A 72,089-nucleotide genomic window follows, 5' to 3' on the forward strand; every position below is an offset into this window, starting at 1 on the left:
TACAGAGTCATTACAGTATTACAACATTCATTCAAATATCAGCACCAGAGTAAAAATAGCGGAAGTCTTACGATAACATAGTTTATAAACCAGATGTTTCAAACCTTATAAACTAAGTTTGATAATTATTACAAACTATAGTAGTAATGGAGTGGCATAATTAACATATACATAACACACAATGAGACTGCCCTGCCCAAGGGCCATACATTTACTTCTCATCGTCATCACAAGGTACAACTGTCATGCAGCATGATCCAAAATAGATCTGCTCATGAGGCTCACCTACAACAAGGGTCAACGAACCCTGAGTACAAAAGTACTCAACAAGACTTAACCGAAGTATTAACTGATAAACTTAGGAATGCAGGCTCAGGGAGTCAAGGTATAGCTTTAATAATGATCAAAGTCCTTTTACGTAAAAGTTCTTTTCACAAAATTCTTTATATAGAAAACTTCATAAGAATTATATACAAAGCTGACATGATCTATGTTGAGATCATGAAACTTCATATCCAACACCTTCACATGCCTTATTCGAGTTTCAGTTATTAGTACTACGATGATGAACAATGAGTTGAATCTCCATAATCGAGGAGCCACGATGATTTGAACCAATTAAACCCAGCTGGGGATTCCAGACCACATGACATATGCAGGTCCCCGACCTACATATACCAACCTACCCTCGGATCCTCTAAAACAAGAACAGGTCCGCGCCACCCGAGAATACAGTACTCCACCAATCCAGCCCATTGCCATGTGGGTACACGCTATTCCCGCTATCTCTCCACTCCCAATGCGCGAGTAGCCATTCTCATAATAGAATCACGAAGTTTAGGCTTACCAGAGTATGTGGTTAGTACTACAAATTCTCACCTCATGCAATTCAACAACGGACGTGCCTTAATCGACACAGGTGGAAAGAACACACTCACAAGACCTCCATGTCTTATGGCTCACACACACCGAGTCCGCCCGGTCTAGATTTATTACTCCACATTCCCATACCACATGCTAACATAATTAACCAATGTTCTATTTAAAACTTGCAGGTGGCAGGTAGTCACCCGACTTTCATCGTTCTACGCATAGCTAAGCAAAACTAGGCATATACGAGTTTAAAACTGGTAATATGGTAAATATAGAATATCAAGGTTGGTAATGCACCAATTAGGCTCTTACTTAACTCCTAATCACTTAATGCAGTAATGGAAAGCAAAAGCGAAATTAATTTGTAAAACATAAGGTAGGGTTGTATGCATCCGGGGCTTGCCTTCGTTGACAGAAAAGTCTGGCTCCTATGACGTTACACAAGTATTTGATCCGACCTCAACAGACGGATTAACCTCCTCAACAGCTTGATTAACTACCACGTGTTCACCCTCGTTCACTACACGTAATAACAATGCCATGTTCAACATGATGTGGAATACGAAACATGATGCTCAATGATGGATGCAAAATTAATAATTTGAATACAACTATCCTTCGCGGTACAGTTGCAAGTCAAACAACTAAATCTTTTTCGTAACACATACATCAATTGTCAAGGATCATTATCAACTAATGACCCAATGTCATCACTCAATCCAAAATTTCAAACAAAACCTAAATCATTAAAGGTTACTATTTGCTTTTATGAATTAATTATTTAATTCAAAACTATGAAATAAATCAACTTATTCAAATTGAGCTCAAAATTTTTGTAAATGTTCATTACCTGATAAGTAAGTGGCAAAACAAATTTCATAATTTTTGGACAATTAAATAAGCCTAGAAAAATCATGGAAATCCATTTATTAATAAATTGAGCAATTTTTATCACATTCAAACAGTACTGAAAAACATTATTTCATATTTTTCTTAAATACTATACATCACAAAGAAGTCACACAAAAATTTTCATAATTTTTGGAGCTCTAAATGAATCTACACAAAAATAACAAAAACAGACACTATTCATTCAAATCTGAAAATAGAAAAATCCGTTTGAACGCTGAGTCACTGACAACCTGACCCCACCTGTCATCCCTAACCTCCGACGTTGACCACGGCAGCGACGGCTCTGACCAGCGATTCCTCGCCAACGGTGAGATCACCGGCGACAGCAAGGGTACTAACTTGATCACTACGTCACAGCGCATCGATCTATGGCACTAACGCGACCAATTATGGACCGAACCGAGCACTACACCGACCATGGCGGATGCAGTGGCACGGCAGCGCTATGCTGGTGGTGTGAGACCTGTGAAGCTAAAACGGATGGCTCAGGAAGCACCAATGGCTCACCCCGAACACGACTGAGTAGAGCATAAGGCCGGAGGAGCAACGGAGAGGTGGGTCAACGTCCACGGTGATCATGGCGGCGCAAGGGTCGTCGGTGATGGTGTTCCGGGAGCTGTGGTGATCAAAATGAGAAACCAATGGGTCATGGAGTACCACAGCACCGCAGCGAAGATGAAGCAAGACTCAGCAGAGGCAGAGGCGTACCGTGGAGCTCTGGCCACGGCGAAGCGCTTGCGATGGGGACGCTGCCGGCCGCGAGGAAGAAGAGCATGCACCGTGGGTTTCCGGTGAAGACAAGCCACAAGGACTTGTTTGCTGGATGCGCAAGGAACTAGCGGAGCTGGGACACGCTTTGCTGCGATGGCGTGGGCGCTGGTTCGATGGCAAAAGCTCGACGGAGCTACGGCAGCGGTGACTGGAAAACAGAGGAAAGGAGCGGGGGCAAACGACGACGGCTCTGGTTATAAAGGATGGCCAGGAAGCTCAAGGAAGCCACGGCAAAACCATTTCCCTTGCCAGCGCGATGCCCAGATGGCCACACGTGTGACTGGAAGCAAGCCGAAGCTCGTCGGCGGTGTAGCGCAAGCGGTGAACACTGTTCATCGAAATTACAAGTTTGCCATTCGCCAAAATTCACAAATTACTCTCAAATTTTCACAACAACTCAAAAATCTCCAAAAACAAAAGTTGTTCAAAATCAAAAGTTCTACAACTTTGCTTTTATAACCATCTTCTAATTTGGTCTAGATTTTGAAATGATCTTTTAAATTCAAATAGGGGATATTTAACGAATTACGCCTTTTTGAATTACTCAAAATTTTTCTAAACAACTTGAAAAACTCCAAAAATAAACTTTGCTTAACTTGCCAAGCTCTACACTTTTGCTTTTGGGCCCAACCCCAAAATATGCTTAGATTTTGAAATAGATTTTCAGGGTAGGATTTAAATGTTGAAAAGTGGGGTTTTCTCGAAAAATTCAAAACCCAAACAAACTTTGAACTTGAGTTAAACAATACAATTCAACACTCATTACACAAATGTAAACTTGTTTTAGTAATTGCATATCAAAGTTTTCACCAAATGCCAAATGCTTTGCAATGCATATGATGACATGTCAGATTTTAATATTTAAACACCCGAGGTGTTACATAACGTGTGCTCGCAGCACCGACATAGCCGACCTAGATGCTAAGTCAAACGACGCTGAGGCCCATACCTAAGCGCCACCCAACTCCACGCCGAGGCTAGGCCCACAAACCTCGGTGGGGGCTGAAGTAGCCCGGCACCGAGACACATGGCCTCGACGTGCAGTTATCCCGCGTTGAACCCTAGAACCACAACGACTAGGCTTAGCGCGCAATGACAAAGCACGGACACCCTACCGCTCAGCATACATCGACTCAACACCAAGCCCTGAACCGAACCCCTTGGCATGCGATGAGTCAGCGCTGCCCTTTTTGTGCTCGGCGTGCGTCGACTTGACACCGAGGGCCAAACCCTAGGTGATTGAACCGACCAACGATTGGGCAACCTTCGGTGTGCAATGACAAAGCGCGAACCCCCTTGTACTCAGCGTACGTTGACTCAATGCCGAGCCTAAACTAAACCCACCCTACCCTTGGCGCGTGAGGAGTCAGCGTGGCCCTTCTTGTGCTCGGCGTGCGTCCACTCGATGTCGAGCCCCAAACTAGCCTCGTCGTCGAGCCCCCCACCCTTTATAGGGCTCTTTGTCATCCAATTTTATAGTGCTATTCATAATGCTCGCTTTGCTACATGGTCTTCCACTAGGACAGGGTTTGATTGGGATTGTTTAAGCAATTCTTGTAAGCGTAGACCCCTTGCCAATTGATTCTGATTTGTTTCATGCAGAGCAGACGCCAATTGTTTCTTCAAGCTCAACCAGCAATGTTGATGGGGAAAAGGCGCTCCAAGTTTGGTAAATGGATACAATGTTCCTTACATGGGTTCAAATGAAACACAAGAAAATACAATGAAAGGTCTAGTACATAACATCATTGTTCAATAATAAAGCATGGAACTACCACACATTGCAATCATAAATCCTCAGTCAGAAACATACTGAGTAAGCAACTCATCGTCCGAATACCAATCCTCTACCACAACCTTGTCGTTGTGGCTAGGCTCACTAGTATTGCCTTGATCTGTGTGTCGACTATAGTAAGCGGCCTCCGCTGCATCTGTGGCCTGAGACAAGAATGCGTTCTCCTCCACCTTGTTGATGTGGGTATGCTCACCTACATTGCCCTGATCTATCTGACGCCTATAGTAAGTGGCCTCTGCTTCATCTACAGCCTCTACGGCCTGAGAGAAGAACGCGTCCTCATCCTCCTCTGCCTGGAAGCCCGCCTCTACTAGAGTGATGAGCTCGCCCAGTCTGCTAGTATCATCCTCATTCTCCTTCGCCTGCAAGCCCGCTTCCTTTAGATCGATGAGATCGCTCAACCTGGCAGTGTTGTCGTCATCCTCGTCCCCCTCATTGTCCAACACAATTGGAGATAGAATGGTGCGACCAGCTCATGTTCTATGCTCATCTAACTTTTTACCTGAAACCTTGCATGGGCCACCTCTGTGGCATGATCGTCGCTGTATCCAATCTCTTCATGTATAAAATGCAACCAGTTAGCAACGTGATTATATTACATTTCAAGTCAGGCAACGAAAATAACAAGGCTTTCAATTACTCACTGGCACACAATGCAACAACATGGTCGTTCAAGACCTGCATTTGTACTCTTGTCTCCTCTCTTGCCTCCTTTCTTCCCCTCTCCTCCTCTAACATCCTCTATCTCTCCAACCCTCATTTGTCAAGCCTAACACCGATCGGGTTACGAATACCACACTGTCTAGCAAACTCACGTATTTTCTTCTTTCGCTGTTTAACAAAGTCATCGATGTACTGAGGTCCATATCCCCTTTTCCATGTAAGTACTTGCCTCCTGTTCAAGTCATCTAAAAACTTAGCTTGACCATCATAAGATTCCCACTTGCATTTCCTAGTGCTCTATTCAAACGAAAAATTAGATCATAACTCTTTGCAAAAGAAAAAAACGATTTCATGTTTTCCACAATACTAACCAACCTCATCATAGTCAACCATATGGCCGCAATAATAGCCTACTCAACAATAGTTGGCTTTAACACCATATTCGCACATGACAGGAGGTTATTTGTAAATTACCCTTTCTTTCTTCTTTTCCTTTGCCTTTGGCAGCTCCGACCATTGATTCTTAGGACCATAGAGCCACTCCTTGAAACGACACTTCTCCATTGTAAACACCTAAAAAAGGTGATATTAGTACATGAACACATATAGCTCAACATTTCAACAGATACAGTTTTCACTTACTTCATGCTTGTTTGGATACACAAACTCCAACGTATTCTTAGGGTTTATCATAGCTTGATCTCCACAATCGCACAGAGGAGGTTTCTCAAGTCATCTAACTGCCGCTAAGTGCTTCTCCTTAGCCGTCATTGGCAGGGGTTAGAGAGAGGTGGAACCCATTGCTCGAAGTGTTCACGTGGATGTCTCCCTCTCCATCCATCGTCGAAAAGAAGGTACCTTGGATCAAACTTGGCTGGACCATCGATCCACTGAAAGAAAAGCACCTCTCATAGGCCTATACAACAAGATTCCAATAAAATATTAGTAACCTACTAACACAAATGAAGAAAAAAGATACAGAATTAATTACTTACATTAAAACGACTGCATGTGTAGAAGCAAGGCGCCGCTGTGCCCGGATGTCTCAATTGAAACACGTCGGTCGGGAAACAACAGCCACAGTGAGGGTCAAGGAGGTCAGGAGGGACAGGGGCATCTTTGCTAGACGCGTCGGGGTACAATTTTCTAGGATAACCCTATTTTCGTCTTGCATCTAACAAAACGGTTGTAATTAAACACCAATCCAAGAATGCTAATTAAATTAAACAAAAAATAAATACTAAAGCAAACTAAAGGTCAACCATTTGCATTACAACTAACCCTTATGCATTCAATAAACAACTAACCATAATCCACCAATGAACAACTAACTCAACTGACACTGCGCCGAGGCACAGACCATGGCGTTGTGTCTTTACACACCGAGTGTTTGGTCTATTCCCATAAAATATTTCGCCAGGGGTTATTTGTAAAAATATTTTCAAAAAGGACTAAAATACAAAAATTTCACACAGAGAACCAGGAAAAACGTCACTGAGATTTGTCCACGGGACAGCCTCATTTCTTTTTTCTTTTTTCTTTTTTTGAGCAAAGACAGCCCCATTTCTTCTGCTCTCTGCGCCGCGCCTACCCCACGAACCACGGACAGCCCAGCCCAGCGCCAGCCGTTCGAACGGCCCTGCACTTGCTACCTTTACCGTTCCCCCTCCCCCACTCGGCCCAAACGAGCCCACTCTTACGCACTAGGCCCAGAAGTTCCGCCCAACGAGGCCACGAGCTTGCCAGCTGCCGCCCCGTCCTAATGCTGGATTGGCTCACGAGCACGCGCGCCAAACTGCCGGTGTCGCAGTCGCGCATCACGCCGCCCCGACGCTTCTGAACCAAAATTCCGCCGCGTCATGATACACTACACTGCCTCTGAACCAAAATGAGTCTTGTTGCCGAATATGTACCGGAAAACTTTAAAATCACTTGTTTTGATTTCTATCAATAGGAGGCCTTTTAGATTCAGACATTCAGTATTAATAACAAGTTGATATTGTTATGATCATGATTAATATGGTAATGCTAATTACGGCATCCGTCCGGGTGTGTGCGTCCCCCATTCCTGGGCCTACGCAGCGATCGGGTCCAACAGACAATAGCCTTGCTTCTCTCTGCGCTCTCTTCTCCATCTCTATCCCGCGACAGAACCCCCATTGACAGAAATTCGAGGCTTCACCGCATTGAGCGCCCGCCCCACTCCGCCTCGCCGCTGGGCACCGCGTGGCGCCCCCATCCCGCTTCGCACCGCGTCTGCTGCCACGCCGCACCCACTCCTCCTCTAGAACCTTGTCCACGCTAGCGTGGTCGATGAGTCGGACATCTTCGGCGGCGCGAGGGATGACAACGACGACCTCCTCCGGGCGCTCATCAACGTGGACCTCCCTAGCAGGGACCTCGACCTCGACGTGTGGAAGCTCCTGGCCATCGTGGCATTCTCCTTCGCCGGCGTGCCCGCGCTGCTCGGGTACCTCGTCCAAGCAGCAAGGTGACATTTACGCAGTGCATGCTGCAAGCGTATGTTTCAAGTGTTTCATATGTTTTATCTAGATGTTGCAAGTGTTACATCTTGATGTTGCAAAAGTACATCGTGATGTTGCACATGTTGCAACAGCTATACACGTATGTTTCAAGTGTTTGTTCCAAATGGTTCATCTGTTTTTTCAGACATTCGTTGCAAGTGTTTCATCTGGATGTTGCATATGTTTCACACGTATGTTGCAAGTGTTTTATCTAGATGCTGCATATGTGTAACGGTTTTCAAGAGTTTTCAACTGTTTTGCAAGTATTTCAGACGCATGTTGCAAGTGTTTCAGCTGTTTAGTACATATGTTGCAAATGTGTTTTATCTGGATGTTTCAAAAGTAGATCAGGATGTTGCACATATTGCAATATGACCCACCCTACCACAACCGCCTGCTGCAGATGCTTGGGCGGCGAGCATGCGCGTGGGGGAGCGAAGGGATGGACACTGCTCGGCAGTGGCACGGGAAGCGGAGGGCGATGGCCGCAGGAGCGTAGGTACGTGGTCCTCGCGGGGCATGCGGGTGCGGCAAGCAGAGGGGACGCTGACAAAAAGCGGAGGGGGTGCGGGTGTCTGGACAGAGGCGCAAAGTGGGGGGCGTAGTTTTTTTGGGAGCAGCAGACGTCGACGTCAGGCGCATAAACGGACTGTAGCCACAGGCATTCGTCCGGACATCTGGATGCTAGCTGTGACGTGAATAATATGGTTTTAGTCATATATATAAATTGAGTGCTTTTTAGGTTGGGTTGACCATTTTTTTTTATCAACTTAGCAACACGTTTTCTCTGTTTCAATGGAGTTGTTATCGATCCCAGCCCAGGGATCCACAGACGTGCATGATAGGTGCCTGGGCCAAGCAAGCTTGCCTAGCTAGAAACTAAAGAGGCTCTAAGGGCCTGTTTGGTTACAGGCCTGGCAGGGCAACACATCCTGGTGTCAGGCGTCCAAAATCAGACACATGGGATGTATGTATGTTCCAGACAGCTTTTTGCATGCTCCGACCAAACATGCCTTAAAATTCTCTCCCACTAGCTCGTGGGGTGAGAGATTGGTGATCGACTTTTTCCAATAATTCAAACCAAAATTCCCAAATGAAGTTCTCAAAAAAAAAATCCCAAATGAATACACATGACAGGAGCCAATGATTCGTAGTCTCTCCGAAATTTTTTACGAGCACAGACTCATCTAATGTGTATTTTCCGGTGCTCAACTATTGCTTTTGGGCAATCTGGATTGCATATTTAGTTTTTCTTATTAGAAACAAAGCTTGACGATATCTAGCAACATATACTCCCTCCTTATAGGATTTAGAAGTCGTTTAGGACATAATTGTGCTTACCAAGGAGTCATTAATTAGGAGGTATTCTTCCATGTTTGCCCTTATTAAGTAGGGCTACGGGTATCCTCAAGACAACAATCATACGTAGCTCGATTGGTCAGGCGGCCGCGTCTGGAGCCCTGTGGGCACGGTTCGAATCCCTTGGCTGACGCATTTTTTGGGTTGCTGGAGTATTAGCGTCTGGAGGCCTGCTGGAGTATTAGCGAGGCAATGACTTAATGATGCACGCCAGTCGAAGCGACGAGGGCAAAGCAGTCCAAACTCACGCGCACCCCGGCGACTTCCTTTGCTACGCATGGCTATCTTCCCAGAACGACTTCTAAATCCTATACGGAGGGAGTATATGGATATGAACCCTTCATATCTTACTTTAGCTTGATGAGGATTTCCGGACAATACCAAACATCTCGTGAAAATTTGTGTTGCTCCTGTTATGACTGCAAAAAAAAAAAAACGGGTTTAGAAACCCGGTGGTAGGAGCTCGCAATCGCAAGAGTTAGCATGTTTGGGTGGGTAGGAGCATATCAAGAGTATCATATTTTTCTTTCTAATCCTTGATTTTTAGTAAGATGAGAAAAATCCATACCCAACAATTCCTAATCATTTCTCCTAAAATTTACATACTTGGGATATTCTCCCCCGTCGCGCGCAACTTTACGTGGAGTCGCGGTCGCGCGGATACAGTGTATTCATCGGCCAATTAAAGGCGGAAGGGCGAAAAAAGAATAAATAGTGCGAAAGGGTTCCAAATGCAAATATACAAGAGAGAAAAAATATATAAAATTGGTTAAAATAATTTAGAAATAGTATATGATTCCTGATGTAAAATTATCTTCTGTATTTTAGGAGTGAATTATTGAAAACTATTGGAGATGGCCTTCTTTTTTTTTTCTCCCAATACATTTTTAGAAGTTGAAAAACATGGGCTCTTTGAGTGAAAAATTTAGGATACTCTTATTGGTTGTCTATGCGGCCTCACTCGTCACCGCCAATAGGAGGAACCCCTAATTTCTTTATTTGTCTATTCATATTCCTTGCTCATGCTAGTAGTCAACTGTGATGGAAATGCTCTTAGAGCTAGGTCAATAATAGAGCTAAGTGTTTGGCTATAAGTCAAGTTATAAGAGCCAAGTCATATAATAGTTGGCCCCGTTCGCTGGTCTGAACTTTGGCTGAAACTGGCTGAAAAACACTGTTTCGGCTGAATTGTTGTGAGAGAAAAACACTGTTTCGGCTGAAAAAACAAGCCGAAACAGCCAAATTTAAGACAAGCGAATGGGGCTGTTGTCTCCTATTTGTCTATAAAAAGATTGTTTATTATTATCTGGTACCATGTCTTATTTTCTTTTTCATACTTCTCATATACACTATTGTTTGGGCTCATAGATGCCTATGCTTCCGTTTTCAGCTTGATGCTAAAATAAGAGCCAAGCTCTCTTCTATCCCCTCTCTTCTCTCTTTCACATGAGCAAAAAATATTGACTAGCTTGGCTATAAGCCCATTGCTGTACTTGCTCTTAGTTGGCCCTTGATTTTCCTTCGTCCATCTTCCACTGACTATTTATAAATCTTATATTCATAGGCTCAGTCCATAACGATAGGAGTATATGTGCACGTATGCGAGAGTCTATGCTCTCTCTCTCCCAACTTGAGGAGATAAAAATATTGCGGCGAAGCGAGCGACGAACAAGCTAAGCAGTCGCCAGGTCTTTGCTATCCAGATAAGCCATGTTCGTTTCGCTGAAAAGTTAGGCTAAAAAGTACTATCCACTAATTTATTATGAGAGAAAAACACTGTAAAATAGCTGATACGCCAGCCTGATAAGTTCTGGTCGAAGGATATATATACTGTGAAATGTGAAGCAAAACCAGGCCTGAAGCCTCTGTTGGACACTGAGAGGCCATTCCAACATAGAAAGCCTCACTCGTCTTGTTTATCCTTGTGTCTGCCTTGGGAGCACCACGGTCCACGGCGCGCCTTGCCCCTGCCCCGCAAAACATTATATATTATATACAGAACCATAGGCATATCTGCTTCATATAAGATTCTCCAAGCAATCCACCAATAATGAAGCGAACTGGACCTACCGTACCATTTCCAAACTTCAATTCTTAGTGCATCACTGTCAGTTTGTTGACACTGATCCAGATCCCCTGGACACCAAGAAAGTGGACCGCAGCACCGGGCGAGCCGGCGCCCTTCCGCTGAAAGATTATCCCGGGGGCCGGGACAGCTCATGCGCGTCGAAATCCAAGGGCGATCGGAGTAGGCGAGCGGCTCATCCTCGCTGTTAACGATGACAACTTGTCCTCGGCTCCTCACCCAAAAACTGGACGGTACACAGCATGACAGCATGCATGTGTTAGTTGCCAATACAGAACTAGCTAGCTAGCTGGTGTTGCTGCTGAATGTTTCAATAGATGTAACACCCGGTCTACTTTTGAAACATCCAAATACAACAGTTGTAACATAGATCTGAAGACAGTTGAAACACTTCAAACATGCTTCCAGAACACTTGAAAAGAACACCTAAAAACACTTTTTGAGAACCAATGCAACCATACGCAACATCCAAATAAAACACATGCAACTATGCGTGAAACATATGCAACATCTAGATAAACACACTTGCAACATGCGTCCGGAAAACATAGATGAAACACACGTCTGAAACATCTTAAACACTCGAAACATACGCTTGCAACATGCCTCTGAAACCATTGCGACATATGCAACATGTGCAACATCTCCCAAGATACTTCTACAACATCCATTGAAACAAATGCAACATACATAACACTTGAAACATACATATGCAACATAGGAGAGGGGAAAGGCTGAGCCGATCGAATCCGGCCGCCAGGGTGGAGGGAGCTCGGTCGCAGGGGTGAGAGAGGGCGCCGTGCCGGGGTGGGGCAAAGCCGCCCACTCCCCTACAATACCACAGCGCCACCTCCATGGATCTCACTCGTACTCCATGGATCTCGCTGGGGTGGGGGAGAGGCCCCCGGATCCGCGGGCATTGGGCGCGCCCGATGTGGGTGAGGACGCCAGGGTGGGGAAGAAACCGCCGGGGTGGGAGAGAAGGACGTCGGGGTGGAGGAAGGAGCCGACAGGGTGAAAGAGGAGGACACTGGGGTGAGGGAGCGTGCACGCCGGGTGGGTGAGGGTGCCATCGCCATCCAGGGAAGTGGCCATGGCCACGTCATCATGGTGTGGCAGGGCACGAGCGTGGAAGGGGTAAGAATGGAGAGGGGTGCGAGCACGTGCGGGAGTGAGCGGTGGGAGGAGTCCGGGCGTCTTAATCATACCATTATCGATGATTAAACGAAAACATCACACCACCGTGTAGTGTTTACACGGTGTTTAAATGGGCTAAACGACTGTTTAGGTGAACAGTGGTCAGGTGAATTCAAGTGGAAAATTAACTTTCGATGCATATAGAATAGGGTGAATCAAGGTATAGCCAAATAAGACCTATAGTAAGTGATTTTGCATGGTTTCGTGGCAGAAACATTGTGGATCCTAGTTAAGCGCAATGTTCCACCAACTCTAGGAACAGTGAGAACCGAGCGTAGCTCGGGTGGCAAGGCCCGGTGCTTGGGACCTTGCCGGCCGGAGTTCAAGCCCCCGTGGCTGCGAATTTTCGGTCTCTCACCGGGGTTTGCCCCTAATAAATTTCGTTGCCTCTCACGCGTGGAGCCACAGAAGGAATGCGACGCGCCCGTCGCCTACGGTGCTATGGTTGGACCCAGTGATCTCACAAATGACGCGATCTGGTGATCTGAGTATAGTTGTAGGTTTGTTTGTGTATGCGTGGTGTGAGTGTGGTGTGCGTGTGTGAGGTTGGTATGTGTCTGTACATGAACAGTGTATCTAGATGAGAGGCGTCAACAAAAAAAAAAAACTCTAGGAGCAGTGAATGAGACCGAGAATAGCAGTTTTCAGAACAACGCGGCAGCGTGGATTGCCAATTTGCCACAAGGGCATGTCCCATCTTCGTTCATGAAAGGTGAAAGTCTACTGCTCAAGCAGAGGGTAAGGGTGATAAGGTCAAGAGAAAACGCCAAAGAGACACATCCAAAATTAGAGCCCTCGTGACCTTTGGGTGACCTTTGTATAGAGGTTTTCTCATGCTTGTGGGTAAAAAGAAAAAAAAATCTGGAGGCACAGGTTCTCTAAAGAAACTGATGGAGTTTTTTCTAAATACTCCCTCCAACACTTATGAAACAAAATAAACACCAATAGATTTGATATATAGAATATATATTTTTATAATAAATTTATTTAGAGGCATAAATGCTAACAATATTTATTATAAATTTAGTCAAACTTAAGCTAATTTGACCGGCATATTTCTTATAGTTGTACTCTCTCCGTCCTATAAAGAGAGTCATTCTACGACTCAACGTTTGTCCTAGAAAAAGATCGTTTTAGGCGAGTATAGGTCCTGCAATCCAGAGATGTCGTTGCGCTGGGAGATGCCAAGCGTGGGAGTTGGCGGAGCGGATGTAGCCCGTGCATCGACAAGGAGGCCGGCACCCTCCCTCCTCTTCTCTTCATCCGAGATCCAGCACACTCCCTCCTCTTCTCATCCATCGGTGGCCCCCTCTCGCTCCTTCTCCTCCACCGGGCTCCTCTTCTCCACTAGTGAGGCTGCCGACGAAGGCGGGAGAGGCTGTCGGTGCTTGGAGAGGCTTCCGCGCCAAGCGCTAAGCGAGGCTCCTGCGCTAAGCGAGGCCACCGGCGAGAGCGGACGTGACTCCCATGTCGTCGAGTGATGCCCCACGCTGGATGTAGATCTAGATGGATTAGGATTGATAGAAGAGAGGAGAGAGAACATTTAGGGGTATAAAGGTCTTTTTCCTTACTCCTTGGTTAACGTGTTGAGTGCTAAAACGTTACTTTTATTGGGATGGAGGGAGTATTCTTTTGTGGACCGAGGAAGTATATCACGCAATCCAATGAAATGACCTTGTATCAGGGCTGAGTGTTGACTTTGCTTATAGCTGACTACTACTGCCCGTTGTAATCTGGAATAAGATATGGTCAGAGCACACAACAACAGTGGCCTTGTTTAGTTTCTCCCAAAAAATTTACACCATATCCCATCAAATGTTTGAACTCATACATGGAGTATTAAATATAGACTAAAAAATAACTAACAGCATAGATTGCGACTACTTTGCAAGGCGAATCTTTTAAGCCTAATTAGTCCATAATTTTATAATAAAGTGCTACAGTAACACATGTGCTAATGATGGATTAATTAGGCTTAATAAATTCGTCTTACGGTTTACTGACGGATTCTATAATTTATTTTTTATTAGTATCTGAATACCCATACTATACCTCCATATAATACCCGATGTGATACCTTAAAACTTTATTCGAACCAAAGAAGGCTAGAATCATTTTGTCAGCTGGGCTGGGCCTCCATTCATACGTGCATAGTATCTGCAGGCTGCAACCTCCGTGCATGCATCAAGTAGACAGGGTACCAGAAACACGTAGTGCGAGAACAGGGAGACTGGCAGAAAATTAAGAATATGGCTGGAAAGGAAAAGAAGAGAAAAGTCCGTAACCAATAATACTGCAAGCTAGCATCCAATATTCCAATGTCATGCTTGCTTTTGCAATCCTTTATTTCTTAACGATGATTATTATATTACTATTCTACTCACGTCTCGTTTAGTTTCTTCCTCTAAAATTTAGTCCATATCACATCGGATGATGTTGATACGTGCATAGAGTATTAAATATAGACTAAAAAATAACTAATTGCACAGATTGCGACCAATTTATGAGATGAATTTTTTAAGTCTAATTAGTTAATGATTTGACAATGTGATACTACCGTAAACATGTGCTAATGATGAATTAATTAGACTTAATAAATTCGTCTCGTGGATTACTGATGACTTCTGTAATTTATTTTATTAATACTATTCAAACACTTGATGTGACATCCCTGTGACCCCTCTAAACTCTACTCACGGATTTAAACACCCCATCAGTTTCGTACCGAGTAACTATCTCTACGCAGTGCAGCTGCCTTCCTAATAAGAGTGTGTGTGTCTATATATATATATATATATATATATATATATATATATATATATATATATATATATATATATATATATATATATATATATATATATATATATATATATATATATATATATATATATATATATATATATATATATATATATATATATATATATATATATATATATAACTACTATCCTGTAGCTGGCTACAGAATAACTTATTCTGTAGCCACTTTGAGTTATGATAATTACTATGTTAATTTACGAGATTATAGTAACTCCTTACTAAGTGGTTTAATATAACGTTATGGTAAATATCCCCGTGTGTTATAGTAACCCAACTATCGTAAATATGTATTGACATTACGGTAAATTAGTATATAAAATTATGGTAAATGGAGGTGGCTACAGAATAACTTATTCTGTAGCCGGCTACTGAATAGTCTATATATATATATATATATATATATATATATATATATATATAGTATATATATATATATATATATATATATATATATATATATATATATATATATACACACACACACGCACACACGTGTCACTGTCTCAAGGGAAAGAACATTATTTCTCCACAGCGACTATTCATCGAACCACAGGTGACAACAAGTCGATGCCTGCTCTGCAAGTCTCCTCGATAAACAAGTGGGGTCTCCTCGATAAACAAGTGGCCGGGGCCGATGCATATGTTATTACGCAAGCGAACTCTCACATGCATGTCAGTGTCTTAGTTTATGAGAAAAATCAAACAAAAAAACTTTTTAAAGCACGCTGTGGGTGTTTGGAATAACCCGACAAACCTTACCCACCAGTAGACTGTAGATGCCTATATGGCCGTCGAGTGGCGGCGATCTTCTTGAGTATCCTAACCAGAATTTTAAACCCTCACATGTCAGCGTCCTAAGTTTATGAGAAAAATCAAAGAATTTTTAAAGCACGCTGTGGATGTTGCCATAACCCGACAAGCCTTACCCAGCAGTAGATGACCGTCGAATGGCATTTAAAATTGTTCTTGAGTATCCTGCCACAGAATTTTAAACTGATATACTGCATCTCCACAAAACGTTCTTATACCTTGACTCTTCACATGTTAATATGCACTAATCTGCCACATCACTCGGTGACGGAGCTCTTGGTAGGGCTACATATGACGGACGCCCTACTTCAAATTTGCTGTGCTATATTTTACTCTGGCTCCGTTATATGTTTTTTTCTCAATGTCTATGCCATTGAGAAAGGCCATTAGGAGGAAGAACATAAGGCGGGGACATGTCGTTTAGCGCCTACATGGTCTGATCATTAGGAGGAAGAACATAAGCGCCTTATGCTTCATCGCAACCAGTGTGGTTTATATTAGGCCCGTTTGGATGACAGAAACATTTCGGATTCTCAGGTGAATCACCAGAATCCCTGCCAAACATCTTTTTCAGTGAAATGAATCTCCGCGAAACACCTAGAAACGTTTCTCTGTTTTGAACTAGGAATAAGAATCACCCAAATAGGTGTTTCACAGTGATTCTAGTTCATTTCAAGGAGAATCTGGATCAATAGCCAAACGATTCACCGATTCTTACCAAGTGATTCCTATTTCAATAGAGAAACGTTTCCGGAGAGAATCTGGATCTGAAGTGTTTTTAGGAGAATCTAGATCCATACCAACCAAGGTTATTATAAGGTTGTGGCGGAGGTAGATGGATCCAATGGTTGACACTTCATGCATGTACTCTAGGTAGGTGCGTCCAAAAATGGTTTGAACCGATGCAAAGACTCAAATATCCTGTAATTCATGTTAGACCACTGTCGGGTCATAGGCAAACTGGCAGTCTGTTCACACAAATCTGCACCCACACCCAAAGGTCTAGCATTCCCGGATCACACAAGGCTTGCTTGGACCACTCAAGGAACAAATTGTAGCAAAGCAGGGAAAACCGGCTTCAGCAGACTCGCTACAATAAAAAAACCTAGGAACGACTCCCAGGAAGGATCCCATCATGGAGACACTCCTGGGGTTGTTCTATGTCAGCAAGGCACGAGCGCCCACAAACGTCGTCGAGAAGCGGTGGAACAATATATATGGAGGCTAGACGAGTTAGGGTTTTTGCAAAAGATAAAATAGAAGATTGGTTGTGCTTCTGATGGATTGTGTAAGAAACATAGACCCTAGCAAGGTTTTAGTGTTTTGGTGGTCGATTGGTAACATAACTATTTTGACTAACAATGTTTGGTAGTATACAAGGTACATTAATCCTTAGGATACAAATATAGACATGATCTAGTCTATGGTGAAGATCGAGGAATCAACACCACAAATGAAGATTAAAGAGGAGCATTGAAGACCCTAGAAAGACAAGCAATAAGCTCAATACATCATACAAGTGAAGCTCAAACAAATGGATGTGAAGAAACACCTCATAAAGGCACCGAAGAAGTCACCGAAGCTTTCAGGTAGGGCTAGTCCGAGCACGATTGGAAGCGGTGCACTACATACTTCTAGTGTGTGCACCAGAGAGTAGCGTCAGAGTTATGGTACTGAGGCGATTCACAAGGGTGGTCGAGGAGAAGAGAGCACCAGAGCTCTTCTGTGATGCACCATAGATTGTTATGTGGTGTAGTAGTGAGGCCCTAATCAACTATACACAATGCACTGGAGAAACCACTAGAGATTAAGGCTTCAAGCGGTTAGCCAGCGGCTAGCTGGCGTGGTAAGGCACTAGACTTCTCCAACGTGGTCATCGGAGAGTTCCGGTGCTCACTGTAAGTGCAACCTTGTTTGCAACGTCTAGTAGAGTGTGTTGGAGCTATATATACCCCATACCCGCCCATTTGGAATGTGTCAGAGCTTGGGGAATCTATAATTGAGTTGAGGCTCAAAAATTTGTGCTCTAGCCACAATATGCGCTAAAGAGAAGATTAGGCTATTACCAAAAAATGCTAGGTTTAGTGCTTATGCTAGTTAGAGTCTGCTTTAGAACTTGCTCTAGGTTTAGGTCTAGTGTTTAGTAAGGTTTGCATACCTCCTTGCGTGAGTGCTTGCACGCACCAAAAGTTGAACACACAGGACTTGGAATGTTACCAGATCACACTAATCGAGCTTGTGGCGTGGCCGTTGGCTGTGCATGGGGACGAGAGACCCTTAGTGCTTTGGCCAAAAGCTCTCCATAGTGAAGACTGTGGGGGTCATGCGAAGACCCATTTGCGCATGGGGAAAGCCCATGGACTATCCGTAGAGTTACTCAACCGCGGAGTTTGGCCTTTGCGAGGGGCTTCAATGAGGATTAGTGGAAATCACGGGAGCTTTCTGATACCTCGGGAAAAATCATCATGTGGAAGTTTGCATTCTCTAACTCAATTATGTTTTCGCAATTACTTTGCTTCTTTAGTATGTGCTTTGCCTTTCTAGTCTAGCTTGCAACATTAGTTGATAGGACTGAAACCTAAGATACAAAACTTCTTTTGCGTTAGAGATGACAACATTGAAAAAATATAGTGCACATCTAAATAGAAATTGTGTAGGCGTTATAAGTGGTTTTTAGGCAATGGTGAAGTCTAATTTTTATTTTAAGAAACTTCTAAAACTAGCTTAGGCAAACGAAACTGATTTTTCCATAATCAACCCAGGTTTGCCTGTTTTGATCATTTTTGAGCGTCAACGTTTACTATGGCAGCGGCTCGGTCCTCTCTAGCGAAGAGGTTGGCGATGGTCACTCATAGCTATTTATGCGCGTGGATAGTTGTTTTGGTGTGTTGTCTCTTGTAGTAAAGGGTGTGTTTGGTTGTATTGTCTAGCCGGCTCACCTTGCCTCGCTCGGCAAGGCCATGCTTGCCAGTTGTGGTGAGCGGTTTCAACTTATTTGGCGACCAAAATTATGAAAAACGCAATAAATAATACTGCAAGCAAGCCATCTAAACGGTGTGTCTCGATGCCCACCAAAGAAAAGCAAGGTACAACAAAACATCCAAATGTGTGTCTCGATGCCCACCAAAGAAAGGTACAACAAGACATCCAAATATGCCTTATATATCAAGGAACTTCATCTTTTGCAGTGAACTTCCTTGCTATCCCCTTCATTCCAAATTATAAGCGGTTGTAATCTTTTCTAGATACATTATTTTTATTATGTATCTAAACATATAGTATATTTAAATACATAGTAAAAATTATATATCTAGAAAAAACAACACGTCTTATAATTTAAAATGGAGGGAGTATGTTTTTTAGCGTGGAGGGAGTATTTTCTTTTTCTACGGGGACCCTCTAATAAAATGAGGGATGTAATGTAAATATTCTTTTTTGTTAACATAATCGTTCAACACACAAAGGATTTGCAATCTTACCTAGCTATCGACTTTTGAACGGAATTCGAATCGCGATTACTCATGTGATCATGTCCGTCCGTTTATAACTTTTGTTTGCTATTGAGTTTCCAGCTTGTGTACCCGGCCATCGTACCCGCACCTTCTCCGCGCTTCACTGTCGAAAGCATTTAAACGTCTCGCTGTCCAACCTCACATTTCTCTCGCCCCCGCTCACACCCCAAAGCAAGGAACCAACCAAACAGATAGAGACAGCGGAGGTGGAAGACGAAGACGAAGGCCGCCGCCGGGCGTAGCGCACACGAGCAGACACCCTCACCCTCCCCGCCCCCTCCATTGACCTGTTAATTAACTCTTCTTCACCCCTACCCAATCAACTCCCACCGGCCACCGCCCGCCCCTTGTCAATATTTTCTCTTTCTCGGGGCGGATTCCGACGAGCTAGCGATCGCGCGCATATTCTTCCCCCGTCCCATGTGCAGGTGACCAGGTGAGCGATTGAACCAAGATTGTGTTTGTTTGTTTTTTGCTCTTGGGAGGGAACTGGGAACGGGATTCGTTCGTTGGGGGTGGGTGCGGAGGAGCAAGGGATCGCGGCGGGGTAGGGTAACGCCATTGACAGCGATTGCGTGGACGGTGAAGGTTGGTTGGGTGGTTGGAGGGGGAAGGGAGGGGAGGACCGGCTTGAAAAAATGTTTGCTGCCATGGCTGCCTAATCGACTCCGTCCCTGGCGTGACGACGTCGTTCCTCTCGTGTGTGTTGTCGGGCCTGCAAGCTCGCCGCCTACGAGATTTGGTGGGTGGTTTGGTCTCCACTGATTGGTGATCGATCTCGTTTTGAGCTGTTTGATCTTTGTTTTGGTTCGAAAACTTGGCTTTCTTGATCTTCTTATGATCCGCCTTTTGGCCTTCCTTTTCAAATTTCGTTCCCATTTTGGGTTCATCTTTTCCTTTTTCAACTTGACATATAGTATTAGTAAGGAGTAGAAAAGAGTTTAGCGCTTTTGCGATTCATCGAATATTTATCAATGTTCTTGCCTGTCGCCATTGGCGCCGTTGGAGCAGAGTGAAAAAAGAAAGAGAAGCTCTCCCACTTACTTTGTGTGTGTCCACGCCCACGATGGATGCTTTTGCAGAGCAGGCGCGGCGTCTCCGAGCATCAGAAGCGCCATGCACTGCTTCCGGTTGGCGAGCTGGGAGCGGGAGGCCGAGGAGCGGCGCGGGGCGGCGGCGGCGACGACGACGACGACGGGGCGGTCGCTTTCCGCGCGGTCCAACAGCAGCCCCACCGTCACGTCGACGGACCGCGACGTGCGGCGGTCGGCGTCCGAGTGCTCCCTGAACGCGTCGGAGCTCAGCAGCGCGGGCTCCCTGGGCCGGTGCCGGCAGCTGTCGCTGTCGTCGCAGCGGCTGCCCAACGCGCTGCGCATCTTCACCTTCCAGGAGCTCAAGTCGGCCACCCGCGGGTTCAGCCGCGCGCTCATGCTCGGCGAGGGCGGCTTCGGCTGCGTCTACCGGGGCACCATCCGGAGCGCGCTGGAGCCGCGCAGGAGCCTGGACGTCGCCATCAAGCAGCTCGGCCGCAAGGGCCTGCAGGGACACAAGGAGTGGATGACGGAGGTGAACGTGCTCGGGGTGGTGGACCACGCCAACCTGGTCAAACTCATCGGCTACTGCGCCGAGGACGACGAGAGGGGGATGCAGCTGCTGCTCGTCTACGAGTTCATGCCCAACGGCAGCCTGGCGGACCATCTCTCCTCCAGGTCGCCGCGCCCGGCGTCGTGGGCGATGAGGCTCAGGGTGGCGCTTGATACAGCTCGAGGGTTGAAGTATCTCCATGAAGAATCCGAAGTCAAGGTATGCTTCATTCACCTCGAATCTCTGACGTTCTTCGGACTGCATCAGCTGCTACATTTCCCCTGTTTTCACACTATGCCATTCAGAAGAAACGTTGCATTGTTTAGCTTTAAATTTCTGTTTTCAGATAATATTTCGCGACCTGAAGCCTTCGAACATTCTTCTCGACGACAACTGGAACGCCAAACTGTCAGATTTTGGCTTGGCGAGATTAGGACCTCAAGAAGGATGCCATGTCTCCACAGCGGTACGCATCAAACAATCTTCTTCGCACAATGTACAGAATTTGACGAGGCACTGCTCTTAGTAGCTTCTGGCACATTGATCTCAAAGACAGCTTCTCACGTTCCTCCTGGTACCTGGAACCAAGTAGCCAACCCAAGACCGGTTAGAACACAGAATCATTCTACCAGTCTGATCCGGTCAAGCAATTGGTGCACGTGCTCGAAAAACTTCCAAATATTGGTGGCCTCGTGCCCGTGGAAACAAGGGGCTGACGGCTGACCATGTTTACTACTAGTACTATCTTCTACGCAAGCAAATAAAAGTAGAGAAGTAGCACAAATGCAGCCAGGCACTTTCGGTTATTTCGCACGCTACTTGCCTAAAGCCACCTGACCTAACCTTTCTGGTCAGTAACAACCAGCTAGCTTTCTGGGAGCTTTCCAGTTCTCAACACTTTACCACATTGATTCTAAAATTCTGCATCAATCAATAGTAGTATATATATCCAAACATAAATTTTATAACCCATGGATTGGATATCAACCTCTGTTTAAAGCTCCAAGTTATTAAAATTCTGGTATCGTATATCAAACAGGTGGTGGGAACAATTGGATACGCAGCTCCTGAATACATCCACACAGGACGCCTCAGCACCAAGAATGACATATGGAGTTTCGGCGTCGTGCTCCTTGAGCTCCTTACAGGCCGGCGACCTCTGGACCGGAACAGGCCAAGAGGTGAGCAAAATCTCGTGGACTGGATGAAGCCCTACTCTTCCGGCGCCAAGAAGCTTGAGACTGTAATTGATCCAAGGCTTCAAGGGAACTACAGCATAAAATCAGCTGCCCAGCTTGCGTCGGTGGCAAATAAGTGCCTGGTGCGCCATGCCAGGTACCGTCCCAAGATGAGCGAGGTGCTGGAGATGGTGCAGAAGATCGTTGAGAGCAGCGAAATTGGAACACCGGAGCATCCCCTGATCAGCAATTCAAAGGAATTAGTGAGTGACGAAAAGAAACGGAAAGGCCTTGACTTGAAAAGAAGGATTGCAGATATTAAAGCCAGGGAGGGGAGATGTTTTGCATGGCAAAGGTGGACGCCTAAGCTTGTGAGAACACAATGATTCAGATCATCTTGCATAGTTAGTAGCAAAAGCAGCAAGTGACTTAAAAGGTCACCTGGAGTTTTCTTTTGGCAAACAAGTCACAGAGCATGACAATTGTAAACAAACGGTATGGTGCAGCCCATGGAGGCCACCACAAAATAATGGATAGGTTCACATTTTCTGGGATCACAAATAGGCTGATAGGCAATCTTCTCCACAAACCTGGAGGTTCCATGTTTTTCATTAAGCTCAAGCAGTCATTTTTTTTTCGTGTAGAAGGCTTATTGTACAGTTTACTTGGTTTTGCGGAGTGACATTTGAGATGCATGATGTGCCAAATACGAGTATTCTTGTAGTGCCATTGCTGCCCAAGTTTACAGGTGTTGCAGAAATTCTGTTTCTTTATATTAGGTACAGGTGATATGCATAAAAAGAAAGGGAGAATATATACCATAGCGATGCAGAGCAGAAATTGCTAATGCACTTCTATATAAATTGCCAGAGCAAGCTCCTGGACTCCTGGCAGATTGCAAAATTGCTCCATACATAGTTTCGCCGGATGCTTGTTGTGAGAATGCTAGGATGCTCCTAGGCGTAGATCAGTGGGTGTACATGTTTCTATTCGAGGCCTTTTATAAGCGGATTCATAAATATTTTCTTTGTACTTATATGCTCGAGATTAATAGAATGATCCCAGACTTAGTCTTTCACAAAATAAAACTTTATGTCAATGTGTTTGATAGCACCACTTGACTTATTGTTGTGAGCATAACATACTGCTAGCTCATTATCGCAGTACAACTTGAGTGGCCGATGAATGTCATCGACCACTTTCAACCCGGGCATAAATTTCTTTAGCCAATTCACCTGCCCCGTGGCCTCATAATATGCTACAAACTCGGCATACATCGTGGACGATGCAGTGATGGTTTGCTTGGAGCTTTTCCACGATATAGCCCCCCCTACGAGAATGAATACATAGCCTGATGTGGATTTTTTATCATCTACATCTCTCGCAAAATCTGAATCTGAATACCCCTCTATATATAAGGAATCAGATCCTCTATATGTTAGCATGAGACCTTTTGTGCCTTGTAAATAATGCAAAGCTTTCTTTTCCATTCTCCAGTATTTTATTCCTGGATTACTCTGATATCTACCAAGTATCCCGATAATAAAAGCTAAGTCAGGGCGTGTACATACTTGAGTATACTGTAAGCTTTCTACAGCTGAAGCATATGGAACCGCTTTCATTCGATCGATCTCATATTGGTTCCTGAGACATTGGAATTCCACAAAACTATCGTCCTTGACTATAGGAGCAAGTGAAGGCTTATACGCATGCATACTGTATTTCTTTAGAACTTTTTTTAAGTATACCTTTTGCGATAATCATAAACCCTCATTTCTTCTATCTCGGTGAATCTCTATGCCTAAAACGAACGAAGCTTCACCGAGATCTTTCATGTAAAATTTGAGGACAAGAACTTCTTCGTCTCCAGTAGTAGATTAACATCACTACTAGCGAGTAAGATGTCATCCACATACAAGATTAGGAAAATGAATTTCTCATTCTTGAACTTTATATAAATGCAATTGTCCTCTACATTCTTTTTAAACTCAAACTTCCTTATCGTTTCATCAAACTTTAAATACCACTATCTAGAGGCTTGTTTTAATCCGTAAATGGATTTCTTCAGACGGCATCAATACCCCTCTATATGTAGGGAATCAAATCTTTTGTACGTTAGCATGAGACCTTTTGTGCCTTGCAAATAACGTAAAGCTTTCTTTACCATTCTCCAGTGTTCTATTCCTGGATTACTCTGATATCTACCAAGTATCCCGGTAACAAAAGCTAAATTAGGGCATGTACATACTTGAGCATACTGTAAGCTTTCTACAGCTGAAGCATATGAAACCACTTTCATTCGATCGATCTCATATTAGTTTCTGGGACATTAAAATTCCCCAAAACTATCGCCCTTGACTATAGGAGCAAGTGAAGGCTTACACGCATGCATACTGTATTTCTTTAGAACATTTTCTAAGTATGCCTTTTGTGATAATCCTAAACCCCCTTTTCTTCTATCTCGGTGAATCTCTATCCCTAAAATGAACGAAGCTTCACCGATATATTTCATGTCAAAATTTGAGGTCAAGAACTTCTTCGTCTCTAGTAGTAGATTAACATCACTACTAGCGAGTAAGATATCATCCACATACAAGATTAGGAAAATGAATTTCTCATTCTTGAACTTTATATAAATGTAATTGTCGTCTACATTCTCTTTAAACCTAAACTTCCTTATCGTTCCATCAAACTTTAAATACCACTATCTAGAGGCTTGTTTTAATCCGTAAATGGATTTCTTCAGGCGGCATCAATACCCCTCTATATGTAGAGAATCAAATCTTCTATACGTTAGCATGGGACCTTTTGTGCCTTGCAAATAACGTAAAGCTTTCTTTACCATTCTCTAGTGTTCTATTGCTGGATTACTCTGATATCTGCCAAGTATCCCGGTAACAAAAGCTAAGTCAGGACATGTACATACTTGAGCATAATGTAAGCTTCCTACAGCTGAAGCATATGGAACCACTTTCATTCGATCGATCTCATATTGGTTCCTGGGACATTGAAATTCCCCAAAACAATCGCTCTTGACTATAGGAGCAGGTGAAGGCTTACACACATGCATACTGTATTTCAATAGAACCTTTTCTAAGTATACCTTTTACGATAATCCTAAAACCCCCTTTCTTCTATCTTGGTGAATCTTTATCTCCAAAAGTAACGAAGCTTCACCGAGATCTTTCATGTCAAAATTTGAGGACAAGAACTTCTTTATTTCCGGTCGTAGATTAACATCACTACTAGCGAGTAAGATATCATCCACATACAAGATTGGGAAAATAAATTTCCCATTCTTGAACTTTGTATAAATGCAATTGTCCTCTACATTCTCTTTAAACCCAAACTTCCTTATCGTTCCATCAAACTTTAAATACCACTGTCTAGAGGCTTATTTTAATCCGTAAATAGATTTCTTCAGGCGATATCTCATACGTTCTTTTCCTTTTATGACAAAACCTATTGGTTGTGCCATATAAACATTTTCATCAAAATCCCCGTTAAGAAATGTCATCTTTACATCCATCTGATCTAATTCTAAATCGTAGTGTGCCACTAATGCCATTATGATTCTAAAAGAATCCTTGCATGAGACTAGAGAAAATATCTCATTGTAATCTATTCCTTCTATTTGCATAAAGCCTTTCGCTACAAGTCGCGCTTTAAATCTTTCCACATTCCCTTTGGAGTCATATTTAGTTTTGTAGACCCATTTACAGCCTATTGTCTTGGCTCCTTTAGGATTTTTTCTAAGTCCCAAATATCGTTGGTACTTAATGATCTCATTTCATCTTGCATGGCTTCAAGCCACTTCGACGAGTGAGCGTTTCTCATGGCTTCTTCAAATGAGGTGGGATCACCCTCCATTTGAAATTCTTCACATTCATAGACTTCGTAGTCATCAGGAATGGCTGGTTTTCTGGCTCTTTGAGACCTTCTGAGGGCCTCGTTAGTTGGCGCTTGTTCCATATGGGGCTGTTGTTGCTCTTCCTCATGTGCAACAATGGGTTCTATAGGATCCTGAAGGGCAGGTTCCTCATATTCATTTATTGTTGCCATGAGAGAACTAACAACAAGTGTTGTCACTACAGTGTCCTATACTGTTGGTGCAGCAGCAACAGATAGAGAGAAAAATGGCTCCTGAACCATCGGAGTGGGCACATATACCCGCTTCTCCTCAAAGTTAATTTCTCATGCTACCATGCTCCTCCTGACCATATCATCCTCCAAGAACAAAGCGTGTCTTGTTTCTACCAACTTCGTATGTCTGTCAGGACAGTAGAAACGATAACCTTTTGACTTATCTGGATAGCCAATAAAATGGCAACTGATTGTCTTGGTGTCTAGCTTCCCAATGTTTGGGTTAAATACTTTAGCCTCAGCTAGACAGCCCCACACACATAAATGGTTAAGTGAGGGTTCCCTTCCTGTCCATAACTCATATAGTGTTTTGGGCACCGACTTGCTTGGTCTCGATTGAGAATATGAATGACGGTTTTTAACGCCTCTATCCACAAACTTATCGGTAAAGTAAAGTAACTTATCATACTTCTCACCATATCCATTAATGTACGGTTGCGTCTTTCAGCTACTCCATTCTGCTGAAGCTCGTCCGGAGTAGAGTACTAGGCAACTATGTCATTTTCATGTAAGAACTTTGTAAAAGGTCCAAGAACTTGGCCATATAGGGTATATCGACCGTAGTACTCCCCCACGGTCGGATCTTACTACGTTAATCTTTAAATTGTGCTGATTTTCTACTTTAGCCTTAAATATCTTAAATTTATCCAACGTTTCTGATATTTTCTTAATTGGATAAATATAGCCATAACGAGAATAATCATCTATGAATGTTATAAATGAATCATAACCATCCACACTTTTCACAGGAAAAGGACCATAGATATCTGTGTGAATTAATTCTAAAATTCTTGCACTTCGTTTGGCATCTTTCTTTATTTTCTTAACATACTTTCCTTTAATGCAATCAATATATTTTTCTAAGTCTGAAAATTTTAACAGCGGAAGAATTGATTTCTTAATCAATCGTTCTATTCTCCTCCTCGAAATATGGCCTAAACAACAGCGTCATAATTTTGATGATACGTCATGAATTTTCTTCCGCTTATTATTTACATTCATAGAGTAGGAGGCATTCTCATTATTAGTGCTCACAACATTCACATTCTCACAAAGTGATAACAAATAAAGCTTGTCTTGTCGGAAGGCAAGACCAATACACTTATTATTAAACACAATCTTACATTGGCCATTACCAAAATGGCAATCATATCCATCATCGTCTAAACGTGAGACACTTATTAAGTTTCTACGCAAAGAGGGTACATAAAGGTCATCTGAAAGCTTAAGTACAAAGCCATCATTTAATTCTAATGGGAGGTCTCCAATGGCTTCAACTTCAGCTTTGACTCCATTTGCTACCTTAATGTGTCTTTCTCCTCTTTATAGGGTCCTCTTCGTATGGAATCCTTATAATGAATTTGCAACATGAATAGTTGCACCTAAATCAATTCATCAAGTAGATTTTGCATAACTTAAATACAATGACTCATCTATAAATGTAATAATGTCATCACCGTTTCTCATCAGGTGCTTCAAGAAGTCTAGACAATCCTTCTAGTAGTGTCTAGTCTTCTTGCACCATTTGCAGGTGTCCTTGTCTACTTGAACATAGTTGGATTTCTGATGGTGATATTTCTGTGGGGCCTTTCCTTGTGACTTAGAAGAGGAGGTATTGTCCCACTGATGTTTTCCTTGTGGTTTGTCTTTTTTGTTATTAAAGTTCTTCCTTTTATTTTCCTTCACATGGTTGACGGAGTCACCATGTGAGCTCTTAAGTCTCTCCTCTTCTTGCACACACATGACACTGAGCTTCTTAATGTCCCACTTATCTGGCTGTAAGTTGTAATTAACAACAAAGGTTTCATATTCTTTGGGTAAAGAAGCAAAAATTAAATGAATTAGGAACTCATCCTTGAGCCCCAAATCCATTGGCTTGAGCTTGGATGCCGTGTTGCTCATCTTCAATATGTGGCTCTCTAATCCCTCCACCATAGTATTTCTCATTGACTAACTTCTTAATAAGAGTGCTTGCATAAGCCTTTGAAAAGCCAGTGAACTGACTCTCCACCTTCTTGAGATACTTAGTGGCAGTGGTACATTCTGGGATTGAACCCCTTATTAGATCCTCAATGGAGTCCTTAATCACCATCAAACACTTATGGTTTATACTATCTCACTTCGCATGATCAAGATCATATGTCATTCTCACTGATGCATGGTCACACTACCGAGTAGCGAAAGCTGCATCAGTCTCATTTGCTTCCCTCACCGGGTCCACTGGTTCAGTGGGACAACGAGAGGTAAGTGCTAGGTCATTGTCGGACAGCGCAAGTGCTATCTCAAGCTTCTCTCGCCATGTGTTATAGTTGTTTTCATTGAGAGGAGGAATGGATGAGATAAATATCATTGGGTTGTATCATGAAAACAACGTCAGAGAAATTGAGAAACATTTGACATAATAATTGCATGCCCTAATTTAACATTGGTCAAAATTAAAACATACAATATGCTTCTACATTAACTCTATATCACCGTTGGACAGAAATATAACTAATGCATAGAACTCATAAATAAAAATTTATAATATTGCTATAATCAACTTTGGTCAGAAAATAGCAATGTCACAAATACAACATTCTTCTACGTTAAATTTATATCACCGTTGGACAGAAATAGAATTAGTGCATGAAAAATAACTCATGAATAAACTTATAATATTGTTATCATCAACGTTGGTTAGAAAATAACAATACCATAATTTAACTTAAACAAAAAATGACTACTCCTCCAATTAAAATTTTACCGTTGGTTCCAATTTACTTAGAGGATAAACATAATCATAGCAGCAGAAACATGAAAAAAAAAATTATCTACTTTTCAGAAGCATTTTACTGTACTCATCTATTCTCTCAAAAAATTATTCCGTTGGTTCAAATTTTGATAGAGATTTAAACCATCAAATTTGACTAAAAATTCATCTAAAATTGCTTCTGAAAATAATAAAACTAAATTCAAGACTGTTACTGTGCATTTCGGCTCGAAGGCCCAGCTCACGCAGCAGCCGTGGGCCGCTCACGCGCGGCCTAGCGGCTCACTCGCGCTCTGTGCGCGTCCCGCGTCCTAGGCTGCAACCTGGGCCTAGGCCAGGAAAGTTACCTCCCGTAAGGACTAAAAGGTGGCCCGGTCACCCTCGGCCGTCGATCTTCATCCGACGGTCGAGCGGTATCCTCGGCGGATCAAAACCGGTTGCCGCGGTGTCCCCCTGAACCCTAGCTTCTCATTCTTCTCTCCCTCCCTCTTCTCAGCGCACAGCGGCGCAGCAATGGCGACCACATGAGGCGGCCAGAGGGAGAAGGGTCGGCTCCGCCGTAGGCCCCCTCGCCGGCGCGCGCATTCGCCCGAGGCCGAGTGTGCCGCCGTTGAGCGGGCTTGTGGTGGTGCCCTCGGCTAGAGCTCGTCAGCGCGACAATGAACAATGAACGGTGGCTCGGGTCTCTACCCGCGCGCCGGCGAAACAGCGGTGCGGTGTGCTCCCGGGCGGTGGCGATGTCTACGGCGGCAAGAGGACCAGGTAGGTTCCCCTCTTCATCCTTTCCCCTTTAGGGTTAGGTGTAGGGTTAGGGTTAGAACCCGATTCGTCTCGATTTGTTTCAATCGATTCACCTCCTTCTACTTGCTGACACTCAAACTACCTCGAACTAGATCTACACTCTAGTGAGGCTCTAATACCATTGTGAGAATCCTAGGATGCTCCTAGGTATAGATCAGTGGGTGTACATGCTTCTATTCGGGATAAACAACCTAGAGAGACAACTAGACGGAGAGAGAGATGGGAGCAGAGGTACAGACTGTCGGGCTTGGACGAGGAGGAAGCCATAGCGTCGGTGGTGAGGCCGCCCTGATCGGCGACAGCACGGTGTCGGTGAAGACGGGTGGCGGTGAAGGAGTAGCAGTGGAGTCCGGCGTCGGCGAAGGTAAGTCGAGGAGGACGGTGGCGGCGCTTCCCGCCGCTGTTGCGCTCCCTTAGATCGGTTAGGGTTTGTCGGTGGGGTGCTTTGGCAAAACCGGTGAACCTCGTACCGTGAGCCGCCGGCCCCCACCTCTTTATATAGCGCAGTGCGACGGGGTCCACCAACCATGATTTGGTTGGGCGCCCCCGATCAGGGCGCGGATCAGGGTCCAAGTTAGCCGTTGGGCCGACTTGGTGGAGATCAACCTAATACTTGTGACTTATCAAAAACCGCGATGAGGTTTTCAACTTATTGCCAAATCTGTCATACAGGCAGTAGCTACAGGTGAAGCCAGAAAGTTTATCAGATGTCAATAACATCTGCCTCCTATTCAAGCCATTTACATACAGTAATCATGATTGTCATTAATCTCTCCCTGCTTTACTGAACTCTTAGAGCAGCTAGGAGAATCTCAAGACCACATCTGCATCCCATCTTTCTGCGTCTCTTCTATTAGTAGAGCATGCACAACAATCTGCAACTGAGTTGGACCGTGCTTCAGTGGACAACTGAGAGCAACAAATACAGATTCACCCTGAGAAAATGATCAAACTGCTTCATGGAATTGTTGAGAGAGCCACAGGTGCAACCATCATTCTAGCAGTGCGCAAAGGTAATCTGGAATAGTAGCATCATCCTTCATTTTCATCTCCATTGCTATTAGATTCAGCAAGTCATCAATCTCTGCCTAGCCCCGGATGAGTCTTGTCTTGGGCAATGAACCTGGAGAGCCCACCAACATCAGTTTCACTGAATCCAGCGACCTTTTTTTAGACCCCTCTCCTCCATCACCTTTCTAGCTTTCTTTGCCTCTTGCCACCGTCTGGCAACAGCATAGATATTGGACTGGCAAATGTACCTGCTATCATGGTCTGGCTACAATTGGACAAGCTGCCTGCCGACTACCTCTCCCAGCTCCACCCATCCGTGCAAATGACAGGCATTCCAGAGAGAACCAAGCACAGAAACACGGGCATACTTTTAACTGCACCATATATATGCTTCCTCCAAGCGCCCTGCTTGGCCAAGCACATCTATGAGGCAAGCATAATGATCAATATGTGGTCTGAATCCTTGCGTTTTAAGCAAGTGGAAGAACCTCCAAGCCTCATCCACTAGACCACCATGGACACAAGTGCTCAACATAGGTAGTACGTGATATCATCCAACGCAACCCCAGCACGCTGCATCTCCTGGAACATCACCATCGATTTGGTGCCCATGCCATGTACTGCAAGGCTACCACCGATCACAGTATTCCATATCAGAACTTTGGTGCTATCCACGGGCACGGCCCAAAACACCTCCAGCTCCTCGTGGATGGCCCCACACTTCGCATACGTGGTTCAATGGTCCCTCAGGCACCGGTGCACCCTCCCTCCCACGCTCGAGGCCCCCCAGCTGCGCACGCCGCACAGGCTCCAAGCACAATCGCCATTCTGACGCTGTTCGCCCTCACGGCCTCACGGCCTCACCCCCAGCCCCCCACCCTCCTCCTCCATTGCCGTGGAGGCAGCATTCTCCATCATCTCGAAAAGCACGAGCGCCTCACGGTGCTCCCCACACTTGACGCACCCGTCGATCGTGACGCTCCAGGACACCACGTCCCGCAGGGGGCATCCGAGCGAACACCTGCCGGGCGGCTGGGAGGTTCCGGCGACTGGCATAACCATCGTCCATCGAGGAGCGTGTTCCAGGAGACAAGGTTGGAGCGGGGGATTTCGTCGAATACCTGGTGGGCGTGGTCCCTAGGGAGTTGGCAACGTGGAGGAGCCCGAGCCGGAGCGGCGAAGCGCGGCCGTGAGGGAGGCGGAGGACAGGCACGCGGCGGCGCAGGCTAAAGATGGCAACGGGGTCATGATACCCGATACCCGACGAATATTTAATCCATTAGGGGATGGGGATAAGATCATATCTTTGCCCGTGGGTATCTAAATGGGTAAAAATCCATCCCCGACGGGTATAGCGGGTACCGTCCCTGTTATCCGTTGGAAAACCCGACTATTTAAGTCATGCGAATATTAGGCCCAAAGAAGCTCAACATAGGTATTTTTGTCCAAATCTGAATAATCATACATATATATATATATATATATATATATATATATATATATATATATATATATATATATATATATAGTTTGTGTGTTCTAGAAACTCAGTTCAATTTTTTCTCACCATCTCTGTCAGCAGCACAAGCACGCCTGCCTCACGGGTGCTCGTGCCCCTCGCTTCCTCTCAGTCTCTCTGTCACCTTTGCTCGTCCTCCTCGCAACCTCGCTCCTTCTCGGCATTTCCGAGACTCCGACACTTATACCCGGGTGAAGAAGAAACGTCTCCGATTGCAAAGCTGCGACCCCAAGTGTCTTTGTTTATCAGGTATGCAGTACCTGTCGGGTATCTGTTACCCGACCGATGCCCGCCGGATACGGAGATAGACAAGAATCTATATCCGAGACAGTTAACGGGGACGGGAACGGGCAAGAATCTATGCCCGCTCTTTTTTTCTTATAATTTTATTTTCTTAGTATTTTCTTGCTTCTATTTATTTTTATTTTTTTGAGTTTTTTTTATTCTCCTTCTCTCTTTTTTATGTTTTTACTATAATTAACTACTCTCCATTTTAAATTGTAAGCCGTTCTAACTTTTCTAGATATATAGTTTTTATTAGGGATAATTGTCTGTTGGACATCCAAAGTGATGGTCCTTCGCTGGCGGACATCCACTTTAGAGCATTTTGCCAAAAGACACTCAGGTTCGGTGAAATTAGGCCACAGGACACCACGGACCAGTTGCAGCCGGTTGAGGAGAGAGAACAGCGGTGAAATAATATTCTTGTCCCTACCGCTTTCTTCTTCCTCTCTCCCTTCCTCTTTTTTCTGTTTTCTGTCCCCACAGTTCAAGCAAACAGTAGTGCGGAGGAACGACTGGTCTCCTACCAAGCAAACCAAAGGGCGTCATCGCGTTGAAGCTGTGAGTGACATGCCAATGCCCGTGGCGGCCGGTGAAGCAACAAACTGGAGGTGCAGGTGCCGGCGTGCCGACGTCGATGCCTGCGGCTGCGGCAGCGATGGAGGTGGAGGCGAGCTGGTTCTCGTCGTTGTGCATCCACACCTTGAGCACCTAGCGCTTTGACCCCGATCTCATCACAGAAGCGATATAGGGGGCCGTCGTCGTTCCGCTGGATGCGCCAGCCATGCTCCTCCGCGAACTCGTACATCCGCTCCTTCTGCTCGGGCATGAACTTGGTCCAGAACCGCTTCCGCCCGAAGCTACTGCTGCCGCTGTGAAAGGACCTAGGATGTCGCCTAGAGGGGGGGTGAATAGGCGTTTCTGAAAATTAACACCTTTAAATGCGGAAACAATTAGAAAGAGGGAGTTTCCAAAATGGAAACTCCAAATCAAGAGTACTACCACCCCTCACAAGTTAGCCACAAAGTAAACAAGGTATAAAGAATATATCTAGAAGCTACAACCCTGCAACACCAAGTTAGAACAGAGACTAAATATTTTCAGTGGAGGCAGAAAATACCGGACGTGTCCGGTATGAATACCGGACGTGTCCGGTATACACGATTTCTGCAGATCAGCCCCGAACTTGCTCCTTTCGATTTCTATCTTCAAACCAAACTGCAGGCACCTAATGGAGATGACAATATACACAGAGAACTTGCAGCACAGCTAGAGCAACACAAATATCAAATGAAATGCGAATTAAGACACGATATTTGTTTTACCGAAGTTCGGACTCGTTCGAGTCCTACTCTCCGTTGAGGGGGCTGCGGGCGACCCAGCGAAGGTCAGCCCTAGAGGGTACCACGAAGGTCACTCTAGCCGGAGTCTTTTCCAACTCCTTTTCCTCCTTCCACTAAATGATTCCGAGGCGGCGGAATCGACCGTTACAAACTTTCCGAAGCAACCACAATCTCTCGGTTGCTCTCCGGCGACGCCTAGCCGTCTAGGACCGAAGAGTCCAAGAGTAACAAATGCGAATCACGAGATTGACAATATGCACAAGTGCTCAAGTGGTGGCTTGCTCTCTTTTTCAAATTCTTTCTCAACCCACAAATTGATTTTATAATTTGGATCACACACTCACTAAGAGAGGGTTTAGGAGAGTTGGCAAGGCTCAAAAATGTGTGTCTATCACAGCAGAATCAGCAGCCTCCAAAGGTGGAGGCTTGGGGGTATTTATAGCCCCCTTGAAAAACTAGCCGTTTTATAGCCGTTGCAATACCGGACATATCCGGTATGCATACCGGACACGTCCGGTATGACTCACACTGCGCCAACGGTAACTAAGTTACAGTGAAGTTGTGAGGTATCGGAACTCCCGAAGAATGCCGGGACTTCCGACCGTCGGAACTCCCGACTCAAGTCAGAACCCCCGACCCTCAGTAATTTTGAAAAACATGTAACTGAGTTAAAGTTAGTGAGGTGTCGGAACTCCCGACATATGTCGGAACTCCCGACCGTCGGAACTCCCGACTTACGTCGGAACTCCCGACTCTCACGGCTTTTGAAAACTAGCCGTTGGCCTCTGGTCATCCATACCGGACACGTCCGGTATGAATACCGGACATGTCCGGTATGACCAGGACAGTGAACCCTCCAAGTCAGTTGAAGTGCGACACGTCGGAACTCCCGACCCATGCCGGGACTCCCGACCGTCGGAACTCCCGACCTGCGTCGGAACTCCCGATGAACCAACCCGAGAACAACAGGTATACAGCTGCTTGACAAATACCGGACACGTCCGGTATGAATACCGGACACGTCTGGTATTGCCAGACCAGCAAGTGATCAGTTAGCACTTTTGTCGCTCAAATACTCAAAACTCACATGGGTTGGCTTGAGCACTTATGAAACATTATCTATCAACATGATGCATCCCTCTTCATAGAACGGCATACCTATTAAACTCAAGATAAACGGAAATATGAATTTGTACCACTTGAGTTGTTCTTTTGAATTGATGCCGTCCTTTCCAATCTTCATCAAGTAAGGGTGCTAACATGTTGATGTTGATCTTTTCACTTGAGCATAGCCATCTTGAGCATGTGACTTGATTCCATTCATCAAGTTTGAATAATCCCAGATGTATCAAGTCACTTTCATCAAATACTTCATTATAGATTTTATCCTTCACATAAATATGACCATCTTAGCTTGATTAGTACCTCAACTAAATGCAAGTACTTTCTTCTTCACCCTAGCTAGGTTCTTCGGCCGCCAAGCCGTCGCTTGCCCTTCACCCTTGCTTAGTACCTCGAAGCCTTTCCTTGCTATCTTCACCATCTCAAGCCATCAAGTCACATCTTGTGTTGAATCATCCATTCATATGTATTGTTATCTTTTTCATTTTAATTTAGCAAGCTTCAAATATGAGACCATTCCATATGCAATCCCTCATGTCTCATTAACTAATAATCATGAGCTTGCTTTCACATAGTACATGGAAATCCCACAAGAAATAAGCCTTCACATGATTTCCATTTGCATTGTTGTCTTGTGCTTGAACTAGATTGTTTATACAACAATACATCATTTTGGCTTTCATTAAGTACCTGTGAGATAACCTATTACCTGTTCACACTTAGCAAACGGGTTAGTCCTTTAATCACGTTGTCATTCAATCATCCAAAACCCACAAAAGGGCTAGATGCACTTTCAATCTCCCCCTTTTTGGTGATTGATGACAACTTGATTAAAGCTTACAAAATGATATAAACATTTAAACTTTTGGGTTCAATGATTTATGAGAAGCTCCCCCTTAATATGTGCTTATGATTAGAATCCACAAAATGACCTCAAATGTCAATTGCACATACTAAAACAAATAGGAGACTCCCCCTAGATCATTGCATCCATGGGGTGCATGTGTGTGTGACAAAGAGGAACCGTGATGCATATGACATGATATATCATACAAGAATAAATATAAAGGCATCACATCAAATATTTTCATTCTAGCATGCATAGTCCTTATGAAAATAAATATGACACATGTAATTCACACATAGCACTCATTACAAATTTTCTCAAGTCCAGAAACCACTGATATATATAGATAAAGATCATGTCTCAAGAGATACATAGATAAAGCATAAGTAAGTCTCATCTCTCTCATGATACAATCTATCTCAAATCCAAGATACATCAATGAAGCTCAGAAACAAACTACAGCCTACAGTACATATTTTCAGGTACAAAGATAAGCAAATGAAACTATCCTGAAGCTTTAATCAGTCTCTCTCCCCCTTTGTCATCTATCACCACAAAGGTCCAACAATGACATACTAAGGACAAAGGGGCTACAAGCTGTCACAGAAAGCTGAGATCACTCATCATCATCATCATCTCGACCAGCATCCTCATCATCTGAGTGTGCAACACCGGCTGGACGAGAACCACCCGCACCAGACGCGTCATAGCCACCAGACCCATAGAAGCCACCACCACCTGTCAGGTCACTCCACCAATCTGTAGCATAATCGTCTGCAGTGCTGGGACATGGCTGAGAGTGAGTAGGCACACGAGCCTAAAGTGGTAGAGTGTCAGGGTGCTCAGGTGCCTGCTGCTGCTGCTGTCGCTGTATGAACTCAACATACTCTCTATCATATCTAGCCTGCTGCTGCTTCTCAGTCTCAGGCTCACTAGCTGCCTCATCTGATAGAGGAGACCTAGGAGGATCAAGCTCAAGATTAGAAGCAATTTGCTTCAAAGTCCGAGTGTCCTTCCTCCTAGCCTCCCTCTCCTTCTGCTGCCTGGTCTGGATGTCACGGCACATCCCAAATATGGAGCTGAAAAGCCTGTGGATAGGCGAAGGAGGACTGCCACGGTGTGAAGTAGAACGTGAAGGAGCACGTGGTGAAGGTGAAGCTCCTGCTGGTGCACCACTCCTAGGTGCATCTGCCTCTGGTGCTGCTGCTGCTCCTCCTGGTCCTGCTGGAGGTAACCCGGTCTCAGGCAGATCTGCAATAATCTTCAGGGCCTTGTGAATCTTATCATACTCAAATGTGTGCCCTGTCACCTGCTCAATCATATGCATGATATAAGGAGCAAAACCACAGCCCTTGAGGGGCCTCTCTCCAACACTCCTGATTTCGGACCAAATAAAGTCAAACACGCTGAAGGGCCGAGCATCAGGTGCCATCCTGTGGAGTAGGTTCCTGGAGTAATCAGCAATGGTGCCCTTGTCTCCACCCTTGCAGTCAATAGTCTTCCTGAACATCCTGTCCAGGTACCTGTAGGTAGGGTGAAGACCTAGAACCTTCCCCACAGCTCCTCTCTGACCACCAGGAGGATACATATATGCGAGCTGCTCAGGAGGTAACACCTGCTCGGTGTGAATCCTGTCCCTCTAGAGATCATCCTCAGAGAAGCCAAGCTGGGCGGCAAATACATCATAGTCAACACTGTACCACTGGCCCTCAAGCATCCAGTGCATCCGCCTCTCATCCTCCTCAACGAACAGAGTAGCATAGAACTGAGCTACTACCTCTGTGTTCCAGTCATGCTGGAACTCCATGATCTCATAAACTCCTGTGCTCTGGCAGATGGCAATAGCATGATCAACTGAGGCCTTCTGCAACTCTCTAATATATTGCCAGTCAATCCACTGAGACCTGGCAATTACTGGGTTCCTGGTAAGAATCACACTGGAGTAGAAGTCCAAGTGAAAGGTTGTCTGGAAGCGGTGATCGTACTGAACCTTAGGTAAGCTCCTCGGATCAACCCTTCGCTCATCTCTAGCCTTCCTGGTCATACCCTTTCCCCTGTAGTCAACTCTGGGAACATAGGAGGGCACATTGGGCAGACGTGTCTCAAGAAGACCATAATGCATCCCCTGACCAGGCTGATGCTGAACTAGAGGAACGGACTCCTCCTCCTCAATCTCTTGCTCCTCATCTGAGCTGTCACCATCTGATCCTCTGTCAGTGCTCTTCCTCTTTCTTTCATCTCTAGGCTCCACTCTGAACTCATCAGTGTCTATGTCAGAAGAAGAGCTCCCGGACCCCTCTGCATACTGAGCTACTGCACTAGAGGCAGCCCTGGTGGACCCCCTGCTGGTAGGCTGAAATCCAGGATGCATATCCTGTCTCGCCTTCTTGTACTTCTCAAGTGCTGGATCATGCCTGTGCTTGGACCTCGGCTCCTGTCGTCCACTCATGGCTGCTGTCCTGTATCCAAATATTTCCAAATAATTTTAGATACATGCCCATAGCTTATTCTTGAATTGTAATTAGACATAGATTCTTTTATCCAAGGTTTTACAATCACCTCGACACACCGTTGTCACAAGGTTTGCAAAACATAGATACAAAAGAAACTAAGCCTAACAAACCATTCAGATAGGATTGAGTCAGAGAACAGCAGGGAGTCTGCTCTGCTGGGCCATACCGGACACATCCGGTAGCATACCGGACACGTCCGGTATGGGCGACCATCAACCCTAACCGGGGTTTCTCGATTCAAACCACCACGGATCAATTCCAAACTTTGGGCATTGCTTCTATATCACCAATGTAGCATATTGACCAAAGGAATTTTAAAATCTTGCATTGACCATGTAGATCGGACGAGATCCGTGATTAGGGTACCTTGAGAGGAGAGAAGATAGAGCGATGTGAAATCCAAATCCACGGGCCTTCAATTCTTGATCCAAGTCTTCTCCAATGCAATCTCCCTCTCTCTCTTTTCCTTGATGAGATCCTTGGTCACCCTAGGGGAGAAGAAGGGCGTCGGCTGGTTTGTTTGGAGGAGGCAAGTCTGTTTGGGCCGAAGGGGAAGTTCTGTTTTTATAATCCCGCTCATACCGGACACGTCCGGTAGCATACCGGACACGTCCGGTATACGCGGGCTGGCCCAAATAATTCCAAAATGTGTTCTCACTCTTCCAAACCCTTTCTCTGTTGTTGCTCAGTCCAAAAAGGTGTATGATCTTGATCCAAACCGAGTACTATCACTTTTCTTATCAAATGCCATCAATTTATTTTCTCTTTTCCAAATAAATGGCATAATCAATAATTTGCTTGCTTGAGAGAGATAAAGTGAGACAAAGTAGATTGTGGACTTAAGAGAGCCATGTCATGTGTGATTAGCCAATCAAACAATCAAGGAGAGCTATAATCATCACATGGCAAGGCTAGGTCACAAAGACCAAGATTCAAATAGTTTCTCAAATTCACACTTCCTACTCATGCTAGTTAGGGATTTTTGAAAAACATCTCTCCTATGTCACACAAATGCACATTCTAACATATACAGGGCCTTAGATGCACTTACAATGTATGTATGTAAACACATACCTTTGCCTTGAGCCCGCAAGAATATCACTAAGAAGACAAGCAGCATGATGATCTTTATGTTGACCTCAATTGCCAAATAATCATGCTAGATACATTTTCATCCAAAGAACTACAAAGAATGCTAGATAAATTTGTTAGTCCACAATGGTGCAAAATGGAAATTTAGCTCCCCCTAAATAAGTGCTTCACGTATTTTGAATGACTTTTAACAAGCACTTTTATTCTAATAAGAAATTTGAGAGCCAATTTTTCATTTTGACCATAAACCAAATAAGATTGCCATAGTTAAAAGTGAGTTTAAGCGATGCTCACAATCCACTTAGATTTGATAAAACACAAGCTTCTGAGTAAGTTAGGGATATATAAAAAATATATGGATCGAATACTCAGTTGGAATACAATTAGTGTTCTGGTCCATGCAAAACCGGACATGTCCGGTAGTATACCGGACACGTCCGGAATACACAGAACAGAAACACTGACTTCTGTCCCTGTCCATACCGGACACGTCCGATAGTAATGCCGGACACGTCCGATAGGTGAAAGACAGAACCAATTAAGTTGCTGCTTGTGATTCTTCGTTTTAACTATAATATTTATTTATTGTATACTTGCATCTCAACAAATAAATTACTCTACTAGAGAGCTAATAAAAGCATCATATGGCAAACATGATGAATCTCAAGTGAAATTAATTAGCCACTTTCATTATTTCACAAATGTACTTATTTGTGAACTATAGAACATGAAATGAACAAGATGGCTATCCTAAAAAGGTTTAGGTACATGTTACCAATGGTGAGGATGAAATATATGAGATGTTCATCGTATTATCTTCGGGTCAACCATATAAGGGATTAAGATAAGAATTGGTTGATAGATTGAGTGAATATAGTCAAATTGCTTGCTCAACCACCCCGAGGGCTTCATCTCATCACCAAGTACCTACATCATTAACCTAAGCACACTTTGGTACCCAACTCTTGTTGGGTCCTTTTGAGTTAGTCAATAAGTGCTTAGGCACCCAAATGGCTTTAGCATTAGTTTGTGGTGAACACATCACCTTACTAGTGCTAACTCCATTTGTGGTCTTCCTAAGCATATCATTATAAACAAATGTGTTTGGCTTAGGAGTTTTACCATTTGGGCATTCATAGCTTAGATGCCCCTTTCTTCTACAAGCATAGCATATGCGGCCTTTGTGTGCTCTATGCTTGATTTGCTTGTATGGACATCTATCAACCTTGTGGCCCATCTCATTGCACCCATAGCATCTTCTAGTTGTAACTTGGGCTTCCTTTCTTGCTTCTTTGTACATTGGGCATTTCTTGGTAGAAGCCTTTTGATTGGCGGCTTCAACTTTGTCGGCCCAACTCTTGTGTGGACACATAGCCCACTCATGCCCATACAATCCACAACCATAGCACATCCTTTTTCCATGTTTCTTGCTCTTGGTTGTGTTGGCCTTGCTTGAGATGTGATTCTTTTGTTGGGCTTTGGAGGAAGCAAGGTTTGAACCCTTCTCAAGCTTCTTCACCATGTTATCACGGTTATCTTGAGAAGGTTGTGCTTTCTCCTTACCCTTCAATCGAATCATATCTTTCTTTAATCTTTGCACTTCTTCTTTGAGCTCTATGTTTTCTATAAGATTTAGCTCAATCGAAGATTGGCTTGCTTGAGTAGCACATTCATTAGTACAAGAAATATTTAATTGAGATGGTGTACTAGTGAGCGGATGTGTGAGAGGTTGAGAGAATTTTACCGATGTAATCACAACCTCATGAGCCACCTCAAGCATGATGCTTGATTCTACTACTTCCTCATGAGAGCACTTTAGATGAACATAATTTGCTTGTAGCTCATTATACTTGCTTGATAGTTCATCTAGCCTTGCCTTGAGCTCAAAGTTTTCCTTCTCTAGTTGTGAAACACTAGAAGAGGAGTTAGTAACTAAAGCATGCTCAATTGACAATTTTTCATACCTCTCATTAATTGCCTTTAGCTCTTGCAATTTGGAGATGAGAAACTTTTCTTGATTTTGAAGTGATTGCTCTTGCTTCTCAATCTCTTCTTCAAGCTCATCATTCTTTTCAACTATCTTCATGATGATGAACTTATCTTTATGGTTGAGATGATCAAGGTTGTAGTTGTCTTCAACTTCAACATCACTCTTATCTTAATCATCTACTTGTGCTTTCTCCTTTTCTTGATCTTTCTTGTTATTCTTCTTCTTGCTTTTCTTGGCCATGAGACACAAGTGATGAGTATCATGAGATACTGAGGTTGACTCATCACTTGGTCGCCATCGGGCTTGAGCATCGCTGCAAACAGCTGCTTGCTGGTCTGCTGCCTCGGCCATACCGGACGCGTCCGGTATGTGCAGGCAGACAGCACGTCATGTGCTGCTTGCACCTCTTGCTCCGGCTCGGTACTCTTGAGGTCTTGTGAGGCTTCTTCGCTGTATGAAGACACAATGGACACACTTTCCATTGACTCGATCTCAAGTGCATCATCACATTTGGATTTTTCATATAAATCAAAAAGTCTAGTCCAAATGAGATGAGCACTCTCCGGAGGTGGTTGTCCATTGAATATTGCCTCATCTTGAACCTCTACACTTAATGTACTCAAAATGACATTAATAGCTTGAGCATTGAGTTGCACGCATATCTCTTCCTCTTTTGACAAATTTTTGTAGTTGCTCCAATCAACTATAGGAAGAGGTATGCTTGCATCCACAATATGCTCAACAAGAGGACTAATATCTCTAAAAGCATTGAGTACATTAATTGACCAAGGTAGAAAATTTGAACCATCATTTTGGAGAAGCACCGGCTCCAACTCGATAGGCGTCGACATCCTTTTCTCATGGCGGTGAAGCTTTAGGTGAGAACCATTCTCTGATACCAATTGAAAGGACCTAGGATGCCGCCTAGAGGGGGGGTGAATAGGTGTTTCTGAAAATTAACACCTTTAAATGCGGAAACAATTAGAAAGAGGGAGTTTCCAAAATGGAAACTCCAAATCAAGAGTACTACCACCCCTCACAAGTTAGCCACAAAGTAAACAAGGTATAAAGAATATATCTAGAAGCTACAACCCTGCAACACCAAGTTAGAACAGAGAATAAATATTTTCAGTGGAGGCAGGAAATACCGGACGTGTCCGGTATGAATACCGGACGTGTCCGGTATACACGATTTCTGCAGATCAGCCCCGAACTTGCTCCTTTCGATTTCTATCTTCAAACCAAACTGCAGGCACCTAATGGAGATGACAATATACACAGAGAACCTGCAGTACAGCTAGAGCAACACAAATATCAAATGAAATGCGAATTAAGACACGATATTTGTTTTACCGAAGTTCGGACTCGTTCGAGTCCTACTCTCCGTTGAGGGGGCTGCGGGCGACCCAGCGAAGGTCAGCCCTAGAGGGTACCACGAAGGTCACTCTAGCCGGAGTCTTTTCCAACTCCTTTTCCTCCTTCCACTAAATGATTCCAAGGCGGCGGAATCGACCGTTACAAACTTTCCGAAGCAACCACAATCTCTCGGTTGCTCTCCGGCGACGCCTAGCCGTCTAGGACCGAAGAGTCCAAGAGTAACAAATGCGAATCACGAGATTGACAATATGCACAAGTGCTCAAGTGGTGGCTTGCTCTCTTTTTCAAATTCTTTCTCAACCCACAAATTGATTTTACAATTTGGATCACACACTCACTAAGAGAGGGTTTAGGAGAGTTGGCAAGGCTCAAAAATGTGTGTCTATCACAGCAGAATCAGCAGCCTCCAAAGGTGGAGGCTTGGGGGTATTTATAGCCCCCTTGAAAAACTAGCCGTTTTATAGCCGTTGCAATACCGGACATGTCCGGTATGCATACCGGACACGTCCGGTATGACTCACACTGCGCCAACGGTAACTAAGTTACAGTGAAGTTGTGAGGTGTCGGAACTCCCGAAGAATGCCGGGACTTCCGACCGTCGGAACTCCCGACTCAAGTTAGAACCCCCGACCCTCAGTAATTTTGAAAAACATGTAACTGAGTTAAAGTTAGTGAGGTGTCGGAACTCCCGACATATGTCGGAACTCCCGACCGTCGGAACTCCTGACTTACGTCGGAACTCTCGACTCTCATGGCTTTTGAAAACTAGCCGTTGGCCTCTGGTCATCCATACCGGACACGTCCGGTATGAATACCGGACATGTCCGGTATGACCAGGACAGTGAACCCTCAAAGTCAGTTGAAGTGCGACACGTCGGAACTCTCGACCCATGCCGGGACTCCCGACCGTCGGAACTCCCGACCTGCGTCGGAGCTCCCAACGAACCAACCCGAGAACAACAGGTATACAGCTGCTTGACAAATACCGGACACGTCCGGTATGAATACCGGACACGTCCGGTATTGCCAGACCTGCAAGTGATCAGTTAGCACTTTTGTCACTCAAATACTCAAAACTCACATGGGTTGGCTTGAGCACTTATGAAACATTATCTATCAACATGATGCATCCCTCTTCATAGAACGGCATACCTATTAAACTCAAGATAAACGGAAATATGAATTTGTACCACTTGAGTTGTTCTTTTGAATTGATGCCGTCCTTTCCAATCTTCATCAAGTAAGGGTGCTAACATGTTGATGTTGATCTTTTCACTTGAGCATAGCCATCTTGAGCATGTGACTTGATTCCATTCATCAAGTTTGAATAATCCCAGATGTATCAAGTCACTTTCATCAAATACTTCATTATAGATTTTATCCTTCACATAAATATGACCATCTTAGCTTGATTAGTACCTCAACTAAATGCAAGTACTTTCTTCTTCACCCTAGCTAGGTTCTTCGGCCGCCAAGCCATCGCTTGCCCTTCACCCTTGCTTAGTACCTCGAAGCCTTTCCTTGCTATCTTCACCATCTCAAGCTATCAAGTCACATCTTGTGTTGAATCATCCATTCATATGTATTGTTATCTTTTTCATTTTAATTTAGCAAGCTTCAAATATGAGACCATTCCATATGCAATCCCTCATGTCTCATTAACTAATAATCATGAGCTTGCTTTCACATAGTACATGGAAATCCCACAAGAAATAAGCCTTCACATGATTTCCATTTGCATTGTTGTCTTGTGCTTGAACTAGATTGTTTATACAACAATACATCATTTTGGCTTTTATTAAGTACCTGTGAGATAACCTATTACCTGTTCACACTTAGCAAATGGGTTAGTCCTTTAATCACGTTGTCATTCAATCATCCAAAACCCACAAAAGGGCTAGATGCACTTTCACGCTGCCCCCGCTACCCCCAACGCTCCTAGGCACGAATCCGACGCCGATGCTGATGCCGAAGTCATCCGTGCACGGCAGCGTCTCGGAGGCGACGAGCGTGTCGAGCCACGAGGGTGGGGCGGCGACGGCGGCGTTAGGCACGGCGTGGTACGGCAGCGCGAGGTGCGGTGGCGCCGACACTGGCACCGACGACGGGAACAAGGCCTGCAGGCCGCTGTCGCTGCCCCCGCTATCCCCGACGCTCCTAGGCACAAATCCAACGCCGACGCCGATGCCGAAGTCATCCGTGCACGGCGGCGTCTCGGAGCCGGCGCCCGTATCGAGCCACTGGGGCGGGGTGCCGACGACGGCGTTAGGCATGGCGTGGTACGACAGTGCGAGGTGCGACGACGCCGACACTGGCACCGACGACAGGAACAAGGCCTGCAGCACGGCGGTCGTGGCCTGGTGGAGGTGGTGGTGGTGGAAGTGCTGCTGGTGCGACGTCGACGGCCCAGGCGACGCGGGCAGCGCGAGAGGCGGCATCGGGCGAAAGAAGACAGGTGACGCGCACGACAAGCCCGATGGCTCCAACGCGGCGGCGCCCGAGGCGGTGCGGCGGTGGAAGCTGCGCTGTCACCCGCAGGCCGCGCACTTGAGCGAGTCCGGTGAGGAGGCCATGTACTTGCCGCAGCCGTCGAAAGCCTGCCCGCCCATGGCCGCCGCGTGGTTGCGCATGCACTCCTTGTACTTGCCGCCCCCCATGTCGCCCCCGCCACTGGCGCCATCGTAGGACAGGAAACAGAAAAAAAGAGAAAGGGAGAGAAGAAGAAGAAAGCGGCTAGGGCAAGAATGCTATTTCACCGTTGTTCTCTCTCCTCAACTGGCTGCAACCGGTCCGTAGTGTCCTGTGGCCTAATTTTACCGAACCAGAGTGTCTTCTCGCAAAATACTCCAAAGTAGGTGTCCGTCAACGAAGGACCATCACTTTGGATGTCCAACAGACAATTATCCCTTTTTATTATGTATTAAGACATGATATATGTTTAGGTACGTAGCAAAATCTATATACCTATAAAAGCCATAATGACTTAAAATTTGGAACGAATGGAATATTTTCTTTACATCATTTTTTATTTTGATGTTTTATCTTTATTATATTTCTTTTTTCTTTTTCTTTTTTATTTTATGTTTTCTATATATTTTCTTATTTTTATTTGGTTTCATTCTATTTTTTTTATTTTACTGTAATTGTTTTTTTATTTTAAGTTCTAAATTTTTTACTCTGTAAGATACATAGGATGTTTATGAAGCATAAACGAGATGTTTCGTGATGTATTTTTATTATTCACATCGTACATGTGGATCGCTCTGTGGTATATTTTATGTAATCAGATCGCTGATACACTCCACATGTATTTATGATTTTTTATTGTGCCAGTAATTTCTTTATTGGACCGAACAGTTGCATGTATGTACATAGCGGAGGTGGGAGGTGAATGCATGGCGTAGATTTTAGCCGATGTAGTTTATGTTAAATAATGTTTATGCTGTAATGTTGTGAGAGAGAAACACTGTTCTGACTAAAAAAATAAGCCAAATAAGCTGGAATTCAGTCCAGCCGAACACTCCCGTAGTGTTGTTTTTTTGTTCTTTATTGGACCGAACAGTTGCATGTATTATTTTTCTTTCTTTCCTTCTTGCTTTTATTTTTCCTTTTTTCTTCAACATTTATATGTAAAAGGACCGAGGATGCCACCTAGAGGAATAGGCGTTTCTAAAAATTCAACACTTTAAAATACAGAAATGATTAGTGTTGGAGTTTTCAATTACTTGGAACTCCAAATTAGATAAATAAACCCTTCACGAGCTAGTCAACAGAGTAAACATGATATATAGAATATATCTAGTAGCTGCAACCCTGCAACACAGAGATTAGAACAAAAAATAAAATAAATTGGGTGCTGGAGAGAAATACCGAACCTATCCGGCATCAATACCAGACACGTCTGATATACACGGGTTCTGCTCGGTCAGCCCACGACTTGCTCCGATTGGTTTTCTTTTCAATCCAAGTTGCAGACCACTACCAGTAACCTGTAGACAAGCTCAAGCAAGAGACATAGATCACAAATATCAAAAGTAAAGGGAGATCAAGACACAATATTTATTTTACCAAAGTTTGAAGTCTGTCGAGTCCTACTCTCCGTTGAGGGGGCTGCGAGCGACCCAGCGAAGGTCAGCTCTAGAGGACCACGAAGGCCGCTCTAGCCGGAGTATTTTCCAACTCTTTTTCCTCCTTCCACTGGTTGATTTCTTCCCTTGCGGTGGTGTAATCGAACCGTTACAAATTTCTCGAGGCACATCACAATCTCTTGGGTGCTCTCCGGTAACGTCTAGTCGTCTAGGACCGAAGAGTCCAAGAGTAACAAATGTAAATCACGAGATCGATAAATATGCACAAGTGTTCAAGGGTGGCTTACTCTCAATTTTGAATCTCACTCAACCCACAAGATGGATTTACAAGTTTGAAAGGTGACTTGCTCTCAGTTTTGAATCTCACTCAACCCACAAGATGGATTTGCAAGTTTGGATCAATCACTTACTAAGAGAGGATTATAGAGTGTTCTCAAGGCTCAAAAACATGTATGGAAGTCAACAGAATCAGCAGCCTCCAAAGATGGAGGCTTGAGGGTATTTATAAACCCCACTAAAAAACTAGCCGTTTTATAGCCGGTGGAAGTCTGGTATGCTTGCACACCGCCAACAGTCGCTAAGTTAGTGGCGCGTATGAGGCGTCGGAACGGAACTTCCGGCGATTGTCGGAACTTCCGACCCTCGGAACTCCCAACGAACAAACTCGAGAACACCGAAGAAGTTACTGCAGCTAGGCCAATACCGGACACGTCCGGTATTTGGACCTACAACACAATGAGTTAGCACTTGGCTCTCTCTAATACTCAAACCTCACATGGGTTGGCTTGAGCACTTATGAATAATTATCTATCAACATTATGTATCCCTCTTAATAGTACGTCATGCCTAAATTAACTCAAGATCAAATAAAAATAGAGTTGAGTCGCTTGAGTTGATTTCCTTCAAACCAAATGTCATAGCCTTCAATCATCATCAAGTGAGGGTGTCAACATGTCGTCTTTTGATTTTCTCCTTGAGCATAGCCATTTTGAGCATGTGACTTGATTCCAAACAACAAATATGAGTTGACTTCAAATATATCAAGTCACTTCAACAATTCATCCAATGTGTTTGATCCCCCATTTCAATGTGACCATCATAGTTTGATTGGTAGCTCAACTAAATGTAAGTACTTCCTTCTTCACCCTAGCTAGGTTCCTCAGTCGCCAAGCCCTCGCTTACTCTTTACCATTGCTTAGTACTTCGAAGCCTTTCTTTGCTATCTTCACTATCTTAAGCCATTAAGTCACACTTGGTGTTGAATCATCCATTAAGTTCAATTATATAGTTGTCTTCTAATGTAGCAAGCTTTAGAAAGTGAGACCATTCCATATGCAATCCCTCATATCTCATTAATTATTTTTTAACGTGCTTGTTTTTATAAGAGTCATCGAAATCCCACAATGAATAAGCCTTGCATGAGTTACATTTGCATTGTTGTCTTATATTTGAACTAGATTGTTTATATAACAACACATCATTTTAGTTTTCATCAAGTACCTGTGAGATAACTCATTTCCCATTCAACACTTAGCAAACGGGTTAGACCTTTAATCACGTCGTCATTCAATTATCCAAAACCCACTAAAGGGCTTGATGTACTTTCAGTATGGGTGTTGACGGTCCATAGCCCAAGTCGTGGCCAGGGAGTCATCTTCTAGCTTAAAACGGGAGTTCAGCCCCTCCTTTAAGAGTTTACTCCCTCCATCCCAAAATTATTACAATTCTAGAGTTTGAATTTTGTCCCAAAAAGAATGCACAAATAGCTTACAGGTCTAGGGCTAGTGGGACACGTTCTTATGTTTATCGATAAAATAACCCGCAACAAAAAAAAAATCACGCGCAGATGGCTTCTCATCCACACATTTGGACTTTCCATTCGTATATCCTCTAGAAACCTCCGGCCCGATCAGCACTGGCCGCAGAGACAGGCGAGAGGCAACAAAGTTTGAGCAGAGCAACATAATAGGATATCAACGGCATCTATAAGTGTATTTTTGTAATTTCCTCTCTTGCATGGGTTGTTGTGTCTAAACCTAGAATTGTAATAATTTTGGAACGGAGGGAGTAGACCTTCTTTGGTAGTGTATCCTTGGCGATAAATCTTGAAGAGGCTAATGCGGCCTCCATAGGATCGGTGGCGGTAGGGGGTGCTTAAGCGCCCCCACCCCTCCGCTGGATTCGCCCATGCAAGTAGTTAAACAAGGCATTAGTTTATTGTCCTGTCCATTTGTACTCGGTTTAAGGATCTGGCTAGGAGTCGGTGGTGGCACAATTCTTTTGCTTCTAGGACTTGGTTTTCCATTTATAATTCATAACATCAAGCAATGGAAAGTGAAGAAGATGAAACATATTTTTTTCAACAAAATCATGAGATACTATTGCAGAAACTGCAGGTTTTGATGTCATGGAAGACAGATTCATGTGAAAGTATGCTTATCACCTTAAAGGAGATAGAGAAGGCTACAACCAATTTTGATTTGGTCGATGAGGTAATGGGGCTGCTGTATTCGAAGGGATTCTAGGCCTAGAAGTTGTGGCAGTAAAAAATTTGATCCTTCAAAAGTAAGGTGCGACAATTTTTCGGGTCCTCCCTCTCTCCCGGTGCGATCCCGCGTTCGCTTCGTCCGTCCGCCTTGCGTGCGATCCCACGCGCGCCCTCCGCTCGCGGGACCCCCGCACAGGTTCGATTCCCATCCCTCACCCCAATTTCTTTTCTTCTGAAAAAAAAAACGAGATTTAAGGAGGAAGAGACCGGATGGGTGGCGAATGGGGTGCCGTTGAAGTCGGGGGAGTCGCGTCGCCGCGATGGATCAGGCGGCGACGGCGATCCAGCACCGAATGGGCGGTGGGTGAGGTGCCGGGTGGCACCCGAGGTGATCCCCGTCGCCACCGCGCCTGCTCGCTCCTCGCGCGGTGGATTTGGTCTTCTTCCGACGTCGCCCCCGCTCTCGCCCGCCCGCCTCGATCGCCGTCGCGAGCCGCGGCCACACTCGCCCCACTGCACGTGTGATCCAGGTGAGTCTTGCGGCTGTCTGCCGACCCCTCTCCCTGTATCTCCTTCTCGGATTCCACCTACGCTGGCTCTGCTGCCGCTGGTCTACCAGGATGCACGAACTCCAAATCTTCTCCCCGCTGCCCCTCTCGCCGGCGACGGCCGAGCCCTTTGGGCATTCCGCATTCGACTCGATCCCACTGGTGCCCCCACCGCCTCCCACGGGCCGGACCGCGCCGCGGCGCGCGTGCAGACCAAGATGCGGAAGAGGATGGAGAGTGTCGCCGTCTCCTACTTCGGTACTTCCTCACGCGTGAGCACGCCCCCTCTCTGCTTCCTTATCTCATTTGCGACCGAATTGTTTTTATCCCCGCAATACAAAGATTGGTTCGGTAGCGTTTACCTTGCCGTTTCGTGTTTATCTGTGGAACACAGCATAGGTGTGGGAGACTTTGGGTAACTGCTGCTATAATGCTGGGATTGCGATGTGATTTGATGGCTCATGCGTCACGAACTTGAGACCTTTTGTTACCAGGGCAGCTTGAGGTTGTAGTCACACCATCTGATAGCTCCTGAATCTATCCAGTAGTGACCTGTAATGCCTGTTACGTGGCATTTTTTTTGGCTGTTAGCTACTGCTTTATTGCCTGCATTCTATTTAGTAATAGTACTACTACTATTAGGTTACAGTTACTAAGAAAGCCTGCTGGATTTGCTTGAAATGCTGAAATAATCCAAATTTTAGGATCCTTAATTTTATTTTAGGAACTTTTGCATGCATTATTTATGAAACTGCTGGAGATAGGAAGTGTAAGCTAGGGTTTCCTGAGATTATCTTTGTGAGAATTTCGTTGTGGTGGATGGTCTGATGCAAAAGATAGATGTTTTAGCAATTAAAATGTTCTGTATGTAGCAGAGGTTTTGGCATTAGCTCATGGATAAGCTTGAAAAGAGAGAGTGATGTTCATTTTACTCTGAGGCGAGGTACAGTTTGAGTGTAAATTTCCAAACCATAATCACTCAGGTGTCAAATTTTGAAATTTTCCTGTACTCTGAGGTTGAAGATGAGTTTTTGCGTTACACATTTCTATGCTATTTACGTGTAGTGTGACGTCTAGGGAACTGCTCTTACAGCATCAACCTTGACAGCGGTACTGTGCTGCACATTGCTGCCTGTGAGGGCCACCGCGACAGTGTCAGAGTGGCTGCTCAACTGGAAGACCAACATTGACGTGCACGACCGCTGGGGAAGCACGGTGAGCCCCCATCCGACTTTCCTTCCTATGAATTTTGCGTTGTCAAATCATGATCTCATTCGCTTCTCCGATCATAGGGGGTAGCTGATGCCGATTTTTAAGGCCACTCGAAGGTCTATGATGTATGATCTCTTTAAAATTCATGGTGCAAGGATATATTGCAGATGCAGTTTTAGCATATATAAAATTAGAAAACTAATGAAGACATTCAAAAGTTTGGTAGTGTTATAGCACTGGGCCAGCTCATCCACCTGGTGCTTACTAGAAAGGTGTGCTTACTAGAAAGGTGTCTCTTACGGTTTTCTTGTTCAGTTGCATTTATTTAGCACTCTCCCTTTGTCACTGAATGCCAGAGCTCCTGCTTTCCATTTTAACCTTCTTCCATGTGTTACAGAGTCTTGTCGCTATGTTCAAAATTCAACCCTTGCTGTTGGGCTGAAATTACGTGCAATGTCGATATGACATTTCAGTTTACAATGGTTGTTGTTGGGCTGAAGGCGAGGATCCTATAACTCTAGAAAAGAAGGTTAGTGGTCTACGTATGCTTTTTTTCTCGAAAACGCAGGAGAGCTACGCTTCATTAAATTAAGAAGAGAATAAAGGGCAAGAGCCCAAACAACACCTCACACACCACACACACGCACACGCCCCAACAATTTCAAGGATTACACTCGCGCTGGTGACATAAACACACAAGACGACCACTACTGAGTTAGACACTCTAACTACCGGGGAGGAGGGAAGTCAGGAAAGATAATCCTCGAGCCCCTACCATAGACCACAAGCGGCGGTCCTCGCCAGCTAAAATCAGAGCACCAGCTAAGCTTGGAGCTGCTCCATCAAAAACACCCATTGCGATGGTTTTCAAATAGTCCATGCTCCTAGTATAATAAGCGAATTAACTCCTTGCCTTATCAGCCCATCAGCGGTGCCGCTGCTAGCTTTCTCCCACCAAGCATGGAAGGACAACTCTTGTGAAGACCGACCTGTCTGAGCAGATTGAACCAAAATTCTCTTGCGAACACACAATGGACAAGGAGATGGTCAATAGTCTCTTCTTCTTGGTCACAGAGAGGACAATATTCAGGATGAGGCAACCCGCGACGTGCCAGGCGATCAGCCGTCCAACACTTGTTGTGCGCGACCAGCCACATAAAGAAGCGACACTTAGGCGGTGCCCAAGATTTCCAGATTCTTTCCCATGGTCCAAAAAGAGTAGAACCCAAAAAGAACCCATCATATGCCGACTTAGCCAAGTATTGTTCGTTGGAGGAGAGCCTCCATATGTGTCTATCCTCAACCTCCGGCTGCAGCTGAAAATCCATCAATAAATCCCATAATTGGAGAAATTCCACCAACACACCAACTGTACGAGCTCCCTGAATGTCCGAAATCCAAGCCTGGTTAGTGAGAGCGTCCTGGACAGTGCGCTGCTTGCTTGGGAATAGCCCCAAAAAGGCGAGGGGCAAGGTCTGCAATGCATTGCCCATGGTCTACATATGCTGATATGCATCTGCATTATTGGGTTCACTAGATCTTGGTAATTTTTTTCAATACAAATACAAAAATGATAAAAATTTACCTCTGTTAGCTAAACAACCATGACTTTGTTATTTTCAAAATTAATAGTTAATGGAATAAAAGCATTCTTGGTTTCTTAAATAATTATGTATTTGATGTTGGTTTCTCACATAGTTGAACACTATCATTTTCTTTTACACCCAACAACACATGTTCTATAGTCCTACTGTTGCAGCAGTGGCGAAACAGTCCCATATGAACCATGATTGATTTTGCTATATCCAAGTAATTACTCCTCATAGAGGAGAAGAACCAGATTGATCTTCTGATGATTTACAGTTGCAGCTAACATGTGTTATTTCAGTGGAGAAGTTGTGCTGAAAAAACCAATCTAGCCGGACAATTACTTGCTGAAAGATGTTGTTGTTCAGATCTTGGAAGGTAAGTGATTGGTTCATAGTTATTTTAGTCAGCAAGCCCATGGCAGGGTACCTCAATATATGAATTTGTACAGTGGGAATTATCATCTTCCCAAGTTGCGCCATAAATTCTGATGGAAGTAACTTTTCTTGGATCTTGCATGCAGTTCAGATTCTGAAAAATGTTAAATGTCTGAAACACAGTGGTGTATTGTTGGTTTGTTGAATCACTCAACCTGTAGAACTATGAGTTAGTGACTCCCTGCATGTCATAATTTGTGTAGTTGATGCATCTACTTTTCTTCTTTAATGGATATGTGAATTTTAATATTTTTTGTCCATGGTTTTATGGAGGTATGGGCTCAACGTTGAAGAGGCAGAATGGATCATATATATGACAAATGTTGGTCAGCAGCACCACTTTGACATGTTTTTCAGTGTAAGCGCTGAGTGGCACCAAGATGTTTTTCATTTACTGTGTTTTTGTTGAATCTTTTCTTCCCTTTCTACAGGCTGCAAGGATGGCCACTTGGCTCCCAAATCCAACTGAAAGGATAGATCAAAGCCTCCTTAACCTGCTGCAGTTTACCTTCTCTATTTCAGTTCAGTTAGTTTCCTTTCTACTTCCCTGGCTTTTTTATTCTTTTCTTTCATGTGTTTACCAACTGATGTTCAGAGGGCATCTGCATTGTAACAAGCTGCAAGAGTAGCTCACCTATGAATGGATTGGTAGTGGATTTTAACCAGGAAAACATCTTCTACCCATGTGTAGAAGACTAATGGATTGACATTAGAGTATGAAAAATGATCCATTTTATCAAATCCGTCTGCAGGGATCATATCCTATTCCAGAGTCACTGAAAAATGTTTAAGTTACAAAAATTAAAAAGAGATGCGTCTTGCTTGATATACTGTCTATCCCTTCTATATACAACACCGAGTTCTGAAATCTGAATTGCATTGAAATTTTGCTTGCCTCCTGTAACTACTTGTGTTCTATAAAGGTTGAGTAGCTCTGTTGCAATTTCATGATCTGTGACTTCTTAAGTATGATGGTCCCATTATAATATGTTAGCATTATAGTCCGTTCGTTACAAGTCTTTTGCATTGAATTAAATAATTGCCTACATCTCATTGAGTTACCAATTGCAAATACTAATGGAATAATGTTTCAAAGCGTCAAAGGCATACTAAACTGGATTATAATTCAATACTAGGGGCATATGATTGAAGGCATTTTATTTGCTCTATTCCTTTGGCTTATAAGCCGTACTTTTTCAGTCAACAAACAGTATTTTTCTCTCACAATAAATCAGCCAACAGTACTTTCAGCCATGACTTATCAGCCAAGCGAACAGGACAAATATGAAGAAGGGTTGGTGAGCCTACGAAGAAGGGTGGCCTTGGTATACCAGTCTGGCCTTGGTATACCAGTCTCCTATGAAGCAAACTGATAATTCAAAGAGATGGTGAAATGTCCTAATGGCTAGAGGGGGGTGAATAGCATATTAAAAATTTCTACAACAACACTTAACAAACCGATTAGACAATTATGAGGCGAAGTAAGTGTTGCGCTAGCCTACTAAAATTACAAGCCACCTACCACAATTCTAGTTTATATGGTTTCTATCCATACAATAGCTATGTCACTACACTAAGTTAGTGCGCCCTCAAATGCTAACTAAAGAGCCACACTAATCAAACTAACAAGTTCTCACAACTAGCTACACTAAAAAACTTGGACAACTAGTTTGCGGTATTGTAAAGAGAGCAAGATAGTTATACCGCCGTGTCGAGGAGTGAACCAATCAATCACAAGGATGAATACCAATAAAGACCAATCATCTCGGAATCAAATATTGACATAATGATTTTTTACCAAGGTTCACTTGCTTATCGACAAGCTAGTCCTCATTGTGGCGATTCACTCACTTGGAGGTTCACGCGCTAATTGGCATCACACGTCAAACCCTCAATAGAGTGCCACACAACCAACACAAGATGAGGATCACACAAGCCACGAGCAATTCACTAGAGTATCTTTTGGCTCTTCGCCGGGGAAAGGTCAAGAACCCCTCACAATCACCACGATCGGAGCCGGAGACAATCACCAACCTCCGCTCGACGATCCTCGCTGCTCCAAGCCGTCTAGATGTCGGCAACCACCAAGAGTAACAAGTGAATCCCGCAGCGAAACACGAACACCAAGTGCCTCTAGATGTGAACACTCAAGCAATGCACTTGGATTCACTCCCAATCTCACTAAGATGTTGAATCTATGATGGAGATGAGTGGGAGGGTTTTGGTTAAGCTCACAAGGTTGCTATGTCAATACAAATGGCCAAGAGAGTGAGCTTGAGCCGGCCATGTGGCTTAATAGAAGCCCCACAAAATAGAGTCGGTGTACCCCTTCACTGGGCACTGCTCGGGGTGACCAGACGCTCCGGTCAGATCGACCGGACGCACCCTGCCAGCGTCCGGTCAATGGATGGCTACCACATCATCCCTCTCTTCAAATACTGAGCGTCCGATCCCAATGGTCAAGTGATGACCGGACGCAGCACAGTGCCATGACCAAACACATGACCACAGTGTCCGGTCACTTCTAGTAAGATTCCAGCTGCGACCGAACGCGTTAGTTTGATCATGACCGGATGCAGGACTCCAGCGTCCGATCATTTTCAGTAAGCCTTCACTTGCGACCAGACACATCCGGTCATTGAAATGTCCTAATATGGCTATAGGGGGGATGAATAGTCTATTTAAAATCTACAAATCAATTAGAGCAATTTGATTAGTATAACAAATAACGAAATGCGAACTTGCTCTAGCTCTACAAGGGTTGCAAGCCACATATTCAATAATTCTAGTTGTTATAATCACTAGGCACATAATCCACTAGGTCACTACTCACTAAGAACTCACACAATTGCTACACTAAAGAGCTTCACTAGATGAACTTAATCCACAAAGCAAGCTCTCAATTCTAGCTACACTAAAGAGCTTGATATAGCTAGTTTGCGGGAATATAAATGAGTAAGTGAGGTGATTATACTACTGCGTAGAGGAGTGAACCAATCACAAGATGAATACTTTATCAATCACTGGGAGAATACCAAAGGGCAAGAGACAACCAATTTTCTTTCGAGGTTCACGTGCTTGCCAACATGCTACGTCCCCGTTATGTCGACCAACACTTGGTGGTTCGGCGGCTAAGAGGTGTTGCACGAACCTCGTCCATACAATTGGACACCACAAGAATCTACCCACAAGTGAGGTAACTCAATGACATAAGTAATCCACTAGAGTTACCTTTCGGCACTATCGGGGAAGGTATAAATCCCCTTACAATCGTCGGAGATGGCCACGAACAATCACCAACTCGTGCCAATCCTCCTCCGCTGTTCCAAGCCGTCTAGGTGGTGTCAACCACCAAGAGAAACAAGTGAATCCCGCAGCGAAACGTAAATACCAAGTGCCTCTAGATGCAATCACTCAAGCAATGCATTTGGATTCTCTCCCAATCTCACAAAGATGATGAATCAATGATGGGGACGAGTGGGAGGGCTTTGGCTAAGCTCACAAGGTTGCTATGTCAATGCAAATGGCCAAGAGAGTGAGCTTGAGCCGGCCATGGGGCTTAAATAGAAGCCCCCACGAAATAGAGCTGTTGTACCCCCTTCACTGGGCACAACACGGGGTGACCGGACGCTCTGGTCAAATCGACCGGACGCTGAACCCCAGCATCCGGTCGTGCGATGCACGCCACGTGTCCCCTCTCTTCAAATACTGAGCGTCCGATCCCAATGGTTAAGTGATGATCGAGCGCGCTGCTGTGAAGTGACCGGACGCTAGACCTCAGCGTTCGGTCGTTTCCAGTAAGCATCCAGAAGCGAGAAATCACGATCGGACGCGTCCGGTCATGCTCAACCGGACTCACCCAGCGTCCGGTCACTCGGTGTCTCCCCTGTGCATTGCCACGTCAACAGAACCGGACACAACCCTTCAACGTCCGGTTAGAGACCGACGTTAGTGTCTTAGCAGCTTCTACTGACCAGACGCGCCGGTCCAACCGAGGCCAGTGTCCAGTCAAAGACCGATGCCAGCGTCTTCACTACTTTCATTGACCGAACGCTCCGGTCCAGTTGAGACCAGCGTCCAGTGTGCTCTGTGAAACCCTGTCTTTTTTGTACAGGGCGTCGGTGGCACCGTCGGACTGTCCACACTCTACGGGCGGACACTCCACCGATGAAGTTTCTAACCCTTGCTTAAATATGCCAACCACCAAGTGTATCACCTTGTGCACATGTGTGTTAGCATATTTTCACAAACATTTTCAAGGGTGTTAGCACTCCACTAGATTCTAAATGCATATGCAATGAATTAGAGCATCTAGCGGCACTTTGATAACCGCATTTTGATATGAGTTTCACCTCTCTTAATAGTACGGCTATCGAACCTAAATGTGATCACACTCACTAAGTGTCTTGATCACCGAAACAAAATGGCTTCTACTATTTATACATTTGTCTTGAGCCTTTTGTTTTTCTTTTCTTCTTTTCCAAGTTCAAACATCTGATCATCACTATGCCATCACCATCATCATGATCTTCACTTGCTCCACCACTTGGACTAGTGCTACCTATCTCATAATCACTTTGATAAACTAGGTTAGCACTTAGGATTTCATCAATTAACCAAAACCAAACTAGAGCTTTCAGTCATGCCCGATTGGACTCACCTAGCGTTCGGTCACTCACTGTCTCCTCTATGCGCTGCCACGTCAGCAGGACCGGACGCACCCCGCTAGCGTCCGGTCATGAATTGACCCAGCGTTTGATCAAAGACCGATGCCAGCGTCTTCACTACTTCCACTGACCGAACGCTCTGATCCAGTTGAGACCTGCGTTCAGTGCGCTCTGTGAAAGCCTGTCTTTTCTATATAGGGCGCCGGTGGCACCATCGGATTGTCCACACTCTACGGACGGACACTCCACCGATAAAGTTTCTAACCCTTGCTCAAATGCGCCAACTATCAAGTGTATTACCTTGTGCACATGTGTTAGCATATTTTCATAAAACATTTCCAAGGGTGTTAGCACTCTACTAGATCCTAAATGCATATGCAATGAGTTAGAGTATCTAGTGGCACTTTAATAATCGTATTTCAATACGAGTTTCACCCCTCTTAATAGTACGGCTATCAAACCTAAATGTGATCACACTCGCTAAGTGTCTTGATCATCGAAACAAAATGGCTCATATCACTTATACATTTGCCTTGAGCCTTTTGTTTTTTCTCTTTTTTCTTTTCAAGTCAAGCACTTGATCATCACCATGGCATCACCATCATCATGTCATGATCTTCATTTGCTTCACCACTTAGAATGTGCTACATATCTCATGATTACTTAATAAACTAGGTTAGCACTTAGAGTTTCATCAATTCACCAAAACCAAAGTTTCGTTAGGCGCTGGGCGGAATCTAGGCGTTGACCCTCAGCCTAGAGCCTACTCGAGATTAATTGCGCCTAGGCGTTCCTAGGCGTTTTCCTAGGCGTTTTGGCAATATAATAACTTATATATGTATTATGTATATAACTATATATAGCAATAATGCTGAATACATAGGTTTGCACTTCAGCCTATAAATGCTGCTTCAACCTATAAATCCCTCCCCTCATCTCCTTCTTACAAAGCTTTCACTTCACCTTGTCCTTGTTGTTAGGATCAACAAGAACACCATACTCCCATCCAACATCATCCGAATTCCTTTTTAGGAGATTCGCTGACTCACTATTTTCTCCCTCACCTAGTGCACCCTCTGTTGTAGACATCCTACATTTAGACAATGGGCATTCACAGCAGGCAAAATCAGATCAACTCATCCATTCACATTCACAGAATCACAGGCATTCAAATCAGAGGAGAGAAGCAGGGGATGCATTCAAAACAGAGGACATGGAGGAGAGGAGCAGGGGAGGGGCCTGACCTTGGTGCTGCGCTGCGCCGCTTAGGGATGAGGTTGTCGGCTGGGTGAGGAGACCGTCGGTAGGTTCCAGGTGGGGCAGAGGAGGCCGGCCGGGACAAGCTGTGACAGAACCGCCCAATTTATACAAGATCAAGTACGGTTGTCCCCGCTAACACGTTGACACACCCATACTTTCACTCATATAAACCCGGTAGTCCGTCGAGTGTCCCGAAAGACCTCGATAAATCAACATCACAACCAAGATCACGTGATTAAACAAATACACATCACATACATCGGGTTGCAGCGGAAATAATATTACAAAGGGGTTAACAAATAATAGTACAAGTTTAGGGTTTCAAAACCGCTTAGTGAAAACAACATAGCTTTCAAATGATTACATTAATATAAGTTCCAAATATATTGCTAGCATAGTGACATCATCCGATAAAAGCATATAGATGAGAAGTAAGTATAGAATCACCGAGCCCACCGGCGGTTAGCCACCATCATCAACAGGTCAAGAACATTACCCGCAACAAGGTGGGATAAACCCTGAGTACTCGAATATACTCAGCCAGACTTACCCGTCGTAAACCAGAAATAAAGTGACACCAAGGATCATGCAAGGCTTTCTTTAGTGGGCTAGCTGACTCGTTTGCGAAAAGCATATGTTATCATGAATAAACCATTTTTAAATACTTTGCATCATCTTTATTATAACCTATCCATCTAGGTAAGCACCTATACTATAGCAATCACTTGATTAACCAATAACATCCAGTTACCAATTTAGATTTAGCATATCCCGTAACATCCAGATAGCCATCATTGTTCCATAATAATTACTACGATGCAGTAACTCGAGTCAAGTGCTCACTATCCAGGAGCGATGGCGATTCGAATCGATTCCTAACCAGCTGTTGATTTATTCCTTACACAAACCTCACTCACCCGCTAAAGTGAGATATTGATCACCGAGTCAACTTTCCAGGAATCTCGAGTTTGCCAGGAACCACATGTACCCGGGGGCCGACCGACTGCACTTTGGTCTTATCATCTCGCCCCCGTGTCCTACCACACCTGCTCCGGCACAGTGCGTTGCGGGCAATCTACTCGGCCCGAAAAATCTCCCAGCTTCGCGGTCGGAAGGTACTTTATCCGGCCAGCTAAATGTAAGGCATGCGTTCAACATGACTCGAGGCCCAACAACGGTCGGTCCTTAATCGACACAGACGGAAACTAACAGCACCCTAGAACCCTGTCTGGTTGCCTCCAACTTTTTCCGTCCGGTCTCCAATTATCCATCACACATGGTTAATTCCAGAATATCATTCTTTCCATAGCTAAATTCTTCCAGTAACCACCTATAAATGTAGGTGACCGGATATCACCGATCGCTACCGGTCTAAGCAAGGCTAAGCAGTTATTCGATCCTGACCTAACAGGGTAAAAAGGTAATAAGGTAGGCAAGGATAGTAATAAATGCATCAACGGTTTCAATCAACTCCTACAACTTAATGCAACAATATATAACTCATATATAGAAAGAATTGCTTTTATAAATTAGGAGACTTATAATGCTCCGGGGCTTGCCTGGGATCCGACACAAGTTAGTTCAGTTAACTTGCACCATCCTGGTGACATCTCAGATCCTAGCACTTGCTTAGTCCTTCCATCTTCGGGATAGATCCTCCATACACCGTCTTCGGGTTTGGCTCCAACATCTCATCCTTCACGTGGTGCATCTAGCGTACCTAGATGAGATGCAAGATGCATATGTATGAATGTGATGAATGGCAACACAAGATGCATCATATAAGCATTCAAGACAAACCGGGTATTCACGGCAATCACAGAGTCAAGGCTGCAAACAGCAGCAGCTAATTTTACTCATAACAAGAGTTGTACTAATCCAAAAGACATGCAACAAGACAATCTGGAAAGCTTATGAAATTTTCTATAATTCATCTTTAATCATTTTAGCATGATTCTCAAGCTAACTAAGTCAAATATACCCATTTACAGAAACTGGTCCACAATTGACAGAAAGCAGCCATTTCTGAAACACAACTTTAAACAGGCATAACTCACAAACTACTTGGCCAAATGACACCAAATTTTAACAGAAGCTAGATACATGAATTATATACAACTTTGTTATTCTCATATTAAGATGATTTTATAGTTAGAAGGGTCAACTAATCCAATAATTACAGCTCTGTCCAAAACATAGACAGAAACTAACTTGCCACTTTAAACAGCTATAAATGGAGTTATACATGTCCCATAAATGTGATTCTAGACTTTTTAGAAAGCTTAGAAAATTCTAAACAACTTTGTTGTAAACACCTAAAGCTAATTATACTATTAAGAAGGCCCCACAACACCAACAATAAAACCCTGTCTGGGTTTGGGCAGAAACAGACACAGAGATTTAAGCAAGTGTAACTCAAGATCTACTTAACCAAAAATCATGATATTTAACTTTTTGGAAAGCTTAATAAAAGTACTACAACTCATGTATTTTCACCAAGTCATGATTCATAACTTAACTGAGCCAATTAATTCAAACATGCAGAACTGTTCAGAGTAGAAGCAAAGCAATATAGGGCATTTGTTATTTTTATAACTCTTAAACTATAAATCCTAAACTCCTGAAATTTTTACCAGACAACAACAATCACCTTAGTAGCACTCCACAAAATTTTTATATTTATTTGAGCATAAAAACTGTAGTTATGAAAAACACAAGACATGGCAAGTAACAGGAACCTAGCTGCATAGATCTATTTTTACAGCAAAATATTTAAACTAAAACATGCCACATTATAGATCTACTGCATAAAAATTTCACAAGGATTCCAAAAAGTTCTCATTTTCTATTTTACGATTTTTGTATGAATTACTATGAATTTTTAAAGTGGAGCATTCAAATCTGAAAAAATCAAAGAAAAAGGGATCTAAATCTTGCATCGAGGACCCTGAAGTTTCCACAAATAAAACCCGAACGAACGGATCCTTTACTGCACTATTCATCAGAGTCACTGTCTATTCACTTAACCCCCTCCCTTTTACCCTATTGTCGCACGAGGTCCTTCTTCTTCCTCTAGAGCAGAGCACGTCGGGCTCCAGCCCGTGCCGACGGCGGTGGAGGACGTCTGCGGCAAGGGAGAGGCGCTGTGGAGGCGCGGTGGTAGGGCGCACCTATAGAAGGTCTTAGCGTGGCCGGCGATGGCCCATGGCCTCCTGGCCACGTGCGCGGGCGGCCTAGCGGTGGCCGCGCCGGCAGTAGCGACGAGCCAGCGGCGAACGGCGGTGGAGAAGGGTTGCGTAGTTGGGGAGTCGGTCACGGAGCCGTAGGCGTACTCGGTGGTGGCGCTGGAGGGTAGCAGGAGAAGGAGCAGCGGCGGCAATGGAGTTCGTCCACGACGGCCATGGCTGCCGCGCGCTGGCACGCGCGCAGGCGCGCGGTTGGAGCGAGAGAGGCGATGGGGAGCCAGAGGGAGTGAGCGGGAGTGGAAGGGGGAGCCTCAGGCGCTCAGTTATGGCAGAATAGGGATGCAGGGGCGAGGATGCACGCGGCAGCAAAGCTCGGCAATGGTGGGGCGTGCTCTAGTACATGGCCGACACGAAGTCATTTCATCGAGTACGTGGCGTGCGTTGCTGTGCCCGACTTGGAGTCCATTTTTGGCATATTCGGTGCAGATTCGGACCTTGGCGCCTATAGAAAAGTTGCTGTCCTCAGAATGCTCTTCGACTTTGATTAAGGATGCTCGGCCATTAGGCTATTGGATTAGCATATAATTAGTACTAAACTTGATAGTGTCGGTGATTTGACAGCGACAAGCAAACATCCAAAATTGATGGTCGAAATGAAATGCAACTGGTGCCATCTTCTTGTATGTTCTTCCCCATCATGTAAGCTCCAACTTTTACATTTGGATCAACTGAAGTTGCTTAGCAAAATTTGGAGAACGCAGAATGTCATCGTCGAGGCCCAAGATTTCAGACTTAGGTCTACAAACAGCGGCAGTTTCGATCTTGTAACCTCTGTTTGCATCATCTACAAACTGAACTAGGGCGTACTCCAAAAACAAACTATGTTGTACTCAAAACAAAGAACAACTTTTATTAAAGGATCAAGGTCTGGATCAGCTCGGTTTGCAAGATATAAAGCTCCAAAGTAGGGTACCCGCAGTCCAACCTCAGTTAGGACTTAGCCAAATTCCTAGGGCTCCAAAACAGCACTGTATTGAATCTTGTGACTTCCATTTGACTAGGTTAGAGGCCAAAATAACTCTTGACCTTTAAACAAAGTTTGTTTTACATGATATGGACTACAACTTTCATTTAAGGTCCAACCTCAAAACTGGTATAGAACCTATTGTTCTACTTTGACCAAAGTAGGATCACGATGAAGCTTAAATTATCCTTTTTGATCCATTGGAGCATTTTCTTGATCTTTGCCCAACATGAACCTTTCATGACTTTTGTTGTAGAGTTCATCTAGAGTCATTTTGGCAAGGTTTGGTTGACATCTCACAGTTCTCATTCACTTAATAGTGCAATTCAAGCACTTCACAAAGTCATTCCAATAAGGATATAACTTATCATTTCATGTGACTTTTTGATTCCAAACTTCATGAAACTTTTCGAGTGTCTAATATAGATGGGTATTGATGTGAGACACATGAAGATATCCCAATCACACCACCCAAGCATATATCTTGAAAAGGGGTCTATAGGCGAGCAAAAGGTGCAATATCCAAGTTTAGGTTGGGGCTCGTTTCTATAGGTTTGACCTTGACATCTTCATCATCACTTAATATACCATGTTTTAGCTCAAACCCATTGCTTAACTGGTGGCAAACACCTGGGGTGTTATAGCCCTCCCCCCTTAAAAGAATCGCGTCCCTGAGATTCAGGACGAAAGACTTTTATGGAAGAGAGACATGCTACCAGTTTCCAATATCAGCGATAGCTTTAGGCTACATAGCTTCAAGCATAAGAGAGGCTAATTTTGTCAAGACACTTTCTGATACTTGTCCTTTGTAGTAAGTTTTGTCTGAAGAATTTCCTTCAGTTGGCCTTCACTGATGTATTGTTACTTTGGGAGGAATCCAAGATAGCAATGTCCTACGTACTTCGTCCTCGATGTACGAAGAGCGATACAAACGTAGACTAAATACTTGCAACATCTACTTCCCAAGTGGATATAGCATAGACCATATGGACTTTTTGCACTAGATGATAATCTTCTAAAGGATACTTAGTTGCAATGGTTCCATGTGTGCAGTTCTCTTTCTCTGATAACAATATTGTATGGTCTGAGTCTACCGAGTGAGTGGTAAACGTAATAGCTGACTCTGTCGTTCTCAATGATCATTCCTTAGGGAGCCTTTGGATCCTAGGTTGCAACAGGGATCTGGGTCGAATCTGATGCAACCTCTTGGGTAAAAACACATATAAGGTACCAAAGGCATGTCAGCATTAGGAGAACCATTGACGTAGAAGGATGTTAGCGAGGCTTGGCAGACAACACAAGTTGCAAGTAATCACAAAACTAAGGACTAGTTTACTACCAAGCAGGTTGAGTACAATTTGCCTTCGTGGTGTAGTTGCACAGCAAGTTGGGTTGACTTGCATCATAGAAAAACTAGCTTTCTTACTATATTTGACATCGAGGCTTCCATTCTTAGGCCAATCAATATCTCAAAAATCATAATCCGAAAATCTGCGGTTTAACACCCTTCCAATCTATTTTTGACTTGCAAGGGCACAATCTTGACTTCTAGAACACTTTGACTGCTTACGTATTGCTGATTTAAGAGGGCAAAAGCAAGGCACATAGGGGTGCAATTAGTCTTCCCAAGGGTATGGAGGGTTGTCTAATCAGCAATATACCTACAAGTTGTAATTCCTTGGCATGAATTACAAACACAACCGTCTAATGCAAGGGATGATAGCAGTCACAGCGAAATTGTAGATTTTGTACCCTTTTATTTTCTATTCATATCTCACAAACTACGGCTCCCATATGCACAAAATTTGGTGGGCGGGTAGATCCATGGGTCTTCTAACTACTCACCAAAATCAACTCAACCGGACACCGTTGACCATCCAAACAATTTCATCTACCAAAACTGCTCTGTTCTGAAATGGCAGCAAACCGAGCCTGACAAGATATCTCTCAAATCCGACGTTTTACTCAACCAATGCTCAAACCAACTTAAGACATTGAAGGGCCCTAAGCAAGGAATGAGATCACCAAGTTTGGGGTCAATCCAGCTCCGTTTGAGTCACTAACCGCCGGCTTGAAGATAACCAGTTTAGTGCCACAAAATCTAGATAGATTTCGTGTCCTCCCTTTTCTTCGCTCCACACGTTGAGGTGTGTGTTTGACACTCTCTAACCTTTCTCATAGTAGCAGCAGCCTTTCCCTAGCTAAGGATGGAGGTGAGAGTTTTCCTTACATGCTTCTCCTGGTAATACTTCAACCATCGTTTTAGACACCAACTTGACGATGCTGCAAGCATTGGACTGGTGGGCTATTTTCGCTAGGGCACAAAACATTATTCCATATGTAGGGCATTTCTACATTGACAAGGAACCATTCCTATATACCCTTCGGCACTTTATCCAATAAAGTCCGGGCACATGTGTTAGTGGCACCTTGGGGCATAAAGATGCTGACTAAAAACTAGGGACATGCTTTCGCTAGCTCCTACCTAGCCGATACCACGTCTTGCACTATATACGTGATTGTCCAAGATGGAATTGACTTGATAGCACATTTGGAGAAGAAGTAGCACTTGCATTGTGGGGCTAGGTTTGCTGTTTCCTTGATCAACATTGTCCTGTGAGATCTGGCCTTCATAGTTACCAAATAGTTGTTACCTAACTGAAGACTAACTTTCCTACTGGTAACAAATCAGTTGTCCCTCAACACTAAAAAGGTTCCAAATCTTCACTCTTGATAATAAAAATTTTGGTCGAAGCCTACCGATGGTCGCCATTGAAAGTCAGCAGAAAGGGGTCACACCAAAGAAGGTCGGTTCGTCTACGTGATCCTTATGCACCTAAAGATTGAGAACTTGGATAGGAATCTCATATATACCAGGTGACCTATTACAAGCACATAATCTCCTGGTCCATTTATCATCCGACTGATAACTTGTTCAACCTTAAGTGTGGTGCACCTTTCTGATCCAATGAAAATGACATAAGTCGCTCACTAGATGATCGACATCATTACAGGGACAGTCACATCGAGTAGAGTCACTTGTCTACCCTCTTGCAGTCTGTTTATGTTCATGTTAGTGACCTGTTCTTCAAAGGTTAACCGTTGGACTACTCCAGCAGGAAGTCCTATTACATCTAGTTCGACATATAGATCTCTTGACATGATAAGGAGAGATAACCAAGGAAGAGCTCAAGTGAGAATAACATATTGGTGTAGTTCTATAAGTGGATCATGACTAGAAACCTCGATACCAGCGCTGTGCCGAGCAGCACAACCTTGTGTGCGTGCCCACAGGAGGCTCTCGGTTTCGTCGCGGCACCATAGATCGCTAATCGTGGCACCATTACTGAACATATAACCTACAAGAAATCTCACATGGCACAAATTGGGTTGCATAGGAGCAAGCACTATGCGAAGGAGGGATAGCAAACAAAGGTAGTCACAAGGTTAGGAGTCAACAAGCAGGGGATTCGAAGATTAAAACACAGTGCAAGAGAGCATAGCCTAATTGCCAAAGGCAACAAAGCAGGAGACTCTTGCTGAATTTCCATATCCGCCTTGTGTCCACCAAGTGATTACCAGATAATGATTAGCCTGAGATTTGGTCTTGTCGAGCAGCAACATGAGACCAAGACTGATAGACATCCCGAGACATGGGAAGGTTGGAGACAAGATAAATAAGATTCAAGGGACAGAGCCAAGGCACTGACTAAGGATTCAGTTGATAAGGCAACGACATCATCTACGAGGAAAAGGTTCCAAAGTAGAGTAGATAGCGATTAGCGTTGCACCAAATCATCAGTAGAAGAAGGAGCAATGAGATCTAACAAGGATTTTTGAGCAAGGTCCTCCCACACAGGAGCGGGACAACCACGATACATGCAAGCATTCAAGGGAATCAAGCTTGGGCCTAAGGTCAAGCAAAGGCATGGATAAAGGTCTTCATAGCGCAATGTTCAAGGCTAGCAACCACATGTACAGGCTTAGGCTCCTAAGAGAGAACTTAATTGGAGACGACAACCATGAGATTACCAAAAACTTGGACGTGGTTCTAGGATAGCGCTCTTCAACACTCGTATGCTTACCGAGGACAAAAGGGGTGATAACTATGGCACTAATTAAATGACAAGCATACATACCCACCACTTGGCTAAACTAGAGGACATGAGAGGTTAAGCATGTAACCACAATTATTTCTAGCAAAGCTAAACACACACTTTTCTCAAGCACTTCCTATTCAAACAACATGGAAAAAGGCATTCTTATTTAACTCCACACAAGGAAGATAGTGCAATACATCGACCACAAGTTACTTAATACTTAGAACAAATGAAGGGAAGCATATTAATGCACAAGCACAATCATGATGCATGCTCGTCCTATTCGTCCTCACGAAATTGCCAGCCTAAGGTGGCAATCACGTTCTATGTCAGTGGCATAACACGTACTCTCTCGATATATAGCTAGTCGTCAGCTACATTCAATCTATGCATTTGTGGTTAGTGTACCTGTAGGTAAATTCATTGCAGCCTATTCCCATAAGAGATAAATAAGCACATAATGAAAGCAGTAAACTAAGATACTCTCCATATATACATCCCTAGATGTATATACTTCGATATCCATAGCTACCCGATAAATATACCCGCAATTAAGTACCTTCATATATACATGGGTGTAACATGTAATTATTCCTAGTAGCCACAGCTAACTCTCCCCCTAGACCAACAGTTGGACGGTCATGCTCTCACAACTCACACTTACCTGGACGTAGAGGCAATTGATCCATACATTACCATTCCAAGCGAATGACATCCATACAATAGCACGCCGTATGGACGACTGAAAGAAAAATTGCAATAAAGTACATCCCTTAAAGTTAGTACTTAGATAGCCACCTAATAGTCCTTAACTAGGCATAAAGGAAGATGTCGCTAGCATAGTTTTGCAAATAAGTTTTGACAAATTTGCCTGTAGCTAAAGTTTTAGTTAAAATAGACCTTTTAAAACCAAAACTTAGCTTTTAAAACTATGTACCTGACAGTATTATGCTTAATCTCGCTCTGATACCAGCTGTGACAGAACCGCCCAATTTATATAAGATCAAGTACGGTTGTCCCCACTAACACGTTGACACACCCATACTTTCACTCATATAAACCCGGTAGTCCGCCGAGTGTCCCGAAAGACCTCGGTAAATCCACATCACAACCAAGATCGCGTGATTAAGCAAATACACATCACATACATCGGGTTGCAGCGGAATTAATATTACAAAGGGGTTAACAAATAATAGTACAAGTTTGGGGTTTCAAAACCGCTTAGTGAAAACAACATAGCTTTCAAATGATTACATTAATATAAGTTCCAAATATATTGCTAGCATAGTGACATCATCCGACAAAAGCATATAGATGAGAAGTAAGTATAGAATCACCGAGCCCACCGGCGGTTAGCCACCATCATCAACAGGTCAAGAACATCACCTGCAACAAGGTGGGATAAACCCTGAGTACTCGAATGTACTCAGCCAGACTTACCCGTCGTAAACCTAGAAATAAAGTGACACCAAGGATCATGCAAGGCTTTCTTTAGTGAGCTAGCTGACTCAGTTCGCGAAAAGCATATGTTATCATGAATAAACCATTTTTAAATACTTTGCATCATCTTTATTATAACCTATCCATCTAGGTAAGCACCTATACTATAGCAATCACTTGATTAACCAATAACATCCAGTTACCAATTTAGATTTAGCATATCCCGTAATATCCAGATAACCATCATTGTTCCATAATAATTACTACGATGCAGTAACTCGAGTCAAGTGCTCACTATCCAGGAGCGATGGCGATTCGAATCGATTCCTAACCAGCTGGTGATTTATTCCTTACACAAACCTCACTCACCCGCTAAAGTGAGATATTGATCACCGAGTCAACTTTCCAGGAATCTCGAGTTTGCCAGGAACCACATGTACCCGGGGGCCGACCGACTGCACTTTGGTCTTATCGTCTCGCCCCCTGTGTCCTACCACACCTGCTCCGGCACTAGTGCGTTGCTGGGCAATCTACTCGGCCCGAAAAATCTCCCAGCTTCGCGATCGGAAGGTACTTTATCTGGCCAGCTAAATGTAAGGCATGCGTTCAACATGACTCGAGGCCCAACAACGGTCGGATCCTTAATCGACACAGACGGAAACTAACAGCACCCCAGAACCCTGTCTGGTTGCCTCCAACTTTTTCGTCCGGTCTCCAATTATCCATCACACATGGTTAATTCCAGAATATCATTCTTTCCATAGCTAAATTCTTCCAGTAACCACCTATAAATGTAGGTGACCGGATATCACCGATCGCTACCGGTCTAAGCAAGGCTAAGCAGTTATTCGATTCTGACCTAATAGGGTAAAAAGGTAATAAGGTAGGCAAGGATAGTAATAAATGCATCAACGGTTTCAATCAACTCCTACAACTTAATGCAACAATATATAACTCATATATAGAAAGAATTGCTTTTATAAATTAGGAGACTTATAATGCTCCGGGGCTTGCCTGGGATCCGACACAAGTCAGTTCAGTTAACTTGCACCATCCTGGTGACATCTCAGATCCTAGCACTTGCTTAGTCCTTCCATCTTCGGGATAGATCCTCCATACACCGTCTTCGGGTTTGGCTCCAACATCTCATCCGTCACGTGGTGCATCTAGCATACCTAGATGAGATGCAAGATGCATATGTATGAATATGATGAATGGTAACACAAGATGCATCACATAAGCATTCAAGACAAACCGGGTATTCACGGCAATCACAGAGTCAAGGCTGCAAACAGCAGCAGCTAATTTTACTCATAACAGGAGTTGTACTAATCCAAAAGACATGCAACAAGACAATCTGGAAAGCTTATGAAATTTTCTACAATTCATCTTTAATCATCTTAGCATGATTCTCAAGCTAACTAAGTCAAATATACCCATTTACAGAAACTGGTCCACAATTAACAGAAAGCAGTCATTTCTGAAACACAACTTTAAACAGGCATAACTCACAAACTACTTGGCCAAATGACACCAAATTTTAACAGAAGCTAGATACATGAATTATATACAACTTTGTTATTCTCATATTAAGATGATTTTATAGTTAGAAGGGTCAACTAATCCAATAATTACAGCTCTGTTCAAAACATAGACAGAAACTAACATTGCCACTTTAAAGCAGCTATAAATGGAGTTATACATGTCCCATAAATGTGATTCTAGACTTTTTAGAAAGCTTAGAAAATTCTAAACAACTTTGTTGTAAACACCTAAAGCTAATTATACTATTAAGAAGGCCCCACAACACCAACAATGAAACCCTGTCTGGGTTTGGGCAGAAACAGACACAGAGATTTAAGCAAGTGTAACTCAAGATCTACTTAACCAAAAATCATGATATTTAACTTTTTGGAAAGCTTAATAAAAGTACTACAACTCATGTATTTTCACCAAGTCATGATTCATAACTTAACTGAGCCAATTAATTCAAACATGCAGAACTAGTTCAGAGTAGAAGCAAAGCAATATAGGGCATTTGTTATTTTTATAACTCTTAAACTATAAATCCTAAACTCCTGAAATTTTTACCAGACAACAACAATCACCTTAGTAGCACTCCATAAAATTTTTATATTTATTTGAGCATAAAAACTGTAGTTATGAAAAACACAAGACATGGCAAGTAACAGGAACCTAGCTGCATAGATCTATTTTTACAGCAAAATATTTAAACTAAAACATACCACATTATAGATCTACTGCATAGAAAATTTTACAAGGATTCCAAAACGTCCTCATTTTCTATTTTACGATTTTTGTATGAATTACTATGAATTTTTAAAGTGGAGCATTCAAATCTGAAAAAATCAAAGAAAAAGGGATCTAAATCTTGCATCGAGGACCCTGAAGTTTCCACAAATAAAACCCGAACGAACGGATCCTTTACTGCACTATTCATCAGAGTCACTGTCTATTCACTTAACCCCCTCCCTTTTACCCTATTGTCGCACGAGGTCCTTCTTCTTCCTCTAGAGCAGAGCACGTCGGGCTCCAGCCCGTGCCGACGGCGGTGGAGGACGTCTGCGGCAAGGGAGAGGCGCTGTGGAGGCGCGGTGGTAGGGCGCACCTGTAGAAGGTCTTAGCGTGGCCGGCGACGGCCCATGGCCTCCTGGCCACGTGCGCGGGCGGCGTAGCGGTGGACGCGTCGGCAGTAGCGACGAGCCAGCGGCGAACGGCGGTGGAGAAGGGTTGCGTAGTTGGGGAGTCGGTCGCGGAGCCGTAGGCGTACTCGGTGGTGGCGCTGGAGGGCAGCAGGAGAAGGAGCAGCGGCGGCAATGGAGTTCGTCCACGACGACCATGGCTGCCGCGCGCGCAGGCGCGCGGTTGGAGCGAGAGAGGCGATGGGGAGCCAGAGGTAGTGAGCGGGAGTGGAAGGGGGAGCCTCAGGCGCTCAGTTATGGCGGAATAGGGACACAGGGGCGAGGATGCACGTGGCAGCAAAGCTCGGCAATGGTGGGGCGCGCTCTGGTGCATGGCCGACACGAAGTCATTTCATCGAGTACGTGGCGTGCGTTGTTGTGCCCGACTTGGAGTCCGTTTTCGGCATATTCGGTGCAGATTCGGACCTTGGCGCCTATAGAAAAGTTGCTGTCCTCAGAATGCTCTTCGAC

At 44.1% G+C, this 72,089-nt stretch overlaps 2 protein-coding genes and 2 pseudogenes across 5 annotated transcripts; 2 read left to right on the forward strand and 2 right to left on the reverse strand.

The window, feature by feature from the left end:
• Positions 1-19,491: 19,491 nt before the first annotated feature.
• On the forward strand, positions 19,492-22,940 carry LOC136488185 (serine/threonine-protein kinase PCRK1-like). Of its 4 annotated transcripts, none has more exons than XM_066485204.1 (4): positions 19,492-19,762; positions 20,414-21,129; positions 21,257-21,376; positions 21,950-22,939. In XM_066485204.1, the coding sequence occupies exons 2-4, from the start codon at positions 20,443-20,445 to the stop codon at positions 22,472-22,474; spliced, it is 1,332 nt and encodes a 443-aa protein (XP_066341301.1). In that variant the 5' UTR covers positions 19,492-19,762; positions 20,414-20,442; the 3' UTR covers positions 22,475-22,939. The 4 variants fall into 4 exon arrangements, with proteins under 4 accessions (XP_066341301.1, XP_066341296.1, XP_066341307.1 ...); XM_066485199.1 differs by having other exon boundaries at positions 20,409-21,129; positions 21,950-22,938; XM_066485210.1 differs by lacking the exon at positions 19,492-19,762 and adding an exon at positions 19,951-20,068 and having other exon boundaries at positions 20,409-21,129.
• A 7,836-nt stretch (positions 22,941-30,776) lies between these two features.
• On the reverse strand, positions 30,777-32,043 carry LOC136459431 (pentatricopeptide repeat-containing protein At5g08305-like; annotated as a pseudogene).
• A 982-nt stretch (positions 32,044-33,025) lies between these two features.
• LOC136459440 (zinc-finger homeodomain protein 8-like) lies at positions 33,026-45,537 on the reverse strand (annotated as a pseudogene).
• A 3,758-nt stretch (positions 45,538-49,295) lies between these two features.
• LOC136459451 (uncharacterized) lies at positions 49,296-53,988 on the forward strand. The gene is made up of 6 exons (XM_066459304.1): positions 49,296-49,460; positions 49,539-50,262; positions 51,098-51,219; positions 53,105-53,181; positions 53,514-53,598; positions 53,672-53,988. Exons 1-6 carry the CDS (start codon positions 49,296-49,298, stop codon positions 53,867-53,869), a joined length of 1,371 nt encoding a protein of 456 aa, XP_066315401.1. The 3' UTR covers positions 53,870-53,988.
• The last annotated feature ends 18,101 nt before the right edge of the window (positions 53,989-72,089 follow it).

This window comes from Miscanthus floridulus, chromosome 1, assembly GCF_019320115.1.
Source record: "Miscanthus floridulus cultivar M001 chromosome 1, ASM1932011v1, whole genome shotgun sequence".
Lineage (NCBI taxonomy): Eukaryota > Viridiplantae > Streptophyta > Magnoliopsida > Poales > Poaceae > Miscanthus > Miscanthus floridulus.

What these genes read in the sequence shown, in the direction of transcription:
- LOC136488185 (XM_066485204.1), top strand. Translation starts at nt 20,443, where the DNA reads ATGCACTGCTTCCGGTTGGCGAGCTGGGAGCGGGAGGCCGAGGAGCGG. An exon ending in ATGAAGAATCCGAAGTCAAG is followed by an intron (nt 21,130 to 21,256) that starts GTATGCTTCATT and finishes TTCTGTTTTCAG; the next exon opens with ATAATATTTCGCGACCTGAA. An exon ending in GATGCCATGTCTCCACAGCG is followed by an intron (nt 21,377 to 21,949) that starts GTACGCATCAAA and finishes TATATCAAACAG; the next exon opens with GTGGTGGGAACAATTGGATA.
- LOC136459451 (XM_066459304.1), top strand. Translation starts at nt 49,296, where the DNA reads ATGGAAAGTGAAGAAGATGAAACATATTTTTTTCAACAAAATCATGAG. An exon ending in ATTTTGATTTGGTCGATGAG is followed by an intron (nt 49,461 to 49,538) that starts GTAATGGGGCTG and finishes TTCAAAAGTAAG; the next exon opens with GTGCGACAATTTTTCGGGTC. An exon ending in ACGACCGCTGGGGAAGCACG is followed by an intron (nt 51,220 to 53,104) that starts GTGAGCCCCCAT and finishes GTGTTATTTCAG; the next exon opens with TGGAGAAGTTGTGCTGAAAA.